Source organism: Lissotriton vulgaris, chromosome 11 (assembly GCF_964263255.1).
Source record: "Lissotriton vulgaris chromosome 11, aLisVul1.2, whole genome shotgun sequence".
NCBI classification, from domain to species: Eukaryota; Metazoa; Chordata; class Amphibia; order Caudata; family Salamandridae; genus Lissotriton; species Lissotriton vulgaris.
Window position 1 is genome coordinate 797,201,485 of NC_141699.1, and position 72,089 is coordinate 797,273,573.

The following is a 72,089-nucleotide window of genomic DNA, read 5'->3' on the forward strand; positions in this document are numbered from 1 at the left end:
CATAAGAAATGGCCTTCTACCTTCAGATGGTTAAGAAGAAAAGCACCTTAATAATGCATGAACGTTTGGATTCAGAATAGACGTCGACTACCCTCGCCTCAAGCGAGAACCCTTCCCCAGCGAACATAAGCAGGCCTAATACTGTGTGTAGCCTTCGTGGCGTCTACAGCAATTAACCTAACAACTGTCTCAATAAATACATTCTGCGCCTACGTTCAGGTGTGATGTCCCTAGCTCTGCGGTGCCATTAATTGAATGTTGTTGGTCACGTTAAGGTTAAACATTTTGAAAATCCATGGAGGAGGGGGAGATGGTTGGTTCGCGTAGGTGCAGTGGTAGACGGAAAGAAACAGTTAATGTTTCATGTTCACCCCCCTGAGCCTGCAGACACTGCTGGATTGGGGTCTGCGAGCAGTGCACTGCATTACGAGAATCCACGCGCCGGCTTTGCTAAGCGATGGGGTTAGTGATGCTGCGGGAAGACAGGAAGACAAGCTGCTTTAAAGCGAGGCTGCGTGGAGCAGAAATGACGGGGTGTTTTACCTCAGTCAGCCTCCCGTGCACGGAGTATACTGGCTGTCAAACAACAGCTGGCACTTGATCGTGATAATGTGCAGCGTACGCCGACATACTGTCATCACACAGGAGCGCTGCTGAATACCACGGACCGTGCCCAATCTCTGAGTTCCCAGGACCTCTGCCTGCACATTCCAAGGTAAGGCATCTAAAACCATTGACAGACAAGGCTGCGTCCTCAGACACCCCTTTTGTGTGGAAGTTCTGTGCCTCTGGGAGCTAGAGGAAGTTGTTCCTGATGAATGCGTCCACTCATTACTTCCCAGGATGTCTCCCTGGCAGTGTTGTCAGGATCACCGCATTAATCACAATGAGCAGTCAGTGCCCCTGTATTACACCTGCATTACACATGTTCAGCTCTGGAGTCATGCCAGCAGCTCTTCGAGCATATGTTCTGTTGGCTACATGGTGTCTCGTGTTCACCTCTGTCAGCGAACTCATTACCTGAACGTTGCGATAAATGGTCCATCTAATTGCTGGTATCATTAGCAGCACTTGCATCTCTTCACGCAACAAGGTGGGGAAGTGTGCACAAGCCCCGACACTCACTGGATGTCTGACCTGCAAACCAGACTTTGCAGTGCCAGGTTCCTTTTAACAGGACACAACCACACACAACCACACACACAACCACACAACAACACACACACAACCACACACCACCACACCATCAGTGCACACTTTCACCAGACACAAACACCATCAGTCATCAGTATACGCTTTCACCGGGCACAAACACCACCAGTGCATGCTTCCACCAGGCACACACCACCAGCCGTTTGTGCACGCTTTCACCAAGCACACATACACCACCAGCCGTCAGTGCACACTTTCACCAGTCACACACACCACCAGCTGTCAGTGCACACTTGCACCAGGCACACACACCACCAGCCAGCAGTGCACACTTCCACCAGGCACACACCACCAGCCATCAGTGCACAATTTCTACAGGCACACACAACACTAGCCATCACTGCACGCATCCACAATTAACTATTGCAGTAATCGCAGTATGGCACACTTTACTTTTAAACATATTCATCTAAATTGCAGCATGCCACCATTGCTACAAAAATAAATACACTTTTTTGGCCTACAATTTAGTGACTTTTGTTGCAATTAGTGTTGCAATATTTAGCAATGCCAAAAGCTCAAACTTAATTACTGGGAGACCTATTGCATTGCAATTGCTTGTTTGATCTTGTTACCCACCACCTGCCATCTTCACATCAGTGAAAGGAAGTTACCTGGGGCCAAAGGACATGTTTCCACCGGCAAGTTACTGGAGTGTAGCTGACATGTCCAAGCAAGCGTTCGTGTCCTGAATCACTCAGGTTAAATGATGAATGCCTGCCGAGATCGTCCTACTATGGCCGGAGTCACCGGTCCTGGCCCGCTATCTTCTGGATGCCTGACCCGAGAAGCTGATGGACCCTGTGGTGTATATTTCATTGTTATTTATCCCTACAGGTTGGACTAGGGAGCTTTTGTTTTATTAAAATTTGGGAGGAATTTTGTGTCCTGTGGGACATGTTCTAGTGTCTCGACAGACATAAAGTTAGTAGCCACTCCCCTACGGGAGTGGGCACACATGCACCCCCACATGCATCCCTCACAGGCGTCACAAATAACGTGAGCCTATTAATAAAAGGGCCCGGGTGCACATGCTTGTGGTCAGTTACTCAGTACCCCACTAACTGTGTCGGTGTCAGTCATTTCGTAATATGTGGGCCGAGGGCCCACGACGTAACACATCCCACAATCAGCTTCTCATTTGTATCGGACCATGAGGGTTTCTGCCTGTCTATCCTCTAACCGTTTTGTAAAGCACGGTGGTGGCCCTACCATTTAAAGACAAGTGCAATAAATGAGACATTGTAATTTGATTGGGTGGGGGGGTCATGGGAAAAACATGCCAAGTAGCTGTGGAAGCTTTCAGTATTGTTCTGTAACGCAGAAATTGGCCATTAAGTTTGTCAGGGCTCTCTGCGAGTTATAAATGTGTAGCTTATAAACTGATCTCCTATAGATAGACATGCAACCCTGCAATATCCGTTTCAACAAATGACCATACAATTGCAAGTGCAGATACATACATCACAAGGACCTATATTTCTACGACTACCTTTAAATCCAAAAATATTAACAACAAAACCTTCTTAAAAGTCCAGAAGTGAACTAAAAGGGTCTGCCATGTTGTTGGAATAATCCATACCAATCAGAGGTTTTCAGGGCCCTAGATTTCATATTAATTTATTATGCCTGCAATCAATAAAAATAAGATCAATCAAAGCATCAATATCATAATAATTATCTAATATAAAAACAGATTTGCCAATAAAAAAATGCATTGTTATTGTTCTCAAAATTAATGGACCAGATGTAGTCTTTTTTTTAAAGCAAACCAAAAGCTAATTTATTTTATGCATAAACTTTAAAAATAAAAACTAGCTATACATTTTTGGAGTAGTCAACGTTCACAGAAAGATTAAAGATTTCTGGATCAATGCAAATGGCAGCAAACATTGATAAGGCATTTCAGCTTTTGGATAGTGAACATATTTTTACAAGAATCCTTAACATTCGCATCACAGATACAGGACTGGCAATTATAGAGGACTCTTCCGGAACGAACGAAAAAGGCATGGAACAGCTGTCAACAACAGTAGTAAGGAAAGATTCCCTCAAGCAAAAAATATGTGCAGTACGAACAGAAATGCAGTTTTACTAACAATGTAGACAGACACAGCTTGAACCTTCTCTTCTATACCAGAAAGGTGAAGGAAAAGCAGCAGCACAGGCCCCTGTTGCCCACACAGAACACAATGAGAAGAGGGAACAGCATTGAAAACTGGGGGCTTATCTAAAAGCCTCCTGCGCCACCGGGCACGCCACCCCTCACCATATTAAAAGTGACGGAGAAGCACCACAACGGGCCTGCAAATAAGCCCCTGGGTTACAAGTTGAGAGGAGTGGAACCATACACAAGGAGCAACCACCAATCTATGTCAGGGTGGAGTCACAAGCAAGCCCCAAATTAACCTGTGCTTAACCCCCTGGTAGCCTAAATTTTCAAAAACCTTTATTATTCGATTGTATGTTTCAGCATAATAGGATCTTTTAGCAATCAGTGAATTACCAAGTTACATGAACCAGATTTGTCTCAAAAATAACGCCATAGTGCATACATTACACTGAATCTGAACAATCTCCCCACGCGCCCAGCCCTTTAAGCTTACACATTTTCAGCAATACAGACTTCCAGGAATTTGGAGAAATGTAAGGCACAGTAGCCCGCAACTCTGAAGACCAAGGGTTATAATTTCACTTGTAGGATAGCCAGTTCTTGAGTGATAGGGTTAGCATAGAGCGTAGCGCTGCTGGAGCGCTGCCGCGCATTTCCGCGCATTATAGCGATTTTTAACTAAGCCTGTTTTTCTATTTCCTTTAATTTACTTTATTTTCCCCTGTTTTTATCCCCTCACTTGCACAATAATCGGTTGCTCACCGCCGCTTGGGCGGGTCCGGTTCTTGGGGTGGGCTGCCAGTTTTGGGCGCCATCTTTGAGTGGGGTGAGTGTTTGCTGGAGTTACCATCAGCTGCCTTTGCTCTAGTGCGCAGTAGCCAGCGAGGAACGCCTACTTAAGGCGAGTCCTCCTGTGGTTCGCCCTGACAAGGAGCGTACCGCTGCTGGAGCGCTGCACGCGCATTTCCGCGCATTATAGCGATTTTTAACGAAGCCTGTTTTTCTATTTCCTTTCATTTCCTTTATTTTCCCCTGTTTTTATCCCCTCACTTGCACAATAATCGGTTGCTCACCGCCGCTTGAGCGGGTCCGGTTCTTGGGGTGGGCTGCCGGTTTTGGGCGCCATCTTTGAGTGGGGTGAGTGTTTGCTGGAGTTACCATCAGCTGCCTGCGCTCTAGTGCGCAGTAGCCAGCGAGGAACGCCTACTTAAGGCGAGTCCTCCTGTGGTTCGCCCTGACAAGGAGCGTACCGCTGCTGGAGCGCTGCGCGCGCATTTCCGCGCATTATAGCGATTTTTAACGAAGCCTGTTTTTCTATTTCCTTTAATTTCCTTTATTTTCCCCTGTTTTTATCCCCTCACTTGCACAATAATCGGTTGCTCACCGCCGCTTGAGCGGGTCCGGTTCTTGGGGTGGGCTGCCGGTTTTGGGCGCCATCTTTGAGTGGGGTGAGTGTTTGCTGGAGTTACCATCAGCTGCCTGCGCTCTAGTGCGCAGTAGCCAGCGAGGAACGCCTACTTAAGGCGAGTCCTCCTGTGGTTCGCCCTGACAAGGAGCGTACCGCTGCTGGAGCGCTGCGCGCGCATTTCCGCGCATTATAGCGATTTTTAACGAAGCCTGTTTTTCTATTTCCTTTAATTTACTTTATTTTCCCCTGTTTTTATCCCCTCACTTGCACAATAATCGGTTGCTCACCGCCGCTTGAGCGGGTCCGGTTCTTGGGGTGGGCTGCCGGTTTTGGGCGCCATCTTTGAGTGGGGTGAGTGTTTGCTGGAGTTACCATCAGCTGCCTGCGCTCTAGTGCGCAGTAGCCAGCGAGGAAGGCCTACTTAAGGCGAGTCCTCCTGTGGTTCGCCCTGACAAGGAGCGTACCGCTGCTGGAGCGCTGCGCGCGCATTTCCGCGCATTATAGCGATTTTTAACGAAGCCTGTTTTTCTATTTCCTTTAATTTACTTTATTTTCCCGTTTTTATCCCCTCACTTGCACAATAATCGGTTGCTCACCGCCGCTTGAGCGGGTCCGGTTCTTGGGGTGGGCTGGCGGTTTTAGGCGCCATCTTTGAGTGGGGTGAGTGTTTGCTGGAGTTGCCATCAGCTGCCTGCGCTCTAGTGCGCAGTAGCCAGCGAGGAACGCCTACTTAAGGCGAGTCCTCCTGTGGTTCGCCCTGACAAGGAGCGTACCGCTGCTGGAGCGCTGCGCGCGCATTTCTGCGCATTATAGCAATTTTTAACGAAGCCTGTTTTTCTATTTCCTTTAATTTACTTTATTTTCCCCTGTTTTTATCCCCTCACTTGCACAATAATCGGTTGCTCACCGCCGCTTGAGCGGGTCCGGTTCTTGGGGTGGGCTGCCGGTTTTGGGCACCATCTTTGAGTGGGGTGAGTGTTTGCTGGAGTTACCATCAGCTGCCTGCGCTCTAGTGCGCAGTAGCCAGCGAGGAATGCCTACTTAAAGCTCCTCCCCTAGCGTAGCGGGATCGCGTAGTGGGCGCGCCTTCGCGTGGCCGGAGTCGTGCCAGAGTCCTGCCCGTCTGCGCCCGTCCGCGCTAAGGCCGTGCGGGACGCTGCAGGTAGCTGGGCTGTGGCAGGCAATTCATCCTTCTGCGCGCCGCAATGCTGACATACTCTAGAGAGAGTCTATACTCCATCGGTCAGGTCAGTCATAGGTGTAATCTCCCGCCTGTTCATCCGCTCTGTGGCCCGTACCGTTGCCGCTGCAACGGTTGGGTGCTCGACCCCCCCGGGGTCCATCCTCCGGAAGGGCCCATTAGATGCCCACCGTATCAAGGGCTCTCCTCCCTTCCCGCGGGTTCTAAACCTGAATGTTAGAGCGGCACTGAAACACCATCAAAACATCTACGATCTAATTGAGGACGAAGCCCCTGATATTTTTGCCATTACTGAAACCTGGCTTCAGGACGCGGATGCTGCTATTTCCAATCTTGCATGCCCCCCTGACTATTCTATGTTTACTCTGAATAGATCTTCCAGAGGCGGGGGTATAGCTCTCATAGTTAGGTCCTGTTTTACCTGCGTGTGGAGTGGCCTTAACATTGCCGGGTGTGAAAGTGCCTCTTTTAAGATCTCTGTCAGCCCCGAGTTTACGCTCTCCGGGATGGTTGTGTATCGTCCGCCGGGTAGCGATGTGGTGTTCAGAAACTCATTCCCCGATGCTGTTGGCGCACTGGTTACAGATTGCGCCAACTATTCCATCCTGGGTGACCTGAACCTACATTTTGACACCCCTTCCAATCTGACGGTACGCAGCATCTCCGCAGACTTAGAGGCCTTTCAGCTCTCCCAGCTGGTCTCTCAGCCTACCCATATAGGGGGACATATCCTCGACCCCTTTTTTACCAATCTGCCGGAGACTAAAATTACATCTATTTCTCTGTTAGCGTGGACCGACCATTCCCTGGTGACCATTCTTTGTCCTATACCTGTGACTCCCTCCACCCCTTCGGCTAGACGGGTACCTAGGAGGCTTTGGAACAAACTCAGGCTAGAAGACTTTCATCGTCTTCTAGCAGAAGATCCGCTGGGCCCATTGAATGGCGTGGAAGAGGGCTATGACCTTTTCTGCTCTTGGATTACCAGGGCTCTGGACACTCTGATTCCCATTGTATCGAGTAAAATCAATACCAGAGAGTCGAGTCCCTGGTACGACAGGGCCTTACGTGCCCTGAAGGGAGCCTGTAGACGGGCGGAGAGAGCATGGCGGAAGACGTATGGGGCTGATTTAAAAGCTGCATATGCTGCTTCCGTCAAGCTCTATCATCGGGCTATCTGTCGAGCCCGAGCGGCATTTTATGCTACAGAATTTCGGAACAGCTCAAACCCGTCGAAGGCCATCTTCAAGGCCGTGAAAGATCTTGTGGCGAAGCGGACCTCCTCTGTGGCTGTGAGTTCCACCTCCCATTGTGAATCCCTTGCTTCTTACTTTCTGGGAAAAGTCAAAGCAATCTATCGGGCATTCCCCAGCACTGGGATTGACCTGGGAAGCTCTAATGGGACACCTCATCATACTACCCTGCTCTCATTTCCCCCTCTCTCTCCGGAGGGGTTTGAAAACTTGCCTTGCAAGTTAAATCTGGCTCTCCATCTGATCCAGTAAGACCTGCTCTTTTTAGAGATCAGGCCTTTATGGGACGCTCTGTCGTGTGTTCCCTTGTCAACCTCTCCCTGGAGTCGGGTGTAGTTCCAACTAAGTGGAAGCAGGCGGTGGTGTCCCCGATCATCAAAAAACCCTCTCTGGACCCGTCGAAGCCCGAAAGTTACCGTCCCATCTCACTGCTACCCTGGCCAGCGAAGATAACAGAGGCTCATGTCAACGCGGCCCTGTCAGAACATCTCGCCCGGACCAATGCCCTTGATCCCACACAAAATGGCTTCCGTGCTGGGCACAGCACGGAGACCGCTCTTCTTGTGATGGTAGAACATCTCCGTGCGGTGTTGGATGCTGGTCAGACGGCGGCGCTGATATTGTTAGACCTCAGCGCCGCCTTCGACACGGTCTCTCACAGTATCCTTCTGCATCGGCTCAAGGAGATTGGTGTCGGTGGTCAGGCGCTGCAGTGGTTCCGCTCCTTCCTCGGCAATCGTTCCTTCTGTGTTGCCATCCCTCCCTTCAAGTCCAACTTCCAGCCACTGGCCATGGGGGTTCCGCAGGGGTCCTCACTGAGTCCCACGTTGTTTAATCTGTACGTGAGACCGCTGGCTGAGGTCGCCAGGCAGTGGGGCCTAACTCTGGTCTCATATGCCGACGACACACAGCTGGCGGTCACTCTCAGCGGGGATGCGGAACAAGATGCCCCCAGGTTTCAGGATGGACTGAAGGCGGTGGCTAGCTGGTTGACGGGGAACTGTCTCCAGCTTAATGCCACTAAGACAGAGGTTATGATTGTCGGAAGGGGAGTGGAACTATGGGGTGACCAATGGTGGCCGTCAGAGCTGGGACCAACCCCGACTCCGGTGTCGGAGTTGAAAAATCTGGGAGTCTGGCTGGACGCTGGTCTTACCTTCGTAGGACACACTAAAAAAACAGCTGCGTGTTGTTTTGGTCTATTGAGAGGCTTAAGACCTGTCCTCAAATTCTTCGATGCCCCAACCAGACAGCTGGTAATCCAGGCCACTGTCATCTCTCGCCTGGACTACGCAAGCTCTCTTCTGGTGGGGCCAATCAGGCTGAGCTTACTCGCCTGCAACGGGTACAAAATGCTGCGGCCAGAGCGATTGTCGGCCTGCCCAGATTTTGCCCGGTGGCGAGTGTTCTTCGCTCCCTACACTGGCTCCCAGTGAGGAAGCGTATTCTCTTCAAGGTCCTTTGTTTGTCCTTTAAGATTTTGAGAGGTATAGGCCCTGAAATCATGTCCAGCTTTCTTTATTTTTATGTCCCCACACGCACCCTCCGCTCCAAAGGCCAGGCCTCTGCTGTAGTTCTTAGATTTAGGCTCAGCCGTATGGGGGGACGCTCCTTCAGCGTAAAAGCTGCATCAACTTGGAACTCTCTTCCGGTTGAAATTCGCCTGCTGGAGGATCTCATGACTTTCCGGAAAGCAATAAAAACCTTTCTGTTTTAGCTGCCCCTTCTAGTTTTCTGCTTATTCCTGTTGTGTTATGTTCCTCCTTGTCTATGCGCCAGGACGCTCCTTGGCTGGAGTAGCTGTGCGCACAACAAATAACAATAACATAACATAACATAACATAGCGTTTTTATGCTAAAATAGGCCCTTTTCCCATCCAACCAAGTCCTTTCACCGCTCCATGTCTGTCAACCATCAGTGCTCCGGAGCTTCAGCATCATTCTGAGAAGATAGAGGGTGCCCAACCACCCCTTCCGCCGTCTGGGCCCCTCCCACCTCCTCCTCCCGTTCCGTGTCTATGTCCACCTCTTGTGCTAAGAGGTATGCAGTCAGAGGACCCCACATGCCATTTGGCCGCGATCTCAGGGGCAAAAGTTCAACATAACAAATCAATTGCCCCTGCCAGGTGGTCAAGTCTTGTTTCCAGTCTTTAAACATAGGGACACAGTCCCTTCCCTACCTGCAGGCAACTCGGCGCTTCGCAAGTAGAAGGCCCATCGTGAGGTACTTTTTGAGAACTGTAACTACATCTTGGATGCTGCCCAGGAGGTCCACCAATGGGGTTGGCTGCACTTGCACCCTTATCATATGCAACATACCCTCAAACACCTGTAACCAGTATTCCATCACTTGTGGACATTGCCATGCCCAGTGAAGAAAATCTGCCCCTTCCTCTCCACATCTTGCACATCTGTCATTTTCTTGCAGGCAGAATTTATGAAGTTTGACGGGAGTATAGTATAGCAGGTGTAGGAATTTATAGTGGATGAGTCGCAGCTGGCTACTAGCTGTAACTGTTTCCGTCTGCATGCACCTAAATTCCCATTGCTTAACCATCAGGGGCACCTCCAGATCCCTATCCCACTCCGTCCAGGCAAGAGGAACATGGGAAGGTGGTATGTTCAATATGTGTTTGTACAGCAAGGACGTGACGTGTTTGGGAGGTACGGGCTGCAATAGTGCGTGTAGAGGTGGTAGGGTGATTGATTCCGAGGGGAATGACGGAGTGGCAGCCTTTACACTTTGCTGGTGTCGTATGTACATGAACAAATCCTTAGTGGTAGGAGTGTGTGCTCCAAAGAACTGCTCTCTGGAGCGAAACTGCACCCCAAAATAGAGATCCCCTCCAAGTGGTGTATTGAAGACTATTGAGCAATCTCCTACATATCTCTTCATATGTGACCTGCAGGAAAGGATGACACACTAAGGCCAGTCTAGGGGAGTACATCAATGAGACTTCCAATCTGGTAGCAATCCTTCACCAAGCGGTATTGGTACAGTCCACAGTGGACGGGTCACGTTCCCAGTCTTTAACTGCCGTGAACAAATAACCAGAAGATGGAGTCAGGGCCATATACCCATCCTCAACAGCCAAGTGTGGCATTAACAGGGGTGGGTGAAACCAGTAGGCTGCAAAATGTGCCTGGGCACAGTAATAGTAATATTCAAAATTGGGGACTTCAAATCCTCCTTGGTGATATGGCAACATCACCGTTGCAAGGCTTGGTTGCGCTTGTTTCCCTCCCCGTATAAGTCGTGTTAGTTGTGTTTTGAGCAATTTAAAGAAAAACCTCCCAGGATGATAAAGAATGTTAATAAATAGAATTTCGGTAGGGTGACCATCTTAATGAGGGAGACTATCCCCGCCATCAAGAGAGGTAATTTCACCCACCGGGAAATGTTGTCCGTCCCTTCATCTATTGTAGTCCCATAATTTGCCCGCATAAGTGCTTCTTTGTCCCTAGTTAAGTGTATACCCAGATATTTAATTTCGTCATTCTTCCAGACCAGGGGGTATTCATGATTGTGTGGGATAGTCTTGTCCGTTAGAGGGAAAATTGCAGACTTATTCCAATTTATTTGTATCCCGGATATGACCCCAAATATTGTTGTTTCTTGTAAAACCAGATTAAGATTTTCTTGTTTTTTTTAAAATATATAATGTAATACCGTCTACATATAGTGAAATGAGCAACTGTTGGGATGGGTATACTAATGCTCTCTCTTTATGATGTTGCCTTATCTTTGCAGCTAGGGGCTCAATTACTAAAGCACACAAAATTGGGGGCAGGGGGAAACCTTGCCTTGTGCCCCTAGAGATAGCAAAGTTGTTGGATGTGGCTCCATTCAGCAATACCGTAGCTGTCGGTTGCTTGTAGAGCAATTTCACCCAGTTTATAAAGACAGGGTGCATCCCCATGTGTCCCAAGGTACCTATCAGATAGTCCCATTCTACAGAATCATATGCCTTGGTGGCATCAAGGAACACTGCCACCGCTGAACTGTTAGGCTCTACCTCCTGCATAACCACTAAGAGGGTTCCAAGATTATGTGACGTGGTACGGTTTGGGATGAACCCAGCCTGATCCGGTAGTACCAATCGCTCCATCAAGAGGCTGAGACGATTAGATAGGACCTTGGCAAGGATCTTAGTGTCACAGTTCAATAATGAGAGAGGTCGATAGGATTCACAGTGGAGCGGGGACTTATCAGGCTTTAACAGGGAAACTATCTGGGCCTCTCGCATGGTTCTCTGAAGGCAGCCCTCATCCCTCGCTTCATAAAATACCTCTTTCAGTATAGAGGCCAGCTGTTGCACATAGGTCTTATAAAATTCTATAGGCAGGCCATCCGACCCCGGTGTGCTCCCAGATTTCATGTGCATAATTGCTTAAGTAATTTCATTCACTTCTAAATCCAAACTCAGAAATTTATGCTGTGTATCTTCCAGCCAGGTCAAAGCTGTGCCCTCAAAGTACTGTGGGAGGTCAAGTGGGGGTCCCCTTTGGGAGGTGTAAAGTGAACTATAATAATCCATAAAGGTTTGTAACTGTCCCAGGAGGTTTCTATGAATTCCGCCATGTGAGTCCTGGATCTCCGCTATATAATTGGAGAACTTGGGCGGACGTACCAAATTTGCAGGACCATCCCTGGGCGGTCCCCTTCCCCATATACTCTCGCTGTGTGAGTAAGTATTACTTTTATTAGATTTCGTTAAAAATCATAAAAGCAAGAGAAAAACACATATTACATAATAATTAACTGAAGTTAAAATCTATGAAAATGTAGACAAGTAAAAACCATTATCCTTTCGTAAGCTTTGGTCGCAACAACAGTTAAAACGATAACATTGTAAGAAGTTCATTGCAGTTCGATATAAAAAGAGCGATATTTGATGTCTGTGCAGAATGGGAGTGACCAGTCAGTCATATACCTTTGCCGTGTGGACTATTGTCTTTTTTGTCCAGTTCTTTGGCTGCTATTTTTCAAAAGGTGACGGCTCGACATGACAGCTGAATTGACAGTCCACCAAGGCATTGTATCACTGCAGCTCTGCACGATCTCAATTGGTGCTTCCTAAAAATCTCCCAAAGAACTATTTTTCGAGGTTCCAATAGCACGGGGCAGATGCATAAAAGGTGTAATAACGACTCTTCTCCTTGTTCACACAGGCGACATTCTTTAGTAGGCCATGTTGACTTCCATTTCGGGGTTAAATCCTTTGTGGGGAACGAACCCAACCGTAACAGCGTCAAATAGTGCTTTTTGTGATGCGAGAAGTGTTCGGACAAGTATGGTTGGGGTTTCAGAAACTGATATGATCGAATCACTGCCCATGCATGGTTTTTCTTAGCAAAGGCAGCTTTATCAATTAGTAGCGAAGTTCGCTTTATTGCGCTGTTTACCATATTTTTGAACCCGGAATATGATGTTGTTGTATGCCATGCCTCTTCAAGATGTAAATCAACGAGTGATTCATTTAGGACTGCAACAATGGAGTTTTTTTGCCTCGCCTGATTTTCGATTACTTCCCAACAGCAGTGGGCTTAAGTGTCATCTTCCGCTTGCCTCATCCGCCAGTAATATTTTACCATCGCCCCTTGTCTGGCAGGTTTCTGATTTTTCAGCCCGTATTCCAGTCGAACTTGTGCCTGAGAAATGTGCTGAGGAATTAAAAACAGGCGCTTGAAAAAACTCGATTGGGCTAGGTTTAAGGCGGCTGCATCTTTGGTATTCATGATTTCTGACCCATATGATATTGAGGGTAAAAAATTTGCTGCGATTATTTTAAGCAACTGGCCTGTTGGACAACCTTTTAGTTTCTTCTGTAAAATTTTGAAACCATACAGGAGTTGTTTTGCTTTAGTATTCCCTTGGTCCAAGTGTTGCTTATATTTAAGTGTGTGGTCAAGTTGGAACCCTAGGTATTTGTATGAGTCCACCTGGGATATTGGTTTTTCCTCCAGTTTCAGGTGAATTTCCCCTTTGACCCTATTTTGTGATGACTACTAAAGCATTTGTGATACTTCCCTCGAAATTTGCATTCTCTGTCCATGGTGTCCTCTTACTCAGTCATCTGATCTCGCAATTTGGCCCTATTTTCTCCCAATTCTCCCCAGAGGTGAGGTCTTTCTCAAGAGTTTTACTGTCCCCTTCCAGTCGGTGTAAGTCCCTTCGTATATCTCTTAGTATAACCCCGCCTTTGGATATACACCATCCCCTTGCCATGACTTTGAAAGCCTCTCATACAGTCGTGAGACTAGACACCGATGCAACATTGCGTGCAAAAAAGTCCTGAATTTCTTGTTCAACCTCAGTTTTAAAACCTGCGTCATGGAGGTGCATGGGGTTGAGGCGCCATCTGGCATAGGAGGCTTGTTCCACTGGGGTTTGCATGACTACCAACACAGGAGAGTGATCTGAGTATGTGCGGGCTAGGTGAGTCGCTGTTTCCAGCCACTGCGCCATTCTCACCGATACAATCAAGTAGTCCAGCCTTGACCATGTTGAGTGGACTGCGAGAGTAATGTGTACCCTCTCTCTGTGTAGGGTATTTGTAGCGCCATGGGCACATCAGGTAATTGGTGTCTATCAGGTCCTTCAATGATCTTTGTATATTCGTGTAGTGTAAGGGGGAGACCCAGGATCTATCCATCTGTGGGCACACTACTGTGTTAAAGTCCCCACCCCAGATTAAATAAGTGATGCCGAGTGCCTGGATCTTACTCCACAACATGTTTAGGGCTTGTGGGTCATCAGTGTTTGGGCCATAATAATTAGCTATCGTCACATTCTGCGAGTCCCTTTGCCCCCAAATTAGACAATAGCTCCCCTGTGAGTCAGTTTCCGACCCCCCCAGCACAAAGGCCACATTACGCTTAATGAGTATGGCTAATCCCCTAGAATATCCAGAGTATGATGAGAAGCAGAGGTGCAATGCCCATCGCGTAGCAAACTGGGGTTTGGTTGGTGGGTTCAGATGAGTTTCTTGCAGCAGGGCTATGTTAATGTGATGTTTTTCCAAGTACACTATTACTTGTCTTTTCTTTTGAGGGTTGTTCAGACCTCGGACATTCCACAATAATATGTGTAGTTTGGTATTATGGTTGGTAGTGTCTGTCATGCCTCCACCTCATATGAAATAGATTGAAGTGTATGTCGTTACCGTTCGTGCGCTGAGTGAAATAAAACTCGTCTGGGCTAGGACAATCTCCCCCCTCCCACTTTAACATCCCCAACTCGTCGGGCATTCGTACCCACCCAAACAACCAGAACCTCAGATCAAACAACAACAAAGGCTCAACAGCGAAGATATGGGGGATCACCCTCTTGGGGAAGTCACTAGGTACCCACTACTTGCCTACTCCCCTCCTCTATTACACCCACTCGCCACCAAGCCTTCAATAGACTAGGAGCATGCTTGAGATGGAGGCGAGTGTCCGGCCGGATGAATAATCAATGTAGCGTCAAATGCAATATGCAACCGGTGTACGGCGATTTGCGGTAGGAGGTCTGCTAGAGGCAGTCATGTCAATACTAGTTGGAGCTATAATAGCCAATCCGGGTTCGACTTCGGTGATTGGGATCTAGAGCATTGGCATGTTCCCGCCTACATGGAGGCCACCCGGTGGCAGTGCTTAAGATACTCCTCTACCTGCTGTGGATTTTAGAAGAGTTGCTGCTTCCCTCGATGTGTGATGCGCAATTTTGCCGGATATAGCATTGCATATGGGATCTCTTGCTTGACAGCTGCATACTTGCGTCGGGCCTCTTGCACTGTTTGTGTAAAGTCCGGGAAGAATGCTAAAGTAGTGTTTTCATAGGGGACCTGTTTCTTCTCCCGGGCTAGGCGTAGGACAGTATCCCAGTCCCGATAATTTAGGAAGCAAACTATTACCGGGCACGGTGGCGCCCCTGGAGGCGGGCGCGCGGCTAGAGATCTATGCGCTCTTTCCACTATTAGGTGTGCTGAAAAGGAGTCTCTCCCAAACAAGTCAACAATGAGCCGCTTAACTAAGTCTTCCACACGGCCCGTGTTGGTCGTCTTAGCCAGGCCAAGAATACGGACATTATTACTTCTAGAGCGGGCTTCTAAATCCTCTTTTTTATGCGCTATAACCTTAAGTAGTTTGTCCATTTGTGAGATGTGCTCTTTATTTGCCGTGGCCCCATCCTCCAGATCTGATATTCTGGTTTCTTTCTCTTTAATCCATTGCTCGTGCTGGTCTAATTTATGTCCAACAGATTACAATCTTGCATTCATAGTATCCATTTTCGCCTCTATACACGTCAAGCTATGTTTCATGCTAAGCAGTAATGTCTTCCAGCCCTCCTCCTGGTTGTCTGCAGTATCCAAGTCTGCCTGCTCCGGTGGGCCAGTTCTGGGCGCCCTGCGTGATTGAAAAGATATTTTTGTCTGCTTCGCGTCAGTACGCCCCATTGTGCCCATCAACTGTGTGCTGGAGTCCTCGGGGCAGGGTATGGTTTTAATGTTGGCTCCCCTCGCTGCATTTTAAAATGGCAATCACCGGTGCCACCCGCACGCTTTCTCCGTGGTGGTCAATATTGGCCCTGCAGCTTGTTCCAGGTCCTACACAAGAGGTAGTAGTCACAGCTCCCAATCCTGAGGCACAGCCACAAGAGGTTGAGTCTCAAGGTGTACACTAGCTTCCCCTGCCAAGCCCGGATCCTGTGGATATTCCTGATTCTAACTAGCTGAGATAATGGCGTCCTCACCGCCCCTCCATACAGGGCACAGCATTGTGCAGGTTTAGATAGGGTTGGGCCTCCGTGTATTATGGGATCAAACGCTATGTCTCTGTTAGTTCCTCCCAGCTTCCACGATCACGAGTCTTCACCCAGCGATCTCTACTGTATCTGTAGGCAGCTGGGCCTCCCGCTGTAGCTCCTCACGACCGCCAAGTTATAGAGCCCAATTTAAAGGCTTTCTCCATGGCTTCTCCCAGCGTTGGAGCTGTTATGAAGCGCTAGCCACACAGCCCCCTCCGTATCAGCTCACCTTGTGGGTATGGCGCAGCGACATCATGGGTCATTTATTGACGGTGGCTCCGTTGGGAGTCTCCCACACCGCGGCCGCCACAAAAGTCAGGCCTGCAGCTTCCTGCCCTAACGCAGTCTCGCCTGTCTCCCTCAGCCATCCTTCAGCTCCGGACGCCAGCCGCAGGCAATATGCGCAAAGTTGCGCAGGCCACCGACTTTCAGTGGGCAGTCCCAGCGTCAGTTCGACCTCACCGCTGGTATCAGCAAAGGTTCCGGCTGCAGTTTATTCTTCGTAAGGGGCTTATCTACATCTCAGGATGGGTATAATGGATATTTTTCCACCAGGCGCGGCAGGAGCCTCACTGGTGTGCGGCCATCTTCGTTGTGCGCCACCTAGCGCCCGGACCAGATGTAGTCTAATAGCCTGCTGCATCCCACTATCCTACATGTTCCATAAAGATTACTCTATAACACTGTAGAATTAATATCTTCTCATATTATTGGGAAATACAAATTCCCCACCGACAGCCCTTTCAATATGATAACCCAGGCCCTTTGTAAATATCTTGCCACTGCAAAAACTATAACTTACTTTAAGTCACTTCTTAGGATTATTTGCTCCTCCCAATAATGCATTACACCCTCTAACTTGCAAACTGCTATTATCTATTTCTTATGCAGCGTGCTATATCTACGACAAAATAGGAAGAAATGATATTCCTTTTCTTCTGTCTATAGACAGAAAGGACAATGCCCTGTTAATGAACCTGTTTTGTCCCATCTGGAGGGGAGCGATCTTAATGGTAAAGTACCACTTCTGAACTGCACCTAACAGCGTTTAGCCTTCAGAGGGTAAATTCAATCCATATGCATCTCAAATTTGGGCAAACATTTATGACGCAAGAACTGGCCTATGGGGCTCCCCTCTCTGTGTTCAGACCAGATTCGGAGCATAACATTTTCCCAATATACTTTTTTAAGAGTCTGTTTTACACCTTTAGTGGCTTCTGAAGGAGTATTCCACAGTTCGTCCAATTTCAGCCATTCACACTGCTTCTTGACATATTTCAGCCACAGGGTACAAACATATTTGTCCCAAGAAATTACATTTCCAAGTGACTCCCTATAAGGAGTTAATTCCAGAGTTGCGCGTACCCGAACCCAATAGATTAACAGCTTTTAGAGGGACACCAGATATATAGAGTTACCTGCTAAATCTAGTCTCAAAGGAACAAGGGGAGTACTCCTTCAAAGGAACAAGGGGAGTACTCCTTGGTAAATTAAGAAGCCTCTATAGAATATATTTTCTTCTAATGTAAGAGAAGTTGCATCTTCATTCCCCCATATTTCTGCCCCATAGAGAGCTGCTGCCACTGCGGTAGCGTTATAGATTTTGACCGCAGGTGAAACCGTGCCGCCTGCAGTTGCCTTTTGCTTCCTTCTAATTAGGAGTGCTCTTTGGTTAAGTGCTGATTTAGCCTTTCTCAGCTGCATCCTCCAATTCAGGGTACCTGTCAATCTTATACCTAAGTAATCAAAGTTTTTTTACTTGTTTATCTGTTAGATCACCTCCCAAATTCTACCTCACCTGTGTATACGTGTATGTATGAAGCACTCTAAGGATCCAGAGAAAATCTCCTGCTAACCTGTAGGCATTCAACACCCTCCATAGGTTATCCCTAAGCACTATGTTAAAAGCTGACCTCAAATCAATAAAGGCAACATACAGATTGCCCTTCTTCAAGGTGAAATACTTCCATCACAGCACCTGAAACCGAAAGACCTGATCGAGGGTATTTACTTTCTTCCTGAACCCTGCCTGAGTGCCTTATAGATTCTGATTGTCAAATATCCATGCTTGTAGTCTTGCCAGTATCTGGCTACAAAGGATTTTTTTACTATCGTCCAGTACACTGATAGGCCTATACTTAGATGGTAAGACTCTACTCCTCTTTTTAAAAATGGAGATTATGGCAGCACCATGCCACAAGGGTGTAATTTGACTACCTCTCATTATAGCGTTGCCCAGATGGCTATGGTTGGGGACCCAGATTTCAGGATGTGACAAATATAGGTCACCGGGTATGCCATCCAATCCGGGAGTCTTTTGTTTCTTCATTTGTTTTATGGCATACTCAGTCTCTCTTAGGGTGAAGCAAGTAGGCTCACTATTAGCGACAATCTCACTACACTAATGGGAGACTAGAGCGACTTGCTCTGTTCCGTAATCTTTTGCCTTATCTTGTTCTGTTTCTCTCCTTGGTCCCACTCACTATAAAAGCCCAAAAGTGGTCAACCCATTTGTCTGGCTGAACTACCACCTCTAGATGGTTATCAATGGCCCGCGTTGTAGCTTCCACTAGTTTCCAAAAGACCTTTGAGTTTTTATTGTCATGTACATCATTGAGTTCCATTTTCAGCGTCTTTTAGTTTTAGTCAAGGTTGTCTTATAATTTTTTCTTGCAAGAGTAATTTCTGATTTACTACCCTTTTTTTTATAGCATTTAGCCGGTAGATCTTTCGATTCCTGCAATCTCAACTATATCAGGTAGATAATAAATGTTGATGGCACCCCCGCTTTTGGTCCTCGACCAAGAAAGGCCTTAATTGGTTCAAGTTTGCCATATCCATTGTACCTAGATTGGAAAAGAATTTCAGAAATATTTCATATATTTGCTGCTTGATTTCAAGGCTTGATGCTATTTCCGCCCATTTAACATTTCTTCTATTATTTACTGTCTCAATTACGCAAACAAAAAGGTTAAGGGTGCCAGGTTTGAGCTCCTTACCATAGAATTCCCAGTTTTTGCTCTCAGTGCTTGATAATCACAATCCAGTTTTGGGAGAGTTACCATATCCACTAAGAATCGCCATAATATCTGATACAGCAATATATAATCAATGTTACTGGTTGTAGATCCTCTTCTAAAGCTGGGTCACAGAGAGGAATCTGATCTAGTGTTACCAGTAACTATTATAAGGCCATATTCGACAATCGAATAGGATACTTTACCCCGCATTTTTTACTCCTTATGCCATTACCCCACATTTATTACTCCACAAAAACTTTTACAACACAGGGCTTTACAACACATTCCAACGCAATTACTATTCTAACTCCAGGGAGGCGTTACTTTGGGGAATGCTGTGTAACAGTTTTGTGGTTTAAAGCCCTGCATTGTAAAAGGTTTTGCAGAGTAAAAACCACCAGGGTAGTGGCATGCGGAGTAAAGCATGCGAGGTAAAGGATGCTTCCCTCGACAATCATATCTGCCAGCTGTATTGCTAACATGTTTGTCTTTGACGAAACTTGATCCAGAGTTCCTCTTTTGGATAGTGCATCAAGAGTTCCTATGATCTGATCTGTTTCTGTTTTACCAGGGTGAAGTCTTGCATTACAGTCCCCCGCAAATATTATTAAAGCGCTCTGATGGGAATGGGTCTGTATATTGGCAAGGAGATCCACCGTTGGAGATTGTTTATTCTGGAAGACTGATCTTATACACATATTCACAATGACAATATATCTAGGCCCTTGCAGAGTAGTTAATTATTTATTTATGATTTTTATAGAGCGCAAACTTGACCCGTTAGGGTATCGGAGCGCTTTACAGGAAAATATAGCAATTAACAGAACAGGTTTAACATCAACCAGTTACGGATCGAGTAGTAGGGGACAAGGTGTAGGATACATGAGGGAGATAAGGGCATGAATTTACAGGTTACATATCCAAATACTCATGACACGATAACATATTACAGATTACATTTACAAATGTTCAAGACAAGGCTCCAAGTTTCTGATGGGGTAACTAGATAATCCGAAGGTAGGCTATAGACAGGCATAGATCTGGGCCATGGTCATGGTGGAGGCCAGGTTTAACACCTTCGCTGCTAAGGCAATTCCCCTCCTGTGCTGGAAATTGCTTTTTTTCATTGTTTTATGACGAGCTGGGCTCGTCATCAGCACACGACCACTGTGCACCATGACGAGCCCAGCTCGTCATCAGCATCGAAAGGGTTAAGCTAGAAATTTACCCGTAAGGAAGGTTTTGGCCTCCCTTTTGAAGCGAGTCAGAGAGGGGATTCTTCTGATATCAGGTGGGAGAGAGTTCCATATTCTTGCGCTGCCCCAGTAAAAACCTGATTGTCAGTTTTTTTTTTAGTTAGTGTTATTTCTAGTCCCATCAGATGCATTCTATTGATGGAACTGTTGGGAATAGATCAAACCTCATCCAAATTAGCCACCAGAAGTTCTACTCGATGGGGACGATATTTCAATAACAAGAAATGTTATATAACCACTTCTGAATACCGGATCTTACGTCCAAGTCTCCTGTAATAGGGAAATATGATGGTGATCAATTAATTCCCCCCATTCAGGCCAGGAAGCTTAGTTCTAACCCCAACTAAGTTACATAATAGAAGTCTGAGAGGATCATCCTGAATTACCCTGTCCACCGAACCATATTGATTTATGGCATGATTCTGAAGTACTGTTTCAAGAGACACATGTTCAGCAGACATTAAATCACTGTTCATCCTCCCTCTCTTATCCCTAACTGTTAATTCACGGAATGGCTCCAGACCTGGAATTAGGTTGATTATCATTCTTACACAGTATTTTATTGCCTGTTGAAGCCCTTGAACATGAATGTAGTCAGGCAATCACAGAGAGACTAGAAATCTCATCTGAGTTATGCAACTGTTGGAGGGGAACTGGCAAGTTATGGGTTACAGGACTTATACTATTTACTTGCGGTGTGTGGATATTCAACATAAGTTTTAGTTAATAGCGGGCCTAAACCTCAACTCCTGTGAAATTAGCCCTTCAACCAGGTCTTTAAGTCTTTAATTTGAGCCCTATGTTGTCAAAGTGGCTCTGTTTGCCACTGAAGAATGTTGCCTGGAGAATATTTCTCCCTGATTATAGATCTGCATCCTCTAATGTGTCTCAACCAGTGGATAACTTTATTAGAAACGTGAATCATGTGATTTGTGATCTTCTTGTTCAATTGTAGGGACCTTTATAAGGAACATATCATATGGTGTATTTATGGCCTCTGATGAAGTATTGCTACATAAGTGGCTAGAATGTCTATAGAGCCTTGGGTCACTCTGTCTTTCGGGTATATAGTTTCCTTGTGGACAGATCGTCCTAGGTATATACCTGCCTCCTATCAGATCCCCTCTGTGTTTATTTTCGCTTGAAGGCAGCTGCAGTCTAGCATGGTTGCCTTTTGGTGGAACCTCTGTTTTATCCCTACAAGGAGTTGCTTTGTGAGTGGAGAGTTGTTAACTAGCTGCTATAGCCTGTTTCTGCTGTCATTAATATGATTACTATTGTTTATTACCATATCAGCTAACTTATCTAGTTTCTCATTTAGCACCTTTGCGAGATTACCCATACAATCATGCAAGCTGAAAATCTCTCCCCTAAATGCATTTATGTGATTAGGTGTTTTCAATTCATCATTACTGATTTTATCCAAGCGATGCTCAGACCCTACTTGTTCTGGGGCTGTATTTGTTTCTATAAGTTCTAGTGCCACATTCCTATTAGAAAAAATCACAGTTGATGGACAGAATGAGGAACAATGTCTTACATTCACCCCAGTACAAAGATCTGGGCCTAAATCCATCGTTTTTTTGCACTCCACACCACCCTAGGTCAGACAATGGCTATATGCAAATCAGCCTTGACCCTGTGCCTCATGGGAACAGTCCAGCAGATGGATTAAACCCAGATCTTTTGACTGGGTGTGAGTGTTTGATTGGTTCAGATGCTCCGTCCATTACCACCCCCTTTTGTACCCCTTTTGGCCGCCATAAGTGTGGCAGGGTATGCTCAGACGTGAGTCCCTTGCTCACTTTGCCACTGGATTCAAGCAAGCCGGGCTGAAGACGGCTGGAATGCCAGAAACCGGTCCTCGGAAGCTTGTTTCCGGTCCAGGAAATGCATGGCTTGGCAATTCGGGCTGGACTGTTCCCATGAGGCACAGGGTCAGACTGATTTGCATATAGCCATGTCTGAACTGGGGTGGTAGAGTGGGCTAAAGAACGGTGATGAATTAAACCCAGATCTTTTGACTGGGTGTGAGTGTTTGATTGGCTCAGATGCTCCGTCCATTACCACCCCCTTTTGTACCGCTTTTGGCAGCCATAAGTGTGGTAGGGTATGCTCAGACTTGAGTCCCTTGCTCACTTTGCCACAGGATTCAAGCAAGCCGGGCTGAAGACTGCTGGAATGCCAGAAACCGGTCCTCGGAAGCTTGTTTCCGGTCCAGGGAAGGCATGGCTTGGCAGTTCGGGCTGGACTGTTCCCATGAGGCACAGGGTCAGACTGATTTGCATATAGCCATGTCTGAACTGGGGTGGCAGAGTGGGCTAAAGAACCGTGATGGATTAAACCAAGATTTTTTGACTGGGTGTGAGTGTTTTATTGGTTCAGATGCTCAGTCCATTACCACCCCCTTTTGTACCGCTTTTGGCCGCCATAAGTGTGGCTGGGTATGCTCAGACGTGAGTCCCTTGCTCACTTTGCCACTGGATTCAAGTAAGCCGGGCTGAAGACGGCTGGAATGCCAGAAACCGGTCCTCGGAAGCTTGTTTCCGGTCCAGGGAAGGCATGGCTTTGCAGTTCGGGCTGGACTGTTCCCATGAGGCACAGGGTCAGACTGATTTGCATATAGCCATGTCTGAACTGGGGTGGCAGAGTGGGCTAAAGAACGGTGATGGATTAAACCCAGATCTTTTGACTGGGTGTGAGTGTTTGATTGGTTCAGATGCTCCGTCCATTACCACCCCCTTTTGTACCGCTATTGGCCGCCATAAGTGTGACAGGGTATGCTCAGACGTGAGTCCCTTGCTCACTTTGCCACTGGATTCAAGCAAGCCGGGCTGAAGAAGGCTGGAATGCCAGAAACCGGTCCTCGGAAGCTTGTTTCCGTCCAGGGAAGGCATGGCTTGGCAGTTCGGGCTGGACTGTTCCCATGAGGCACAGGGTCAGACTGATTTGTATACAGCCATGTCTGAACTGGGGCGGCAGAGTGGGCTAAAGAACGGTGATGGATTAAACCCAGATCTTTTGACTGGGTGTGAGTGTTTGATTGGTTCAGATGCTCCGTCCATTACCAACCCTTTTTGTACCGCTTTTGGCAGCCATAAGTGTGGCAGGGTATGCTCAGACGTGAGTCCCTTGCTCACTTTGCCACAGGATCCAAGCAAGCCGGGCTGAAGACTGCTGGAATGCCAGAAACCGGTCCTCGGAAGCTTGTTTCCGGTCCAGGGAAGGCATGGCTTGGCAGTTCGGGCTGGACTGTTCCCATGAGGCGCAGGGTCAGACTGATTTGCATATAGCCATGTCTGAACTGGGGTGGCAGAGTGGGCTAAAGAACGGTGATGGATTAAACCAAGATCTTTTGACTGGGTGTGAGTGTTTGATTGGTTCAGATGCTCTGTCCATTACCACCCCCTTTTGTACCGCTTTTGGCCGCCATAAGTGTGGCTAGGTATGCTCAGACGTGAGTCCCTTGCTCACTTTGCCACTGTATTCAAGTAAGCCGGGCTGAAGACGGCTGGAATGCCAGAAACTGGTCCTCGGAAGCTTGTTTCCGGTCCAGGGAAGGCATGGCTTGGCAGTTCGGGCTGGAATGTTCCCATGAGGCACAGGGTCAGACTGATTTGCATATAGCCATGTCTGAACTGGGGTGGCCCAGTGGGCTAAAGAACGGTGATGGATTAAACCCAGATCTTTTGACTGGGTGTGAGTGTTCGATTGGTTCAGATGCTCCGTCCATTACCATCCCCTTTTGTACCACTTTTGGCCGCCATAAGTGTGACAGGGTATGCTCAGACGTCAGTCCCGTGCTCCCTTTGCCACTTGATTCAAGCAAGCCGGGCTGAAGACGGCTGGAATGCCAGAAACCGGTCCTCGGAAGCTTGTTTCCGGTCCAGGGAAGGCATGGCTTGGCAGTTCGGGCTGGACTGTTCCCATGAGGCACAAGGTCAGACTGATTTGCATATAGCCATGTCTGAACTGGGGTGGCAGAGTGGGCTAAAGAACGGTGATGGATTAAACCCAGATCTTTTGACTGGGTGTGATTGTTTGATTGGTTCAGATGCTCCGTCCATTACCACCCCCTTTTGTACCACATTCCTATTAGAGAATTCAATATTTGGGGCTCTCTGGTAGGGAGACAGCTGTGCAGTTATCTTTTTTCTAGCCCACAAATTACGGTTAGGGCTTGATTTACAAAAAAGGACGTAATGCCCTTCTGTGTAGGTCTTTTAGCCTTTTCACCAAATGTCTTCCAAGTTCCTTTGCAGCAAGTACGTGCTCCTCCTCCTGTATTAGCTAGTCCGTTTCGCTCAAAGTGAAATTCTTTGCAAAGTACCTAGGTATCTTACTAGTGCCTTCCCCCCCTGCCTGCTTATCCAAAGTTTTCCGCTTGCCCATAGTGTTAGATGGCTGAGTGCTAATCACCACCAAAGATATTCAATTTTGTTTGAGCAGCCTATCCCAATTTACTTATCCTTAATTATTCAGGTTTAATGGTGTAGCATTTCACACATATGAAACAGTGGCATCATCTTCAATATGATAACCAACTTAAATCATTGAATTCATCATCTGCTACTAGTTAAGGTAGTCGTGGACCTCCAAACCAGAGTTACTCAAAAATTAGCAGGGACAGCCCTCACCCCCTATTGTAGAGGATAAAATCACAAGCGTTCTAGAGTGAACTAGCAGCTGGAAAGTCTTAATCACAAAAGGCAGTCTATGCTCAAAGCAGCTAACAATTTGACTCAGTATTGAAGAGCACTTAAACACCAGAGAGTAGGCTCTTCAGTTGTTAACAGTTTAACAAGACCCAATTGTAAACGTGCTTACCCTGTTCAAAGTTGATGGATGAAAACATTGGTAGAAGCAAGGCCAAGAGGGATGGTTCCTGTAGGGGACGGGGCATGATGGGCCCGCCCTTGGCACAGGCTTTCGTGGCTTGGCCCTCACTTGTTCCTCGCAGCAGAAAAGTGAGGATGATTAAGTAGACTGAAGTAGAACAGCTGACAAATCTGCCAGGGATTGCAGTGAGCAGCAAGCTGAAAGGAAAACTGTATAGATTACTCTACTTTTTACGGTTCTTGGTGTTCACTTGGGATAGAAAAGTTGGAGCATTCTTCTGCAGCAGTAACTGTTGGAAAATGTTTCCGGCACTTTTGGAAAACATTTGCTGGGCTGGGCCACCCTTCTTTGTCCTTGACCTTGGACCCTGTGGTAGGAGCCTGAAGCGCAGTTGTGTGGATTTCCTTGGTTGCGGCCTTAAGGGAGCTACTAGCAAAAGAGCCTTGTGGTGCATCATCATCGCCTTCCATCACGAGCAGGTAGGAGGAAGATCTACTGCCCTTTAGTATTTTTGTCAGGGGGATACAGGTACTGTCTTAGTCTAGCTTGTTTAGCTCACTAACTGTTGTGAGCCCCTGCCTGAGAGCTATGGGGAAACGTAAAGGTCTGATGGCAGTAGCCCCAGGACTATCAGCATCTACAATGGACTACTTTCTATTAAGAGCAGCAGGGATTATAGACAAAGATATCGAACTGGCGTCCCGTCGGCTCTCCCGTTCCCCAGTAACTCGCCCGCTCTCTAGCCCACCAAGTACACCAAGGGTCAGCTTATCCCAGACTGCCAAGCCGGACCTAGGACTCTTAACCTCACCAGTAAGATCCACCAGTCTAGGGGTGGATGGAGGACCTGGCTCCAATGAAGTGTTGGTCATTAACACCGGGCCGGAGTCACCATGTTCGATTGTCTGTGTAGGAGGGTAGGGTCTGCTATCCTATGGTCACCCCAAGTTTTTGCTTTTTGCTTCACTGGTTTATGACTTAATGTGGCTGTGGGCCTGCTAATCAGACCCACAGCCTGCGGTTCTCTCTCTAAATTACTGCCAATGCACTCTAGGTGCATTACGATTTGGAACTGGTTCACCTTATAGGCCCCTGTAACAGTGTACCATAGGTACCCAGGGCATAGGTGTAGCCAAGGCCTACCAGGGGCTGCAGCATGTATTGTGCCACCCCTGGCCTGGCCTCCATATTTTGACACAACTGGCTGAATCACTCAGCTGGGGTAAGGTGGTGTAATCACCTCTTGCTTAGCTATTGTATCCCTATATCTAACCTTAACTGGACACATGTTAACCTATAAGCCATTCCTATGGAAGGCCCCTGCAATCCTCGGGGCAGAGTGCGTGGTTTAATGTGAGATGGTGCTCTAGCATGAGCTGAGCCTGTCTGCAGCTGTCGGGAACAACCCCCTTAGCTGTTCCGGGATACTAAATGTAAATGTAAATGTAAAATGTAAATGTGGGTGTACTTGTAAAGCGCACTGCGACTCCATGGAGTATCCTGGCGCTGAAGACCGCTGGGGAACCCGTCCTGGTTTTCCCTGTGAGATGGTGCCTTTCTGGGTATCTCCAAGGTGAAACCAGGCATCCTCGGCGTCTGTGGGGGGCCGTTGTAGAGATGAGGCAAGCTTAATGCCCAGAGTTGCCGAGTGTGATCCCTGGTTAGAGTAGGCACTGAGGCGAGAATTATCGAGTCCGTTTTGACCCTGGTCCACGACCCTGCCGAGTCGGGAATTGAAGACAGAAAAAAGAGAGAGTTTTCCCTAATCAACCCAGAAAGGACCGGGAAATATCGTGGCAAAAAGAAAAATTCCTTTCTGTGTATTGCAACTTAGAGCATAAATGTAATTTGTAAACAGTGACACCTTTCTTGAAGCAATGGTATCCCCAACTAGTCATATACTGTACACAAATCAAATCATAGCATAAGATATATCAAAGCAATATTTATTAAAAAAGTTTCATCAGTGGACTTAATGTAAACATTTTCTTACACATAAAAAATTCATACACATATATTCATAAGTCACAATAAATGATACTTGGTACATAAATACACAATAATCAGTTAAAAAACAGTTTTGTCGATGCGTTTCGGTGCTTCGATGTTTGGTACACCTTCCTCGGGACTAGATTAAAAACATCTTCTTAATTAACAGCAATTTTTATTTTGCGGTACCAGTCTTGATCCGGGAGTTGAGGTAACAATAGATGATCCCCTGCAACTCTGCTTTATCGTCAACGGATTTTGTATTTTCTATAAGGCCATGCGAGTCAATGGATAAACTCCAGGGAGCTTTGTATTTATGGTCTCTGCTGGTTGTTAAGACAGTCCCAATCCTTTGTTTCTAAGGGATTTGTTGCGATCGTCTTTCCTCTTTTTAATTTGAGGTGATCCTTAACATCTCGATAGACGACAAACGCACCGCCTGGCCGTTCTCCCTGGTATCCAGTGTCATGGAGTATCCTGGCGCTGAAGACCGCTGGGGAACCCGTCCTGGTTTTCCCTGTGAGATGGTGCCTTTCTGGGTATCTCCAAGGTGAAACCAGGCATCCCCGGCGTCTGTGGGGGGCCATTGTAGAGATGAGGCAAGCTTAATGCCCAGAGTTGCCGAGTGTGATCCCTGGTTAGAGTAGGCACTGAGGCGAGAATTATCGAGTCTGTTTTGACCCTGGTCCATGACCCTGCCGAGTCGGGAATTGAACCCTGGTCCCGGGCCGTTCTCTGCTTACAGGTCTGCCACCTCTAACCAGTGAGCCATACCACTCCACTACTGCCATACCATATACTCTTAAGTGCATTATAATCCTCGCGGTTATATGCTAACTTTGGTTTGGCTTTATCAAAACATGTCGAGTAAGGTGTCATACGATTTGGAATAATATCCCCTCGACAGTTCTGTCGACGGGGATAGCATTCCACCCTTCTAGAGGGACACGACATGTACATAGCCTTAACCCCGGTTAAAGTTAACCAGAGCCTCAGGATCACAAAATGGATGCTGCCACCACAGACACAAGTCTGACCTCCTGCTGCTGGGAGTCCTTCCAGCGAGGGAGGCTTGGACAAAGGGTTTCCTGCCTTGGGAGGTGCGAGCACCACCCCAGACAGGATTTTGTGTATTGGGTAGGACAGGGCTGAATAGAATCAGACATGCCCGGGGCACACAAGGTGTCCCCGTGCATAAGCCAGTCCAAACCGGTCCTGGGACTTTCCAGACCCAGGCCTGGCGAGGAGCTGGACAAAGGAAAGGGGGTGTAACCGTCCCCCTTCCTGGTCCCACCCAGAGGAGGGACCTAGCAGGTGATCCACCCCTCAGATTGGGAATAGGAGGGGGAGCAGTGGCATAGCACCTCAGATCATCCTGAAATCAACTTAAAACTAAGAAGACGCCGGACTTCGACATTCTGCTGCACAGAAGACTGAAGAGCATCTCACTTGTGGCCTAGGAGTGGCCACCCTGTGAACACAGGCACCATCCAGCAACTCGACGTCTGCTTTGCCGCCGCCACCCGCCGGAGCCCGAGCCCAGAGCTTGACAAGACCCAGACTCCCAGCCTTCTCACCGCCCGATCCACAGTCCTTGCAAAGAAGGGACCCGTGGAGGCTCCGAGAGACGTGGGACCGGACATCTCGGAAGACCCCCGAAAAGCTGACTGCGCAGCACCTGAGGCACCCTCAACACTGTGCTTTGGGGATTGAGAAGCCCCACAACCGCGCAGCCCTTGCACAGAAGATCAGCCCCCCAGCATCTCCACGATCTGCGTGGGGCCCTTTTGCATCGTGCCACTCGACGCGCCATCCCGGCCACTTGCCATGTGGTCAGCGGCCATCTTGGCTACGAAACCTACAATCTACACTGTGGGTCTTGTTGCTCCAGACTTGCCCTCGCTCCTGTAAAAGGGAGCACCCGCTCTGACCTTGCTGGTCTGAGTGATAAGCCTTTTTCACTTCCTGCGTGGCTTGCATTAGCCAAGGCCTGTTTGCTCCGATCAAGTTGCCGAAACCGCCATCAGCTAGAACCTTCGTGGGACCACTCGTGATCGACTCCTGGACGTCCTCGACCTCTTCGTGTCCACGTGGCTGCTGAGAAAAGCTACACCTCATCACCTGTTTGCACCCGACATCGCCTGGTTCCAATCTGGTTCCACGGTAGTCACTGGCTAGTGACTTTGAACATTGTCCCCTCTGCTTTCAGGTCTTCACCACTTCAGATCCACCCTTGGATCCACCGGAACTCTTCACATCGAGCCGACTGCAGCATCTTCAGCTCCAAGCACCATCGACCTGCATGACGAAACCCGACACTACTTCGCACCTGTGCACCCGCTTCCTGTGGGTGAGGTAACTCAGCAACGCCGGTTTTCCCACACTGGTATACACCTCTAGTGTCTGTGTCTAAAGTTTCATCCTTATAGGTCACTCGGAAGGTTCCAAAAATACTAACTTTGTAACTTTTACGCACCATAGACAATGCATTGGTGAATGCGTGCACTTAAACACTGCACCCGAGTCCCGCGGGCCTTTCCCGACTTAGTCACTGCTAGTCCCGATCAGCTCCAGCAATTCCCCAGGCCCTAGGCCTACTTCCTTTTCTTAATATATGGTTTGAGTGGCCACCCGCCCTCATCCATATTGTGCAACCTTTGTGTATTTTAACTGTGTTTTGTTTTAACGCTTGTGCTTCTGTGCTCATAAAGAGTATAGGGGATATTTGTAGTTAATAAATATATATATATTTTCAATATATATCTGTGTGGTGTCCTTTCATTTGGTATTCAAGGGGGTTGTATATGGTAAAACAGCTTGCTTCACATGCCTTTCAGAGTTTATCCTAAGACTGCTTTGTCCACGCTACCACTAGGATAGCTGGTCTATAAGGTTGACTTACAACCAATCATCATAAGGGTTGCTTGGCATGGTACAAGGTGGTCACTAGAACTAGTGAGCATCATATACCAGGCCAACTTTTCACAGTCTGAAGCAAGGGCTTGGAGCTTGGAGTGTTCCATCCAGGCAGGGAGCATCAAGGCTGGGACTGGATTGGGAGTCAAAAGGAAAGGCACCTTGACCGGGAGCAAAGCAAAACATCCAAGGGCGGAGAGTATAATGCAATGTGCCAGTACACTGAAAACGCTGACCAAGGACGATATGGTGGCTATGATGGAAGGCTGGCTGGGTTCTTTTCTGGCAAGTATGAACCTTAAACTAGATCCTATCAGGCAACGTTTAGCTACAATAGAGTTGGAGCTCTCAAGGATCAGCCAGCATAGCCTAGTGGGGGACAGCGCCTCGCAAAATAGATCTAGGGGGGCATCACTCGGCTTTCAGATAAAGAGTGTCAGAGGGGGCGATCAAGTACCAAGTCATTATCGTTAAATCCTGTGCAAGGTAGTGACACTCGTCCGCCCCGTCCCGGGTGGAATTAATTCCTTTTGTTGTAGACCCACTGGGAGGAGTGGTGATTTAGAAAATCCAGTGCCCTAAAGCTTTTCCTGGGCTAGCCAAATCCCCATTGGGAGAGTTATTGAGAGGAGGGGAGGGCTAGCACAGAGGCCCTGATAGCAGACCCCATGGGGCGGAGTCAGAGGCAGAGGTTATCATTTTTACATCTTCCACCTGAATCATCACTTTTTGTAGTGGTACTTGGGAACGTTCTGGTGCTTCCCTCGGGTGCAGCTGAAGACTAAAGTCCTGCACTGGCTGCACTGTAACACAGTCCTGGGTCTAAGGATGGATAGATTTATCAACATGGTGCGCAAAGTTTACTGAATTTGAAGGTCCACAAAATACATGGAAGGATACTGTCTAATTGTTCATTTCAACAGACGTCACTTTGTAGAGAGAATCTTGCATGCAGCTATACAGAGTAAATCACGTGGTGGCGTCTCGTCCATTGTGGCCCTCCCCCAGTGGCATTTCTATAGACCTTTAAACAGCATGATGGCACCTAGCGAGGTGAATCCATGGAGGTTCCCTGCTCATCATGTTCGCTCTCAGTCTGACTGGCAGATGGCAATTTTCGACACACCTCTCTCCAACAGATTTGCCCCTCTCGAAAAGCTGGACTCCTGCAATTGACTCACTGTGACAGAACCAGCAGAGCTATCACCCTCTTATCTTAGGAAGTCACTGGGTCTCTCAATTGGTCCAAGTGATGGCAAGGCTTGCAAAAATGTATTGTGGAAGTTCGCTGATCCTGGCTGGAGCCTATTCATAAAAAGATTTGACATGCGATGTCTCCAAGATACATGGTCCAATACGAACAGTTTTTTCTAGAGGGATATAAGACCTTTTTTGTGCCTGACATTCCATCCAGGGCCCGAAGATCGAAGGGCGGGTTGGGAATGTATGTCTCCTTAGCAGTATGTTGTCGCCTGACTGTGCTACCAACTTGTAAACCTTGTTTGCAAGCGTTGTCATTTTCCCACGGTTCTGACAACCTGTTGCTATTGAAAATCCATAATGCTAACTCTATTTCTCCAGATGTTTGTAACATTTCTAGGATGGGTTCCTTTCTGAGAAAAGTAATCCTCAAGGCTCCTCATAATGGCTACCTTATGATTGCAGGAGACTTTAATCCTCACTTATACTGGGACCCAACTGCTTTAAATCTTACTGACTTGGGAAGCCTTTGCTTGATGGGCATGCATGTAGAACATAACATCCTCAATTCCATTGTCGATGAGTTTGATTTAATCCTGGTCATGTGCCGGCTGGACATAGTCAAAAAACCTATCATTCCCACCTTTACAGGGATGGGGTGTGCATCTTTTATAGATTTAATTTTTGTTTCAAGCCCCCTTTACTCACTTTTGTTGGACTTCTTCGTTGAAAATAGCATCTTTAGTGACCACAACACGCTGTGCATTATAATCATTTGGCCTCCACTAGGGAAATTTAGGATGACAGTAGGTACGAGGACACTAAAGGCAATAGACCAGGGTAGAAGGTTAAGGTGGGCACAGATAACTCTGGATTTCTTCTATGAGTCCCTTCTAGCTGTGTGCAACAGGGAAATAGATATTTGTACAACCTGGCAGGTAGCGCAGGGGACTGTCCTGGAGACTTTCTCGGTCATCTCGCATACCGTTGGAGACCTATTAAAGGCGCCATCCATGTACCCAATGGAACGAGCCCCGTGATGGGTTGACCAGGAAAATGAGGGGAGCGTTAGGTACAATACCAAGGGTTTCTTTTTTGTAAAAGCTTATAGAGGCCTTTACAAAGCGGAATTAGCAAGGCGTAAGGCCGAATTGAGGGATAAGGCATGGAGCAAGCTCTCCAAGGCTAGCACTTTAAAAAATAGTGGTACGTTTTGGAGTATTAATAGTCCCTTTCTGGCAGGAGACGCTACACAGGTTCTTGATGCACTTATCACAAAAAAGGAATGGGTTGGTCATTCTGAGGACATGTTTAGAAGCCCATTAGATATTAGTATAGCCAGTAGTAGTGGAGAAGGGAAATCAGCTCTCAGTATTACAGGTGATGAAGTCAGAAAGGGCATTGACGGATTGTCTAGAAATAAGGCACCCAAACACAATGGTATTTCCCCGGATCTTTACATATCTAACCCACTGTTGTGGGTGCCAGTCTTCACTTCAATTATTAATGCAGCTATAAGCGATGATCCGCCTAGCACCTGGGCTATATCCACCATTGTCCCAGTTTTTAAAAAGGTAATAGGGATAGCACAATCTGTTAAAGGCCGATATCCCTATTGGACTCAACGGTCAAGGTGGTGGGACACGTTCTACTGGACAGGCTAACTACATGGGCAGACGATAACAATATCCAATATGGCTTTCGCCTGTGGAGGCCAACAGTGGATCAATGCTTAAATTTGTATCTGATTGTAAACAAGTACACGGTTGCCCCCCCGGTACCATCTATCTGGCCTTCATGGACTTGTCCTCCTCCTTTGATCATGTGAATAGAAGGAAGTTATGAGAGACCCTACTGTGAATGGGTGTGGATAAAGATATTGTTCTCTTATACAAGCTCCATAGGGACTCTAAAACGGAGGTACGTTATACTAACGATTGCAAGGTGACCCGACAGTTTCTAATCAAGGGAGGGGTTCGACAGGGTTGTGTATTGGCACCGTTTTTATTTAATCTATGTATTAAAAACCTGGAGAAGGTACTAGTAGATACACAGGTGGATTATCCCCACGTGGGACGTTGTTGTTTGCCGGTATTATGGTATGCGGATGACACTGTCCTTATCGCCTGGACAGCGAGGGGTGTGGCAAACTCTTCTTAACTCCTTCGTGACGTTTATGAAAGACCAAGACCTGTTGGTTAACAGCGCCAAGTCTTGTGTGATGCAGATGGGACATAGCTCAAATAAGTCTTTTTACTTCAAGGCCGGGTCTACTTCAGTCCCTAAGACTAGTGCTTTTAAAAAGCACTTTTAGAAAGCAGGAATCATTTTTACGGGCCAACACTGCTATTTATAACTTTGCTTCCCGTCTGGGCAAAAAAACAATAGGCGCACTCCTGCAGTTTTATAGAGCCAAGTGTAGGGCACAGGTGGCATTTGGTAGTGAAATTTGGGGCTATATTTCTCATGACAAGCTCCAAAGAGTTGAAAATAGGTACCAGAGACGGCTGTTATGTGTACTTCAGGGAACCTCCACTTTTATCGTACATGAAGAACTGGGTGTGTCCTACTTGTCAGACCATTTGTCTTTTCAACCCCATCCCATTGGCTCAAGGTATGGTTAAGTAATGGGTGTCCCTTAAATAAGGAGATCCTAAGGGACTGCTTGGCCCTAGACCAGGAGTAACCAAACTTTTCTGTAGTGAGAGCTAATTCTGCTCAAGGAAAGTACTGCTGAGCTACTAGCATTTTTTATCACTGTGCAATGCTGACGATATGTATTAACATTACACTATGACCACCCTAAGCACAATTATCAGTAGTAACCACCCAAACATTCCAGGTGAAGTTATCAGCAGAATGCTAGGAAAACGTTTATCAATATTAAATGCTTGTAATCAAGTAAAATTCAAATCATCACATGCTGTGTGCCACAAAGGGTATTACCACAGCAGTAAGTCTTCCCAACTCAAATTGAATTATCATTCAGCTAACAACTTTAAATGTGTTTTTTTTTTTCAGAACTAGATTTTATTAACATTTCAGATATGATTGCAAAACTTCCACAGCACTCCGAACAATGGAGGGGCTGTGAGCATAAAATCAAGTGGCACAGTACAGCAATCAGTACAATAATCAGGATAAGACAGTGTTATTAAACTACCCCCCAACCCTGTAACACCGCCCTCTCCCGGGTCCCACCCTAGCCCCGTTCACGATGGTCACTCGGAACTAAGCAAAGCAGTCTATACAATAAAGGTAATACACTCTCGCCCTCACCCCGGTACACAGGACAGCTGATCTACTGTCGCATCCTGCCGTGGCGGCTCCAGCCACAGCCCCCTGTATTCCGCCCACCTCTTCCAAATTTTATAGTGTTTCCTGGGACAGCCACGGGCCTCAAACACTGGACGTTCCAGTCCCATACAATAATCCATGCCCCGTTTCCATACCTCAATCGGAGGAGCCCTAGGGTCTTTCCAGGCGCGGGCCACATCCCTCTTGGCCACTGTAAGGCCTAGGAGCTACAGGTGTCTTATATATGTTGCCGCCCACCTGCTCCAAGACGTGCAGGAGGCCCAGCTGCGACGTACGCAGGAGTTGGCAACCCAGGACCTCATCCAAACAGTCCCATATACGCCTCCAATATCTCTCCATTGCCCCACAGGTCCACACAGTATGAAGGAACGTGCCCACCTCTCTGCCACACCTCAGACAATCGGGGGAGGCTATCAGTCCGGCCCGCCACAGCCTCTCTCTTGTGTAATATGCCCTATGTAGGTACTTAAATTGGATAAAGCGCAGCTGTACGGCCACGGCCGCCTCCCTCGGAGCCGCAAGCGCCTCCCTCCACCCTTCTTCGTCAATTTCACCGACATCCCCCTCCCATTTGGACCGCAGGCTATCTAGGGAGGATGAACAATGGGTAACAAGTGATTGGTAGATGCAGGATATTTTCTTTTCCGTCAAGTCTCCCATAAACAGTTTAGCTTCTAGCGGACTAAATTCCGGCAGGGAGTCCAGCCCCTCCAAGGCGGGGGAGATAGCGTGGCGGAACTGCAGGTATTTGAAGTACAGGGCACTTGGCATATAGTATTCTTCCCTCAGTTCCTGAAAGGATTTAAGGGTTGTGCCCCTCATGACATGCCCCAGTGCCGAGATCCCTATCGAGTCCCAGCCGCGAAACCCCGGCAGGGCCGACAAGGCCGGCAAGCGGCCGTTCTGCCACAGCGGGGTCTCCCCAGTCAGCCTATTCCACCATCCCATACGGCTAGGTGTCCGACGCTAAACCTGGAAGACAACCTGCGTAACCACCGGGAGTCTCTTCCTCTTCCCCACCGAGTACAGCAACGTATGCAAAGTATCGGGTTCCATTAAGTACCGCTCCAGAGCATACGCCGGATCGCCCCGATCCCCATACCACCATTCGTTGAGTATCAATAGATGGGAAGCTTGGTAGTAGGAGAGGATGTCCGAAGATGCCAGACCACCGCAGTACGTAGAGAGGAAACAGGTGCGAAGGGCCACACGAACCGGCCCCCCCACCCAGAGATAGCGGCCCAGTGCCGAGTTGACTTGGCGAAACCATTGTGGTGAGATAGGATACGGGTGATTCTGCAGTTGATATAGCAGACGAGGGAGAGCGACCATCTTAAAGATGGCCGACCGGCCATACAGGTTCAAGGGCATACAGGACCATGTTTTCATGTCCGACCTGACTCTGTCCCAGACCGGGACAACATTACGTTCCCACGAGACTCCAGGGATGTCTGTCATAAATACCCCAAGTTATTTAAAACCTCCTGTCGCCTTCTGTAGGGCGGATGCCCAAGTACCGAGAGCTACACCGCCGCCTAGGGTCCACAAGACAGACTTCTTTACATTGAGATCAAGCCCTGAAACCTCGCCAAACACTCTCATAATGTCAAGAACTCTTAGGCCTGACCTATTGAGATCTGTAAGAAAGAATAGCACGTCGTCCGCGTAAAGCGCGATTCGGTCCGACGGCGCTGCCTCCCATTCGAACCCCTTCATTTGTGCGTCTATTCGCACCCATGCCGCAAGAGGTTCCATCGCGAGAGCGAACAAGTACGGCGAGAGCGGGCATCCCTGCCGGGTACCTCGCCCGATGGGGAAGACGTCTGAAATCGCACCGGCCACCCGCACAGACGCCGTCAAATCGGTATACAGCAGCCTTATATACGAGAGAAAGTGAGGACCGAGATTCAGACGGGGTAGGAGTGCCTGCAAATACGCCCAGCTCAGCGAATCGAAGGCTCTATCAATATCAGCCAATAGAAGTGCCGCCTGGGAGCCGGTGGCCCGCATCATCTCCAAGGCCACCTGGGCCCGCCTAATGTTGTGTCTAGTGACCCTGTGTGGCATAAAACCAGCCTGGTCCGGGTGGACCAGAGCGGCAATCAAAGGCAGGAGGCGGTTGGTGAGCGCCTTCGCCAGTATCTTCGCCTCGATATTCAGAAGTGAGATAGGGCGGTACGATTCATGGTGATCCGGCGGTCTACCCGGTTTGCAGAACACCACGATCTCGGCATGTCTCCAATCCGGTGGCAGCTGGCCCAACTCTCTAGCAGCATCCAATACCTTCTAGAAATGGGGCCCTAACTGGAGATGGTATTTTTGAAAAAACTCACACGGGAAGCCTTTCGGCCCTGGGGCCTTCCCGGCGTTCAGTTCACCAAGTGCCTTGCCCAATTCCTCCGCGGACAAAGGAAGCTCAAGACTGTCACGCTCCTCGTCCGAGACCCCCCGCGGCGGAAGGTCCGCCAGAAATTTGTCCACAGCCTCCGCTGGGAGAGAATCTCTGGGGGCGTATTGTGCTTCATAGTAGCGCACGAGCGAAACTGTCGGCTATAACCCCTGGATCTGTTATAGAATTCCCGGCCTCATCTCTCAGTGCCGGCAGCGTTTGAGCCTGGAACGTTCCCTGGCACAGCCTATACAACAGAGAGCTGGATTTGTCCCCCCATTGGAATATTCTACTCTGCGTTGTAAGCCATATATGGCATGACTCCTCGAGATGCAGGAAAGCAGCATCGCTCTGTGCCTGTAGGAGGCGTCGTGTGTCGTCTTCCGCCCCGGTCTCAGTAGCCCGTGCCTCTAGAGTGTGGTCCGCCGCCCTCTCCAGATCCTCCCCTCATGCCCTGAGGGCCCGCGTACACCAGGCCTCCCAAAGGATCACCACGTCTGAATCAGGCCTCTCGTTTTCCTCCCAGTAGTGAGCAATGGCCTCCCGCATATGGGACTGGTAATCGTCATGTTGCAGGTGGCAAGTAGAGAGGCGCCACCGAAATGGCTGCCGCCTTCTGTCGAGGAGGATTTCATTCGTAACGGGGGAATGGTCAGAAAGCCCACGCGGCAGTATAGCCGTCCATGCCACCCTACCAACTTTGGCGCACGGGGCGAACAAGTAGTCCAGCCGTGAGAAGGACCGATGAACCGCCGAAATATAGGTAAATTCCCGACTGTGGGAGTGTTGATAGCGCCAGGCATCCGTCCATCCCATACCTCTCACCATATCATTCAGTCACGTAGGGGCAGCCGCCAGCTGTCCGCCATTCGGCCTGTAGCGATCCACCGATCCATCCATAACATCGTTCCAATTGCCTCCTATGACCGACAGCACGTCTGGTATCTCAGCCCAAACTGCGAACAGCTTCTCCACCAGGGACCATTGCAAGGGGGGGGGAGCATACACACTACCAAAGACCACCTGTTCCTCGCCAATCATTCTCTTGATAAAGACATATCTGCCCTGGGCATCTATCCAGTGTGTAGAATGAATATAGGACACCCGGCGGTGAACCAAAACCGCTACACCCCGGGAACCCCGAACAAACCCAGCATGGAACACCTTATGGTACCCATAGCGCTGTAAACTCAGAGTCTTGGTACCTAGGAGATGAGTCTCTTGTAACAATAGGACATCAGCCTTCTCCTTTTTCCCCTGTCGCGGCACAGCGCCCCTTTTGATTTTGTCTAGCATACCCCGCACGTTCCAACTCACAATTCTCAGCGCAGCTCTGGGGAGCTCAGAGGCAGAATCCCTAGCCGCCATCAATTGGAAAAATCTGCAATCGCCAGGGTGTAGGTGAGTGTAATTGTCTATAGGACATGAGCCGAACCTGGTGGACCATCACGTGTGAACAAGTTACCCCTGTGGACCCAAACATTGCGCAACCCCCCACCCTCCACCCCAGACCCATCCCCAACCCAACTCCCGGAGAACTGACCTCCCCCTCCCCTATACCTCAACAACATTGAAGTATCTGTCGCGGTGCAGGAGTGCCCTAACCCCCAACGGGAGGTCAGCGGCCACCCACTCCAATGGATCCCCAGTAACCCCTCCCTCATGGATTCCAACTACCCACTCAACCAACAGACCCCCCCCCAGCATCTCCCACTTGTGTAGGAGGCAAAGCCCCTGTAAAAGAGCTACCCGAACCCCCCTCCGCCGCCCCACACAGTCTCAACGATGAAAAAGAAAAAGCGAGCAGTGACTATACATTCAGTTAGCAAACGGCAGTCCAAGAGGACACATTTAAGCACTTCCTCCCAGTGGGAGCCTGTGATATCTGCGTGCAAGTTCAGTCCCCCGAGGCCCCTCCATGATCTTTGCCAGAGTGGTCGGAGTTAGTGGGCGCGCCATCCCGATGCCCACCCCGCGAAGAGGAGCGTTTCCGCGATCTAGACCTCCTATTCCTCTTGCTCCTGACACTTTGATCCTCCCGTTCCTGCGATGGGCACCTCGAGTGCCCCGGGTTCAGTCCCGGTTGGGCATGCGGCCTGACCCTCACTGTCTCATCAGTCCACTTAAAGACGTCTTCCGGTGTATCAAAGAAATGGGTTCGCGACTGGAAGACTACCCGCAGGCGGGCCGGATAAAGTAAGGAGTATTGGATCTTCAAACCTCGTAGTTTCGCCTTGGCGGCGATGAACGAATGCCGTTGTTGTTGCACGATTCTGGTATAGTCCAGAAAGATCATGATCTTCTGGTTTTCAAATAGAAGAGAGTCTTTGGCCCTTGCCTCCCGTAGGATAGTGTCCCTGTCATAGAAATTCAGGATTTTAGCTATCACCGGTCTGGGCCGCTCCCCCGCCGGCGGCATCTGCGTCAGGGCTCTATGTGCGCGTTCAATCACAAAACAGCGCAACAGAGCGTCTGGAGGAAGCCAATTCTCCAACCACTGGGACAAGAAGAGTTCCATATTCCTTTTCTCACAGCCTTCCGGAAACCCCACAAAGCGAAGGTTGTTCCTGCGTGCCCGCCCTTCGGCATCCTCCACACGGAGTGCAAGGCCCCTCTAGACGTTTTCCATTGCCGCCATTTTCCTCTTCAGGGTTCCAACGTCGTCCTCCACCACCTATATCCTGGATTCCGCCTCAGTGATACGCGCCACTGCGTTTCGTAGGTCTTGACGCAATAGGGTCACGTCTGCTCCAACTGCCCCTATCTTGGCGTCCAGCATGTCCCTGGACTGGGTAATCGCCGCCATCAGCGCCGCCTTATCAGGGCCCGTCCCTTGACTTTCACCTGACCCACCGGGCGCCCCACTCGGCCCCGTGAATTTATCGATGGGCCCCTGTTTGGCAGACCCACTGCCTCCTCCGCCTCTGGTCATGGTCGCGGCACACCTGGCGGCTACTGTCTCCGGAGTGTTCGTAGATTGCCTCGGTGCCGACACCCCACACCACCAGTCGCAGCCAAGGGTACGCCACACGAATGTCTCCAGGCACACAGCTCCCCCACGCTATCGCCGTCTGCCGCCTGGGGGTATACCGGGTTCCACAAGGCTACTCCCCAAAGCAATGCGCACAATGGTGTCCCGGCCGGGCCCAGCTCCCGCACCGAGAGGCCCCTGGTCCGATCTCCACACCACAAGAGGGGGGCCCCGTGTCCCCGCACCAGGCCTCTCAGCAACTAGCTGCCAGCCCCGGGTGGAGCCCCTCCTCCACACAGTCCAACTGCTCCGGGCACTCACCGGTGCTGCATGTGCCGGCCACTACCCCTCGCCGCCTCGTGGCTATACTCAGATGGGGCCACACAGAGTCACCCACGTCGATCACGCCGTCTCTCCTGGCGCCGCCACCGGGCCCCCTCAGGCCCCGATCACAACACTCGCCTGAGTCTCGGGCCGCCCACCGCTTATGGGCCAAGAAAGCACAATTCCCCCACACCAGTCTCGTTGGGCAGGGTCTCACCTCGGAGGCACCGCACCTTCAGTCGCCCAAGTCGGTTTCCTGGCCACCGCAAGTCTCCAGCGCTCACCGTCGAGAGCCGCGAAACTCAAGGTCCCGGTCTCGCGGCCCCAAGGTAGGCCACAGCTCCCTCCGGCAGCTCTCCCAGCACAGGTCGTCACCTCCTCTGCACCGGACAGGCCCGAGGACTCGCCCACAGCTCCACCACCAATGGGGGCCCCAGGCCCAGGATGAATGCAAGCACAGCCGGCCGGCGCGGAGACGCCAAAATTGAGGCCCCGGCGTCACTTCCCGGGACTAGGCTGCAAGCCGCCGCTGCTGCTGTCTCCGCTGCAAAGGGACCGGGAGCGCCGAATACCGCACCGGGCAACACCTGCTCTCTGCCACAATCGCCGCAGGTGTAGGCTGCAAGGTTGGTCCAGGAGCCAGGATAAATTGCCGGATAATAAATGGGCCGGTGGGAGCTCTAGCAAGCTGCGTCCACCATCGGTGCCCGCGAAGCCACGCCCCTTAAATGTGTTTTAGAATTTCAATTTTTTGTCATCATTAGCATATTCGTTTTTGAAAATACACATTTTTCTATCAAAATTTCTTTCCACTTTGAGCCATCAAACTCAATTTTACAGACGAAAAACCTTTTCTGAAAAAGCATAATTTTTTCCTTAAAAAATCATATCAGTTTTCATCGTTAGAAAATACAAAGTCTCTAAAAATCAGCTTTTTGTTTTCATTGAGTACTGCCATGTATAGATGCCTCTCATGGACAAATTATGCTTCAAATACCCAGGTATTGGAACCATAGGCCATGCTTCCTCACCGTAACACTTAGGGGCCGAATCCGATCTCGGTTGGAAAGCACTCCGACCGAGCCGGATCCGGGGTGTTTTCCGACCCATCCGGACTCTTGCATTCCGACCGAGCGAGTACGATGCGGCTGTATGCTGTCAGACTCGGTTCGGTCAGACTCCCATGGAAGTCAATGGGAGCCGATCGTACGATGCATACATGAGCTGCCGTTGACTGAATGGGTACGTTGCGGACAAGTGCGCCCCCTACAGTGGGTACGCGTTGGAGCCATCCGCACCGTACATGCCTGTGTTTGGGAGACCCATGGGTATCCCCCTGTGTCCGAGTCGTAAGTCTGCGGGTAACTGGGGTCCGGCGCGGACCCCCAAAGTCCACCTCCGGGAGATATTTAGAGCCGGACGCTCCGACTCGATCCGGCTGTCCGAATCCAGCATTGTACTGGCTCGATCGGAATTCGCCTTCATTGCGTGCCACGGTTAGCTTACGACCAGACATACGGAGCGGTTCGGACCCGGAAACAATTCGAACGGAGATTCCACGCTTCTTCGCATCGTACTACGTCGTCAGGACCCGTGTACGAACCGGACAGAAATTCAGCCTCTGAATCGGATCCGCTGATGCCGAACCTGATTCGGTGCCCTTCCGACCGAGATCGGAATCGGCCCCTAAGAATGCGTCTGTTATGCCAAAAATGCCCACCATTAAACCAGGGCTTCCACTGTGCCACAGCTGGATGCCCAACATATATCAGTAATGGCCATTGTTATGGGAGAAGCGGTTGCCACTCTGTCAGGAATGGCTAAGAGCCTCACAGGTGAGTAGTGCGCTCTATAAATCCCTGATTGATTGATAGGCTACCACAGTGTGTGTTTGAGTGTTATCAACAGGCCCTGCTATTGATTTGGCTGTCTGTAACTCTTATGGGTAGTGAAATGAGCAGTGCTGCCTTCTTTAATATACACAGAATCTCTGAGATTGGCTTGACCTATGAGAGCTACTTTGAGGGTGCTGGTGAGCTACCAGTAGCTCCCGAGCTACTGGTTGGAGACCCCTTCCCTAGACCATGTTCATTACATCCCCTGGCTTGAATATATATGGGAAGGTTTTAGGAGTCTAGGAAGAGTGGATCTCTTTAACAATCTGGACTTAATTAGAAGAAAGGACCAGTTTTGAGCCAAGGAGTCTTTTCTTAGACCACCGGTGGTGGGCAGGGAAGTGAATGAGCTAAGGAATCCCAGTGTACGTAGATTTGTTATCTTGAAAACTGCAATCTACGGGACCATATCTCCTAGGGCTCCCTAGCTCGTATAACCACTTTTTCTGACTAGGTTTCGCTTTGATTTATTCTATCTTCTCCTCGCCCATCCACGAGGGAGTAATAAAGGTGAGACCTTGTTGCCCCGTTGCTGCGACGGCAGGTCTCCACAGGATATGCTTCACTTTTCAATGTTTTGCAGTAACTATGAGTTGCCAAGAAAGACTTATTTAACCCCAATTTTTAAAAAAAGCTAATTTTAAACAAGTGCATCCTGATTTGACCTTTTTATCAATGCTCTCAGGCACTACGGTATGGTATGTTCTTAGTGTTTTAAAGGCAGTCAGGCTCAGATTGAGCTGTGACTAAGTAGTGTGGGCGTGGCAGGCTTGGACGCAGGTTGCTTTGCATCTTTTTAATCTGTATTACCTGTATTTTTATCATGTGTATTTTTTGGCATGTGTATTACAAGAAGAAGTGTAATCGATGGATGATGATATATAGGATGGGTGTTCCCTGATTTGTTATAATCCTAACTTTTATGTTTTTTTTTTTTTTTACAAAAGCCGAATAAAGTATTGTTGATTGATTGACTTGAAGCTACACTGGTCTGATTATATCTGTCCCATAACAATTATTAGTAATGTATTTTTTAAGATTTTACTAAATAATTGCGTACCTGTTTTCGACAGAACTACGAGACAATAAATATGCTCTATTGTCAAGTGAGTTGCTTTTTGTCGCAGGGAATAATATTTAGTAGACGCTCTTATTGAGCATAGCAGTGTCTCCAGTTCTATGGATATGATCCCGGTAATGTTTTTTTATATCTGTGTATCAAACATGCTACTTGAAAAGCATAACATTGGCCAGAGGATATGAAGTATGCCATAGCATTTACCTTATTCTGTAGGGAATTCCGTGCTTTGTCTCACGATGTGTGCTTGCAGAAACATGAAATTAAAGAGTTTAGCAAGCCATCCTGTTTTCATTCAAGTGCTCTAAAATAGGGTTGAAAGTAGGCAGCTCTCTGAATCCATCCCATGTGATTGAAAGTGTCTATATAGGTAAGATCATAACTAGTTTTAAAAACAAATGACCCTCCTAAATGAATTTCAAGAATGACAAAGAAGGCCAGATACTATTTTCGTTTCCTCCTGTGCCCGACACAGAGTGCATAAAACTTATAGCTCTCTCCTTCCATGGGGTTTTCATGCCCTTTTCAATATGTGCACCAGTGTGCTCGTGACTCTCCCAGTGGGCTGTGTATGACGTGGGGGGATTCATATACCCGGGGGGAAAGCAGCACTGGCCCTGATCCTATTGTGAGACGATTGAGATAATGTCCCGCTGACACAAACGGAAGTTGGGCCCTCCCGTCACTCTTTGGAATTACTTTGAAAGGACCACAGCATGCGATCAGGGAAAGCCTGGGGTACAGTGGTGACTTCTAAGAAGAAAAGGAAGATGCCAAAGCAGCCCGGTCAGACAGCATTTCCAATAATTGTTGTTGTGTCCCCACAGCAAACAGCCACAATTCCACTACAGGAAACATCCAGTTCCCCCAGGGAGTCTAATAAGGGGCTGATTCAGCCAAAGAATACATCTAAATTTGCCTTCCTGAAAGATGCTGGGGAAAATCTTAATTTGAGCAGTATGCATATGAAAGGGTTTCCTGTCCCCCTAAGCCCCACAGTTGTCATACAATATCCTCTGAGGGGCAACCACCCGTGGACATGTGGTGGGCTCTATATCCAAATGCAAATAGAACAATTGATGGACAGAATGTAGAACAATGTCATACATTCATCCCAGTACAGAGATCTGGGCCTAAATCCATAGTTTTTTTGCTCACCATGCCATTCTGATTTGGACACAGCCATATGCAAATCAGTCTTGACCCTACGCCCAATGGGAGCAATCCAGCTCCAAACTGCCAGGCCAGGTCATCCCTGGACTGCTGGAAACAAGCATCCTAGGACCGGTTTCTGGCTTTCAGCCCTCATCCGCCAGGATAGCTTGACTCCAGTGGCATGGAGAGCACTCGACCCTCATCTGGGCATACCTGTCCCACTCGGGGTGACAAATGCAAAAAGAACAATTGATGAATAGAATGCAGAACAATGTCATATATTCACCCCAGTACTGAGATCTGGGCCTAAATCCATTGTTTTTTGCTCACCATGCCATTCCTGTTTGGACCCAGCCATATGCAAATCAGTGTTGATCGTGTGCCCAGTGGGAACAGTCTAGCCCGAACTGCCAGGCCAGGTCCTCCCTGGACTGGAAACAAGCATCCTAGGACCGGATTTGGGCTTTCAGCCCTCATCAGCCAGGATAGCTTGACTCCAGTGGCATGGAGAGTACGTGACCCACGTCTGGGCATACCCGTCCCACTCGGGGTGACAAATACAAAAAGACCAATTGATGGACAATGTTGGGAAGAAAATATTTTAAAAATAATGTATAATTTGTTGTTAAATATTATGAATTTATTAATGTAAAATTAGTGATGGAAATTGTGTAAATATTTTTAGGTGTGTGTTTTGGAGTTCATTGGGGTAGGGTTGGAAAGTAATTTATTTTAAATAAATTAATCATTAGTTGATCATTAATATTCATTAATAATTTATCAATATTTTTGGCAATTGTTTTGTATTTATTTTGTTTGGGGATTTTGGTTCAATAGCTGTAATCTTTGGTTTTATCCCCTCCGCTATCCAACACTTTCCCTACTGTTGCACTCATTGGAGCGGGAACAGTAAATTATTCCCCTCCGCTATCCAAAACGTTCCCTACTGTTGCACTCGCTGGAGTGGGAATAGTAAATTATTCCCCTCCACTATTCAACACTTTCCCTACTGTTGCACTCTCTGGAGTGGGAATAGTACATTTTTCCCCTGCGCTATCCAACACTTCTATTGCACTCGCTGGAGTGGGAATAGTAATTTTTACCCCTAAGATATCCAACACTTTTCCTACTGTTGCACTTGCTGGAGTGGGAATAGTAATTTTTACCCTTATGCTATCAACACTTTCCCTACTGTTGCACTCGCTGGAGTGGGAATAGTAAATGATTCCCCCCTGCTATCCAACACTTTTCCTACTGTTGTATTAAATGGAGTGGGAATAGTAAATGATTCCCCTCCGCTATCCAACATTACTGTCAGAAAGTTTTTTTCCCCGACTGACACTAATATCAAGTACAAAATATCAGGATATAAAATTATCGACTGTCATAATATCATTGTAAAGAACATCGAGTCTAAGGTAAGTAATATCATTTTTAACAATATCAAAGTCATTAATATCATTAAAAAAAAATCAAAGTCATTAATATCATTAAAAAAATATCGTTGCTAAAAATATAATTTTTTTGTTTGTGTTGTGTATTTTAGAATGTATTTTAAATGTATGTGTTCTATTTTTTTGTCTAAGTATTGCATTTGCTTTTTAATATATGTATTACATTTTTAGAAGTTATTAATTTTATTTTAGGTAAATTTTGTGTTTTAGTAACAGTGGGTTGTGGGTTGATAGGGGAATAGGGTGGGAAGTAATTAAATTATAATACATTTATTAATATTTTTTAGAAGTTATTAATAATTCTTTATAAAATTGTGCGTTTTCGTTCGGTAGCAGTTTGTGGGTTTATAGGGGAATAGATGGAAGTAATTTAATTACAATTAATTATTTATTTTTTTAATAATTAATATCTATGTATTTAATATTGTTAATTGTGGTAATAAATGTATTATTATTATTATTATTATTATTATTATTATGTTTCTTATATAGCGCCTGAATCGACCCCCGAAGGGGTATCTCCGCGCTTGCCTTGGGAACCCGTCCTGGCTTTTCCCTGTGAGATTGCCCCTACAGGGCATCCCCAAGGTGAAAGCCAGGCATCCCGCCGCGGGGGGCCGTTGTGGAGATTAAGCAAGCTTAATGCCCAGAGTTGCAGAGTGTGAACCCATGATTAGGTCAGGCACCGAAGCGAGAATTATCGAGTCCATGGACATTTGAGCTCAAGACCCTGCCGCGTCGGGAATTGAACCCTGGTCCCGGGTCTGACCTCTGCTTCAGGGTCTGCCTGCTCTAACCAGTGAGCCACACTTTATTAATTGATTGTTAATTAATATTAATTAATTGGTAAATATGTGACTTGTGTCATTTTTTTAGGAGCGGGTTGTGGGTTGATAGGGGAGTAGGGTGGGAAGCAATTTAATTTTAATACATTTTTAAATATTTTTAATATAATTTTTACTTAATGCTATTTTATAGTGTTAATTGTGAAAATTAATTTATTATTAATTGCTTTTATTTTGCTTGTTAATAGTTATCAATATATTAATTAATTATTATGTTAATTGTGTCATGTTTTACAGCATTGGTGGAGTCATTTATAGGGGAATATGGTGGGCGGTAAATTATGTATAATTATTAATTAATGCTAATTAGTTAAATATTAAATATGCTAATTGTGGAATCATTTTGATGTAGGAGTTGTGGGGTTTATAGTCGTAAATGTTGGGAAGAAAATATTTTTAAAATAATTTATTATTTGTTATTAATTGTTATTAATTTATTAATGACAAATTAGTTATAGAAATTATGTAAATATTTGTAGGTGTGTGTATTGGTGTTTATCTGGGTAGAGGGTGGAAAGTAATTTATTTTAAATAAATTAATCATTAGTTGATCATTAATATTCATTCAATAATTGATAAATATTTTTGGTAATTGTTTGTATTTATTTTGTATGGGGATTTTGGTTCAATAGCTGTAATCTTTGGTTTTATCCCCTCCGCCATCCAACACTTTCCCTACACTTGCACTCATTGGAGTGGGAATAGCAAATTATTCCCCTCCGTTGTCCAAAACTTTCCCTACTGTTGCATTTATTGGAGTGGGAAAAGTGAATTATTCCCCTTCGCTATTCAACACTTTCTCGACTGTTGCACTCTCTGGAGTGGGAATAGTAAATTATTCCCATACGCTATCCAACACTTTCCCTGCTGTTGCACTCGCTGGAGTGGGAATAGTAATTTTTACCCCTAAGCTATCCAACACTTGCCCTACTTTTGTACTCGCTGGAGTGGGAATAGTGATTTTTACCCCTTCTCTATCCAACACTGTTCCTACTGTTGCACTCGCTGGTGTGGGAATAGTAATTTTTATGTCTCCCCTATCCAACACTTTCCCTACTGTTGCACTTGTAGGTGTGGAAATTGTAATTTTTTCCCCTTCGCTATCCAACACTTTCCCTACTCTTGCACTCATTTGAGTGGGAATAGTAAAATATTCCCCTTGGCTGTCCAAACCTTCCCTACTGTGGCATTCATTGGAGTGGGAATAGTGAATTATTCCCCTCCGCTATTTAACACTTTCTCGACTGTTGCACTCGCTGGAGTGGGAATAGTAAATTATTCCCATACGCTATCCAACACTTTCCCTACTGTTGCACTCGCTGGAGTGGGAATAGTAATTTTTACCCCTAAGCTATCCAACACTTTTCCTACTTTTGTACTCGCTGGAGTGGGAATACTGATTTTTACCCCTTCTCTATCCAACACTGTTCCTACTGTTGCACTCGCTAGAGTGGGAATAGTAATTTTTATGTCTCCGCTATCCAACACTTTCCCTACTGTTGCACTTGCTGGTGTGGAAATTTGAATTTTTTCCCCTTCGCTATCCAACACTTTCCCTACTGTTGCACTCATTTGAGTGGGAATAGTAAAATATTCCCCTCGGATATCCAACACTGTCTCTACTGTTGAATTCATTGGAGTGGGAATACTAAATGATTCCCCTCCCCTATCCAGCACTTGCCCTACTGTTGCGCTTGCTTGGTGTGGGAATAGTAATTTATTCACCTTCGCTATCCAACACTTTCCCTACTGTTGCACTCATTGGAGTGGGAATAGTAAAATATTCCCTTTGGCTATCCAACAATTTCCCTACTGTTGCATTCATTGGAATGGGAATAGTAAATTATTCTCCTCCGCTATCCAACACTTTCCCTAAAGTTGCACTTGATGAAGTGGGAATAGTAATTTTTACCCTTACGCTATCCAACACTTTCCCTATTGTTGCACTCGGTGGAGTGGGAACCCCTACACTAACCAACACTTTCCCTCCTGTTGCACTCTCTGGAGTGGGAATAATAATTTTTACCCCTATGCGATCCAACACTTTCCCTACTTTTGCAATTGCTGGAGTGGGAATAGTGAATTATTCCCCTCCGCTATCCAAGACTTTCCCTACTGTTGCACTTGCTGGAGTGGGAATAGTAATTATTACCCTAACGCTATCCAACACTTTCCCTAGTGTTGCACTTGCTAGAGTGGGAATAGTAATCTTTACCCCTACGCTATTAAAAACATTCCCTACTGTTGCACTCGCTGGAGTGGGAATAGTAAGTTATTCCCCTCCGCTATCCAACGCTTTCCCTACTGTTGCACTCTCTGGGGTGGGAATAGTAATTTATACCTCTACGCTATCCAACACTTTCCCTACTGTTGCACTCGCTGGTGTGGGAATAGTAATTTTTACATCTCCGCTATCCAACACTTTCCCTACTGTTGCATTTGTTGGATTGGGAGTAGTGAATTATTCCCCTCCGCTATCCGAGACTTTCCCTACTGTTGCACTTGCTGGAGTGGGAATAGTAATTATTACCCTAACGCTATCCAACACTTTCCCTACTGTTGCACTCTCTGGAGTGGGGATAGTAATTTTTATCACTGCGCTATCCAGCACTTTCCCTACTGTTTCACTCGCTGGAGCGGGAATGGTAATTTGTATGTCTTCGCTATCCAACACTTTCCCTACTGTTGCACTTGATGGAGTGGGAATTGCAATTTTTCCCCATATGTTATCCAACATTTTCCCTACTGTTGCACCCATTGGAGAGGAAATGGTAAAATATTTCCCTCTGCTATCCAACACTTTCCCTACTGTTGCATTCATTGGAGTGGGAATAGTAAATTATTCTGCGCCGCTATCCAGGACTTTCCCTACTGTTGCAATTGCTGGAGTGGGAATAGTGAATTATTCCCATCCGCTATCCAAGACTTTCACTACTGTTGCACTTGCTGGAGTGGGAATAGTAATTATTACCCTAACGCTATCCAACACTTTCCTACTGTTGCACTTGCTAGAGTGGGAATAGTAATTTTTACCCCTACGCTATCAAAAACGGTCCCTACTTTTGCACTCGCTAGAGTGGGAATAGTAAGTTATTCCCCTTCGCTATCCAACACTTGCCCTACTATTGCACACTCTGAAGTGGGAATAGTAATTTATACCCCTACACTATCCAACACTTTCCCTCCTGTTGCACTCGCTGGAGTGGGAATAGTAATTTTTACATCTCCGCTATCCAACACTTTCCCTACTGTTGCACTCGCTGGAGTGGGAATAGTAATTTTTACATCTCCGCTATCCAACACTTTCCCTACTGTGGCAATTGCTGGAGTGGGAGTAGTGAATTATTCCCGTCCGCTATCCAAGAATTTCCCTACTGTTACTCTTGCTGGAGTGGGAATAGTAATTATTTCCCTAACGCTATCAAACACTTTCCCTACTGTTGCACTCTCTGGAGTGGGGATAGTCATTTTTACCCCTGCGTTATCCAACACTTTCCCTACTGTTGCACTCGCTGGAGCGGGAATGGTAAAAGTTAAACTAGTGTTCTGACGGCTCCCTCTCTTTCCTCTTTTATGAGCCTCCGGGGAACACCCTTCGATTCCGAAGGCGAGGAGTCCGGACCATTGCCAAATACCGAAGAGGATCCACAAGAAGAAGAATATTGTGACGCCCGGACATCTGTTTTACTTGACCCTACTCTTGTTCAAAATAAAACTTTGCCTGTTCGCAAATTCATTCAGCCTCCTCGCCTGTATATTAGACCCGCACTCCCACAATCCATGTCCCTTCCCCATGCAGCAAGAGATGGTGCCTCCGCCCCTCCCCATTTCTGGGCAATGATCCTTTTTGAGATCATGATCCCTAGCGTGGCCCAGCTCTGGGCTGGACGATGGAGGTCATTCGGTTCCCATATATTCAATAAACACTGTCTGGGCTCCGACACTAGTGACAGTCCCTCGGATTTCGACATTGTCCTCATCACCTGTGTCCAGTATTCCATTATTTTAGGACATTCCCATAGGGTATGAAAAAAGGTGCCCTCATCCCCGCAGCCGGGTAGACGGAAGGGGTGCGCTATTTTACCTATCTTGTGTAGGGTGTGTCTTGTGTAGTATGATCGATGTAGGATTCTGAGCTGCACCAGCTTGAGGCTCGAGGGTATGCCCACTTCCCGTGGAGAAGCCAACGCTTCCTGCCATTCTGAGTCATCAAAATTGCCTACGTCCTGGGACCATTTGTCTTGCAGGGGTCCCGTGGGGTTTGGCAGGTTGTTTACTGATTTGAGCTACGTGAGTGAGGTGGCCTTCTTTTGCATGTAATCGGTCAGTAACCTATCCTCCATAGGTAAGCCTCCGGAACTTTGGTACTGGGTTGCAATGCTGTCATTAAGGCATGTCTTATCTGTGTGTATCGGAACAGCTCCGAAGACGCCAGTTCATACTGTTGTTGAAGACGCTCAAAGGAAACTATTTCGCCATTATGCCACATGTCGCCCACCATGGATATGCCAATATCATCCCAATTGTCAAAGCCCTTACTGTTTTTGAGCCTGACTAATCGCTTTGTGTCCCACAACGGAGTAAGTTGGGTCATAACCCCCCGCCATCCTAGTTTGGCCTGGGCAGCATGCCATAGGACAATTGTATGTCGTAGTGGTCCAATCAGTGTTGGGGTCAGTTTCTTGTCGTAGAGGGGAGAAAGCATACCTTTGGTACCTAACAGTGCTCTGTCTGCCTTGAATGCTGGGTCTGACTGTGGGGCATGCAGCCATTGGTTAATTAATTACCTTCAGTTGTGCCGCCCAATAATAAAGTTGTATGTTTGGGAGCGCTATCCCCCATCATAATAGGTGCCCACCAACTTGGATTGCGCAAAGCTTGCTGACTTGTTGCCCTACAGAAGGCCGGAGACCTGTGCTGTGATAGCCTTAAAGTAATTTGAAAACACCGTGTACGGCATATTCTCTAATACATACAGGAAGCGGGGCAGGGCCACCATTTTGAAAAGTGCTGCTTTTCCTAGCAAAGTCGGCGGCAGGATTCCCCAATGGCGTACATCTCTTTTGAGATGGTCCAGTGGTGGTTGCAGATTCCTTAAAAAAAAATCCACTGAGTCTGTAGTGATATATATGCACAAATATTTAAAACCACTCTCCGCAATCGGGAGTAGGCAGTCCTCAGGAAGCTGTGGCGGGGAGCCGTGTAGCACATACAATATTGATTTGGAACAGTTTATGGTATATCCAGACGCCCTACCGTAAATCGAACTGACATTTAGAAGAGTCAGTATGGAGTGCCAAAGAGATGTCAGATATAACAGGATATCGTCGGCATACAGGGAGACTCGATCCTCCCAGCTGTCTGTCCATTTGAGTCCCCGTATCATTGGCTCCCACCGTATCCATGCTGCCAGGGGTGACGTAAATAATTAATTTACTCTCTTAATTTCTATGCAGGTAAGTACTTAATCAATAATAACTCAGATCGGAAGAAAAAGACAGAGTCCGTGGTGTTAGAGTTCTTAGGGGTTTTATTCCTTAAAAAGGAATGGTCATGGCCAGGATATCATGTTCTGACCACCACAGGGGTGTCAGAAGGGATAGAGCGCTACATTTTATTAACAGTACATAGCTTATATACTTAATTCATGCCATAAGCAATAGTGCAGGAGGCGTAACAGCTGAGAGAAGACAAGATAACAGTATACACGTGGTGCAAGTGCGTAATCAAGAGGCGTAAACTAGAGGTGTGTGCTAGAAACGTCACAGGTAGGTGTCACAAAAGGGGTGGCACTAACAGAAATGTTGCAATGTCAACAGAAATCGGAAGCTTGGATGCGCGCGCAGCTGCATGACGTGTGATTGACTTGAAGCTGGAGGGTGCAGGGGACTTGACATTTACACTGACGGAAAGAGACAGAAGTCTGGCATGTCAGATCAACTTGTGCTTCTATCATATCTGGTATCTGGTGTTTAGGAACTAAGCTATCTGGGCGGAAAGGTCTCTAGGGCAGAAGCTATTCTATACTTGCTGTGAGTGCGTGTATAAGCGCCTGAGTGTCTGTATGAGAAACGTGGGGGCATGGGCCTTCCCTGGGAGCATGGCAACAAGGGCTATGAATTACTTGAATTACTTGCACAGAGACAGGCCGGCCCTTTGGCTCTGCAGCTGAGGGGAATGTTTACTGAAACTAGCAGGCAGGAATGTATTTTCGGGGAGCGGAACAGATAACTCGAAGGTTATAGTCAATCTTGGCAGGCAGCAGGCTGAGCTGAGCGCGAGGGGCCGCGCTGAAAGTAAGTCAGAGTTCACGGGTACAGAGGCAGCCTGGGCAGAGGCCCTTGGAGTCAGAAGCCAGAAAAGAGGCTCGGTGGCAGAAATTCAGGGCCTACTCAGCCAGAGCTGAAAAACGTAGAAGTATACTACAAAAAGACGTTGGCATAGCATACTTAGGAACGGACCATTTAACCCATTCATGGTGGGTCTGGAAGAGGACATGTTAACGTTGGACGCAAATGTATTTGCGTCTTCATAGCTGGTACAGGAGGGAAGTTACATGCACTTTAACTCGTACATGGAGACGGTGGGGTACGCGCTAGGGAACACATCTTGACCATAAAATCTATATTTCCTCATTCCCTCCTTGTTCCCTACGGACCCTTCATGATATATTAATCATCATAAATTGATCAGTTTGTTCTTGCAACATCATTTGCTCATCTTTCTTTCTTTGACGGTTTGAGAGGAAACTAGAATGTTCAATACATGATGTGGCACACAGTCCACATATCGCCGGCCCACACTGTAGGCACAGGCAGCAGCTGAATACTATGACAAGGCCGAAACCTAGGAAGGATAGGATCTTCCATCCCCAGGCAGTTAACGTTGTCCAGAACCAACCGGACCAAGTCCAGGTGCCTGGATTCTGATGTATCTGATTTGCAATCTTATGCAGACGGGTAATAGCTTGATAAACGGATGGCGCATTTTGTGGGATGAAAACGCAGCAACTTGACCCGATGACCTTACAGGCTCCACCTCTATCTGCCAAGATGACGTCAATAACAAGACGGTTTTGAAGGACAACAACCCGTATAGCACATTGCTCCTCTGTTAAGTTACCTAAGGCGGAGGCAGTTTCATGTACTACAGCTTCAAGTGTTCTAGTTAATCTACGTATTAATTTACTGTTTTGGACAGGTCCTAAAAAGAAAAAGAATCCCTTATTAAAATCAGTGTACTGTTCCCATGCCGTTTCTGTGTAGTCGACAAGTGGGATATCTCTTCTGGGTCTATTCTTTACAAGATTCGTATTTCTATGGTAATCAGGGGGAGCTAGAAAAACAGGTGGCAGAAGGAATGCAATATAACAGGTACCATCCCAATCTGGAGGCAAACGTATGTATGCAGTATGACCACAAACAAAATAGGAATGATTGATAGCTTTAAAGGACGATTTACCATGGTCACTGAATTCGACCACAGTAGTGCATTTACTATGACCTAAGTGTACTGAACCTTTCTTTCGGACACATAATTCACCAGTGACTGGTAATACTAGCATATGGGGCAGAACTGGTGCAGCTTCGGATTCAACAGTAAGGATCATGAGACTAATTGTGTAGTTACCTAATCCATATACTTCATTTTCTAGATCAGTTCCTATTCGAGTAGGGAGTCCCTCCTTATCAGGGTAACAGACATCGAGCAGGACTAAGTTCAAGTTTCCCCAAACCCAGCCCCCATCGAAAACAGCAATATCAGGGTCTAAGGAATTGATTATTTTAAACCATGCCCCACAGGAGCCATTGTGAGTGAACGGGTACGGAAAGAGGGGCAGAGCTCCCTTGTAATTCTGGTAGGGAGGGAGTCGGCCACATATCCAGCAGTCTGTAGCATTGTTCGTCTGATGGGAGTGATGTAACATACTAATGAATGTATTGTTGCGCAGCGCAAGTCTGTAAGAGAGTTCGTGTGCAGGTAATTCACTGAAAGTGTGTTCAGCAGAGACATTGTAAACAGACTGTTTACGCTTGAAAATAGGCCAGTAGATAGGTAGCAGAAAGCTGGCAACAATAACTAAAATGCTTAGAATAAACATGATTAATAGGGTCACTATACAGTGACTACGGAGTGATTTACAATATGCACCTTTTTTAACTTGTCTCTCTCTCTCTCTATCTCGATCTAGGGGATACATGTCAGAAACTATTTAACCGATTCACCTAGGGGAGGACTTAAACAATTAAACTGTCTGACTTGCTAGATCGGAGTTTCATACGGTACTCTTCTTGGGGAGTTTTTTCTCGTTCGGATACTGTAAAGTCTTTTTGCTCAACACAGTCTTTGGTGGGGGTGGACGAGTCTCGATCAGGTTTCAGTCCACTAAATTTTTTCACATGACTAGTGTGGACCCACCCCTTTCTCCCCTCAATCTTCACGGCGGTCCTCGTGGTGAGAAGGACGGTCTTCGGAGATTTCCAGCGGGGCTCCAGCGGACTCTTCCTGTCGAAATTTCGGACCAATACTAGGTCCCCAGGACGGACCTCGTGTGGCTTTACATCAGTGTTGTCAGGAAAGGCTGCGGCAACCTGTGAACGACATGATTGGAGTGCAGACATCAAGGAGGCAAGGTAATCTGTCAACATATTACAATCAACATCAGTGATTTTCTTCGGAATGGGCGTCCCCCACATATTCGGTGGTCTGCCAAAAACCACTTCGTACGGGGATAGCCCTGATCTCGAGTGGGCGCCCATCCTCATGTAGAATAGTGCCACGGGCAGGGCGACTATCCAGTCGACCCCTTTCTCCTGACATATCTTTGCAAGGCGGATTTTTAGTGTCTGGTTATGCCTTTCTACAAGGCCTGCTGCTTCAGGATGTCGGACACAATGGAATTTCCACTGGTAACCTAACAGTAAAGAAACCTGCTTCATTAACTCAGATGAGAATGGCTGTCCGTTATCTGAATACACGACACGAGGCAAACCGTATCGTGGGAAGAATTCACGAACCAGCTGCTTGGCAGTGGTTGGAGCAGTATAGTCTGGAACTGGGTATGCTTCGGTCCAACGGGACAAAGCACAAACAATTACAAGGACATATTTGAAACCTCGACAACGGTCCATCTGGATATAATCCATCTGGAGGACTTCAAAAGGGTGATCGGGAGGATGAAATCCACCTTGCTCTACAGGGACGCTTTTACCTGGATTGAACTGACAACAGATCATGCAAGTACGCACTTTCTGTTTTGCTGCTGCTCGTAAGTGTTTATTGCTCCAGAGATTTTGTAAACTGTCTAACATCGCTTTCTCTCCTAGATGTGCCGGGCTATGTGCTGTATTAATCATGACTTGAACCATAGAGTCGGGGAGAAACCATGTATATTTTCCCTTCGTCATCCAACCTTGATCTGTCTGGATCCCTCCTAGTTCAATCCATTTCTTTATTTCATCTGGAGTAGCATGTGCCTGAATGTCAATTACATCTAGAGCGGGATCCTTGACTGCCATACACTTTGTCGGTACTATTGTCTTTGTCACATCAGTAATCTGGGTGTGAGTCAGTGCTGTATGCTTTGCTGTCTGGTCTGCCAGGTTGTTACCCTGGGAAACGGAATCTGTAACTTTAGTATGTGCTTTACACTTCATGACTGATATGCCCGAGGGCAAATGTATTGCTTCTAACAGTGCTTGAATGAGGGGACCATGTTGTATCTTGGCCCCATGAGAGGTCAGGAAACCTCGTTCTTGCCAGAGGACTCCGAAGTCGTGTACAACTCCGAATGCATAACGTGAATCTGTGTATATGTTAACATTTCTGTTCTTGGCTAGAATACAAGCTCGGGTCAGAGCGATGAGCTCTGCTGCTTGAGCAGACAGTGTGTCAATACGATGTGTTTCTTTAACTTCGGTTTCAGTGGTCACTGCATACGCGGCCACTAATTCTCCTGTATTTGTTCTCATGCATGAACCGTCCACATAAAGTGTCAGGTCTGGATTTGTCAGTGGGACATCTGTTAAGTCTCGTCGTGGCTTTGTTACTGCATTAATGATTTCTATACAATCATGCGGGGCTAAATCTGTCATAATTGTAGGTAACAGTGTTGCGGGGTTCAGGATACTGCAGCGTTTAATTTCTATGTGTGGCTGGAATAACGTTAATTCATAACCTGTCAGTCGTGCTATAGTCAAGTGCTGAGTCTGGGTTCTGTTTAACAGAACCTCTACAGAGTGTGGAACTTGTACTGTTAACTGATGACCTAAAACAATTGAATCACTTTGTCTTATTGCTAACGCTGTTGCTGCTACTGACTTTAAGCACGCAGGGAGTGCCTGGGCTACTGAATCCAATGTACTAGAAAAATAAGCGCAAGGCTTATGTGAACCTGCTTGATCTTGGGTGAGGACAGACAACGCTGTACCATCACGTTCTGTAACAAAAAGTGTAAACGGTTTGCTGTAACATGGTGTCGCTAAAACTGGTGCTTGGCATAAAGCCTTCTTTAATTCTTCAAAAGCCTGTGTATGTTCTTGAGTCCAAGGGAGGGCAGTCGAAGTTGCTGCCTCCTGTGTTGTTAACTGGATGAGTGGCTTGGCTAGAAATGCATACTGGGGAATCCATTGTCTGCAGTACGAGGTGAGGCCTATGAAGGCCCGCACTTCCTTTTGTGTCTGGGGTTGCGGCATATTTACAATTAACTGAATGCGATCGGGAGTGAGCTGTCTCCCCACTTTGGACAGCAAGTGACCCAAGTACACAACTTGCTGAACACAGAATTGTAGCTTCGAAGGAGACACCTTGTGTCCCTTGTCGGCCAGGAAATGTAAAACTGTCAGTGATGCTTGTTCACATTCGGGCTCACTTCGTGCGGTGATCAGTAGATCATCGACGTATTGCAGTAAAGTGGTGTTAACTGGCATTTGAATACAATCTAGTTGTCTTTTCAGTGCTTGACTATAGATGCTGGGGCTTTCTGTGAATCCTTGAGGTGCGCGTGAAAATTTGAAGCTGCGTCCATTTAAACTGAATCCGAAGAGATATTGGCTCTCTGGATCAATAGGCACGCTGAAGAAGGCGTTCTTGAGGTCAATTACGGTAAAGAACGTTGCTTCTGAATCAATGGCAGTCAATAAGGAAGAGATATCGGGGACCACAGGATACTGTGGTACAATGCATTTATTTAATTCTCGAAGATCAATCACCAGCCGATATACTGGCGGAGCATTGGGATCAGTACGTTTAAGAATCGGAATGATGGGTGAATTACAGACATTGGAGTCGGTCTCTACGACCACTCCTTGGGCAATGAGCTCTTCAATGATTTTCAGTAAAGCCACTACAGCATCGGGTGGTAACTTGTATTGTCTGATTCGTGGTAGAACAACACCTGTCTTGAGTGTAACACGGTATGGTGTAATGTGCATACAACCTACATCAGTTGGGCCTTTTGCCCACAAGTAATCTGGTACATTTTTCAATCTGACATCGAATTCTCGCAAAACATAATGACCCTTGAAATCCCGTAGAAAGAGTCTAACTCCCTCCGGGGAACAGCATATTATAGCTCCTAGAGCCTTCAATGTTTTAATTCCTAACAGATTTTCTGGACACGATTTCGTGAGTAACAAGTCTGTAACACGTGATAATGGACCCACAGCCAGGGGAACTGGTTCGGATACCTCGTTTACAATAGGCTGTCCTGAAAAACCCAGGGAAACATTCTGTGAGCCTGAGAGGGGTGCCCCTGGAACTTCATCATGGCTGATTGTGGTGCGACTTGCCCCTGTGTCAATTAAGAATTTTCTGTCTTTTCCTAATACTTGACTGTGTACATAAGGACCTTCTTGATCTACAGGAATCTCAATAAGAGGCAAATCACCTTCCCTCTCTAGGCTGTTTCATGTATATCGGGGATAATCTGGATATGCGGACTGGGCATACTGATACATCTGCTGTGAAACTTGCTGAGACGCGGCAATGGGCTGTGGCTGTGGTACCGCTACTGTCTGTGCTGGAGCTGAAGAAGCATGCATAGGCTGTGTATTCTGTGTATTCTGTGAAGACTGATGCTGGTTATGGTCTTGTCTAGACGGATGCGGTCTTTCTTTAGTTTTACCTGTCGCTATATTATGTTTCAGGACCGGGCATTCATGTACGTAGTGACCTGGCTGCTTGCAGTAGTTGCATGTCCCTTTAACGGGAGCTGTAGGGTGACTTGTCTGGGTCCCACCTTTTCTCTGACCATCAGCTGGGACCGTCTGAGCTACTAACATTTTCATCTTTGTGTCTTTCATGCGCTTCTGTTCCTGATCTTGCTCTTCTCTAATTCTGTTCTGATGATACTGGAGCATTTGTAACATCTGGGATGGCGTGTTTGCCTGCCAAGTACTTTCAACCTTGTACACTCGGTTTTTGACTAATGGTAGGGAATTCTCGACTAACTTTGATACAAAAAGATGCGGATATGACTCGCTGCTTGGTTTGAGGCCACTGTTAATAATAAAACATTTCTCGAATCTTGAATAGAAGTCACTAGTATCTTCATCATGTTTCTGTTTACAGGACGAGATCGCGTCCCAATCTTCCTTTCTAGTCGTCAATAATCTTGGCAGAACCTGTACTATCAAACCTGGTAATGCTTTAGTTTTGTCCCCAAGGCCTACCCCGGGGACCCGTTTTCTTTCTTCGTCCTCTATTTCTGCCCATGCAATCTTTGTGTCCCCCACCTCCCATTCCTTTTCCTTCAATTTCTCGAAGATACCCGTGGGCAACAGTACTTTTAACATTTTCATGATGTCATCATACGTGTAATCCCCCATCAGTAACATGTCTTTGAGCTCTCTGTGAAAACCTGCAGGGTCTTTATCATGGCACGGGACTAGTTTCTTCATTTCTAACAGTTCTAGCTTGGTCAATGGCGTGTGTACATACACGCGCTTCAAGACACGATCCTCACCCATAACAGGGTGCACTTCTCGTAAGGGGTTCTGACTTTCAACGCCACTCAGGCGTTGCATGTGATACATTTTCCTTTCTGGGGGCGGGGCGGGAACATATTCAGAGCTTACAAAGGTATTATATCTGTGTCGTTGTTCTAGAATTATTTGAATTAATTTGGTGCTTAAACCTCTCCATCTATCCATGAGTAGTGCTTCTAGTGTTTCGTGTAAGGGACCTGGATCAGAATAATGTTTTCTGTATTTGATGAGAAGGTGCTGAATCATGTATACACCTGCTAATTTCTGTTCGTCGGGGGAGAGGTTCAGAAATGTCTGCGCTACCGTGTCATCATTATATATGTCTGCATTTTCGGCCCATGATACAGCTGATCGGGCTAGTTCTTGTTCATCCATAGAATTGAGTACGTGGTACCCAACTCGATCTCGAAGCCTTTTATCAGTTTCCTGGAACTGATGCTCAGCAGAATTCGGATTTGTCAAGGCAGAGAAGAAAACTCTCTTGCTTTCTGGACGGATTCCCTTCCTAAGGTAATTTCCCTTACCTACATATGCTATAGTATCTGCAGTCTTTTCCGGTTCTTCAGATTCTTCTTCCTCCTCGGAGGGAGCTTTGTCTTTCTCTTTTTCGTGTATCTCTATTACTGTCTTTCTTATTTTCTTGTACATGCTAGCTATGCAATTCTGTCTATCATGTTTTCCTTCCGATATATTTTGACCCCACTTGTGGAGTGCCTCTATTTCATCCTGATCTGTCTCAGGCCTGTCTCGTTCTCTTATTAGACAGTTTATGAAAAATCGTAATATCTGTGCTTGAATGTCAACTTTCTGTTTCTCCATGGCATCCTTGATGCTATCAGGGTCTTTTCCTGTCTGAACAAACTCGTATATTCTATCTAGACGGTCCTTCATTCCTACATAGCATAGCAAGATATCAGAAGCAGATCTTAACCGTAGTGATGCCAATATCATTAGGTCGTCTTTTCCGGGTACTGGATCGTATCTGCAAACTGAAATGTTTTCTTTAAATGCATCATAGCGGGGTGATCTGAACGTGAGAGGACTCTGTATATCCCTGACATTTAATCTGTGAGTTAATGGCGGGGTCCGAGGACCCGCGGTCGCACCCCCTGAAACGGAGGCTTGAGTATTATCCCCTTGTGGAGTCTGTTTTTGTACTTGAATTTGTCTTTTTGTTAGATCAGGTAAACGTTGTTTCGGTAGATCTGTTTTGAGCGCAGGAAGTGGCGGGGCTGGCGGAACAGGGGAAGTCGGTTGTGGTACTGACGGAGCATGATTTGGGGGCGGGGTGCCACCCTCGTCCCTGTCAGTAGGCAGGGCGCGGACAGGCAGATTGGTGTAAGCGGGAGCTACATCTTCTAGATAGGAATTCAGGAATATATCTTTAGTGGTCCTATGAGTTACTTTAGTTGGAACCAGTGGTGGCGGCAGATTTTTCGGTATTTCTGAAATGGCGTCAGGTGTACCCTCGGCCATAAGATACATGCCGTTTACTTGGCTATTTCGGATGCGATCTATTTGTTCTGTTTTTACTCGGATTCCTTCAGTAACTAATTCGTTTTCTTGAGCTCTATCTGATTCTTTAAGTCTGTCTTCTCTACGGAGTGCTTTTTCAGCACGTTTATGTTATTCCTTACGCCAGAATTCTATGGCGTCTTTCTGAGATTGTCTGGCTTTCTTTTTCCATAATGCCTCTTCTACCTTCATGATGCACTCGGCATCCCATGTTCCATTAACTGGCCATCTGTGTCTTTCGTCTAGATGTTTCGTATAATCGGCCCATAATTCTAGATACAATATGGCATCTATGCCATGCTTGTTATACATAAAGTTACCTGGAGTGTCCCTAGGGGGGATAGGAATTTCTTCCTCTAGTATCCCTTTCCTAGTTCCTATCTGCTTTAACTTGTTGAAAAACGGCATTTTGCCTACTTGATACTGAATGCTCGATCCTTGATACTTAATTCTGAATATAACTAGTTATACAAGAAAACACACAATAATGCACATAAAACGGTCACATTCATACCACAACATTAATCACATGAAAAGACATTCGAGACATAGATGACTACCCCCTATACTGGATGTACTGCTAAACAGTACAGATACACTGCTGTAACAGTGCAGAAATTCAGAAGTTCAGAATACTAGATATACTGCTAAACAGTACAGATACACTGCCTAAAAACAGTGCAGACCGGACTTGTGTACCCAAACCCGTCTAGATACGTCCCAGCAATGGTACTCACCGGGAAGCACGGAAAACAGAAGGCCTCGGAAAACTCGACTGGACTCGACTCGAAACTTCGGGAAACTTCGGAAAACTTCGGAAAACTGGTGGGCCTCTTGACACCTCGGACCTTGTTTCTTTCGGCTAGGCTCTGGTCGGGATCCTCCGCACTCCTCACCGCCTCGTCTGGGCACTGATCGCAGTCTTCGTCACCTCCGTGGGTCAGAGGGAGATGCAGGAAATCCTGCCGGTACGCGTATGGTCCATCTAACTGATGGCAGGGGACAGAGCTTGCAATGCGCCAACCGGCGCGTGAGGTGGGGGAGGGGTCCCTATTCGGGCGCCAAATGACGTAAATAATTAATTTACTCTCTTAATTTCTATGCAGGTAAGTACTTAATCAATAATAACTCAGATCGGAAGAAAAAGACAGAGTCCGTGGTGTTAGAGTTCTTAGGGGTTTTATTCCTTAAAAAGTAATGGTCATGGCCAGGATATCATGTTCTGACCACCACAGGGGTGTCAGAAGGGATAGAGCGCTACATTTTATTAACAGTACATAGCTTATATACTTAATTCATGCCATAAGCAATAGTGCAGGAGGCGTAACAGCTGAGAGAAGACAAGATAACAGTATACACGTGGTACAAGTGCGTAATCAAGAGACGTAAACTAGAGGTGTGTGCTAGAAACGTCACAGGTAGGTGTCACAAAAGGGGTGGCACTAACAGAAATGTTGCAATGTCAACAGAAATCGGAAGCTTGGATGCGCGCGCAGCTGCATGACGTGTGATTGACTTGAAGCTGGAGGGTGCAGGGGACTTGACATTTACACTGACGGAAAGAGACAGAAGTCTGGCATGTCAGATCAACTTGTGCTTCTATCATATCTGGTATCTGGTGTTTAGGAACTAAGCTATCTGGCCGGAAAGGTCTCTAGGGCAGAAGCTATTCTATACTTGCTGTGAGTGCGTGTATAAGCGCCTGAGTGTCTGTATGAGAAACGTGGGGGCATGGGCCTTCCCTGGGAGCATGGCAACAAGGGCTATGAATTACTTGAATTACTTGCACAGAGACAGGCCGGCCCTTTGGCTCTGCAGCTGAGGGGAATGTTTACTGAAACTAGCAGGCAGGAATGTATTTTCGGGGAGCGGAACAGATAACTCGAAGGTTATAGTCAATCTTGGCAGGCAGCAGGCTGAGCTGAGCGCGAGGGGCCGCGCTGAAAGTAAGTCAGAGTTCACGGGTACAGAGGCAGCCTGGGCAGAGGCCCTTGGAGTCAGAAGCCAGAAAAGAGGCTCGGTGGCAGAAATTCAGGGCCTACTCAGCCAGAGCTGAAAAACGTAGAAGTATACTACAAAAAGACGTTGGCATAGCATACTTAGGAACGGACCATTTAACCCATTCATGGTGGGTCTGGAAGAGGACATGTTAACGTTGGACGCAAATGTATTTGCGTCTTCATAGCTGGTACAGGAGGGAAGTTACATGCACATTAACTCGTACATGGAGACGGTGGGGTACGCGCTAGGGAACACATCTTGACCATAAAATCTATATTTCCTCAGGGGTTCCAGCACCAGAGCAAAAAGCTGCGGTGACAGGGGACAGCCCTGGCGCGTGCCCCTCACCAGGGGGAAGCCGTCAGAAATGTGACCATTAGCAGTGACATGAGCCGTTGGTTTGGTTTATAAAAGTCGAACCCATGCACAGAAGTTTGGCCCAAAGCCCAGGTGATGGAGCACTGCGAACAGAAAGGGCCATTTGACCATGTCAAATGCCATTTGTGCATCCAATGAGAGCACCACCGCCGGTTCCTGTACATAAACCGCTCGAGCAAGCACTACATGTAATCTCCTCAGGTTGAGGGCTGTGTTTCTGCCTGGTATGAAACCTGATTGGTCTGGGTGTATTAGTGCTGACAAATGAGGTGTGAGCCTATTCGCCAATAGTTTTACGAGGATTTTAGCCTCTGCATTTATCAAAGAGATAGGGCGGTAAGAGTTGCACTTATCAGCAGGTTTCCCTGGCTTTAGTATATCCACTATGGTGGCCGTGTGTTGGTCCAGTGGGAGTTCGCCCACTTTCAAGCTGTCAGTGAACATATTTAACAAGTGGGGTGAGATGGTCCCTGCCGTCCTCTTGTATAGTTTGACAGGTATGCCATTTAGCCCTACAGCTTTACCCGACTGCAGCGCTCTGATTGCTACCTGCAGCTCGTCTGTCGTGAGATCTGCCTCTAGCTCCTGTGCTACTTCAGGGGTGAGTCTGGGCATAGCAAGGTCTTTCACGTACGTCAACGCCTCTTCCAGTGACATCTCAGATTCTGACAAATAGACTGTCTGAAAGTGCCACGCCTGTGTGCGCACTATCGTCCGTGAGTCGGTTGTTGCCCGTCCCTCCCCCAAACAGAGTTGCCCTATTCATCTATCACCCTTGTCCCTTCTATCTAGCCATGCCAGTAATTTCCCGCCTTCATCACCGGTGTCATATATCTTGTGTCGTGTGGCCTCTAACTACTGTCTGGTCAATTCTGTAAGGTGTTCTCTGTGTTGCCGCTGCTTGAGGGGCAGGCTGTGGGATGTTTCAGGGGTTGGGCCATTGGCGTGTTGGGGGTCTGGGTTGTGTAATTCTAGCTCTTGATTGTGCAGCTCTAGCTGCTTCTCCTGCTTATGCGCTGTAATGGAGGCTATGGCCTGTCCCCTTAGGACTGTTTTAAACGCATCCCAGACGACGGTGGGGGAGTCAACCGACCCAGTATTTTCTTGAAAGTAATGGCCCGTCGCTTTTGTGACCGCCATCCTAATCTTGGGGACTTGCAAATAGCTGGGACGTATCGGGTAGATACGACCCCCTTTCTGGTGGTAGTGGGTGTATTTCAGAAGCAGTGGGGAATGGTCAGAGATGCCTCGGGCCGGATATCTATACTGTCTATATTTTTAAGGCTGCCCGCTGATCCCAGGAAATAATCTATTCTCGTTAGGCTATTGTGTACCCCTGAGTGGTATGTGAATTGGCGCTCTGCTGGGTGGTACCGCCTCTACACATCCCTGAGTCCTAGCGCGTCCATAAACCCCCCCAGGCATGACACTCCCAAGTTACCTGCCCGCAAAGTTTATCTATCTAGGGCTTCGTTCATAATGGCCTTAAAGTCCCCACCAATAAGTAGCTCTCCCTCCGGTAGGTCAAGTAAAAACTCACTGAGATCCGGGAGCGCCACTGCGTGTAGTGCAGGGGGAATGTAGACGGAAACTATATTGAGGGGCAGCCCCTCCCACTGAGTGATTATGGCTGCTAACCTCCCTGACCCATCAGTTTTAGCTTTATGTATTATCAATGGGAATTGTTTTCGCACCAGTATACCTACCCCCCTGGACCCCGAAGAGAACTCTGAATGTGCCACCATCTTATACCCCCATCGGTCCATCGCCTGCCTTGCTTGAGGTGCCTGTAAGGTGCGTCTCTTGCAACAAAACTGCCGCTGGGGCGTCCATCTTGATACATTGCAGAACAAGACCCCGTTTTATTGTGTCTCCCAGGCCTCGCACATTCCACGTAAGGAGGGAAAGAGGTGGCACCGGGGTTAAGGGGGCTGTGGCAGACTCAAGATGTGCTATACCGTTCACTACCATGTCTGATGGGGCTCGTAAAGTATGTGACTGATTTGCAGGTATAAGTTGTGTGCTTTACAGTGTGTGCTTGTACTGCAAAACCCAGCGTTGTGTGTAAAAACAAAACAAAAGCTTTGATAAGAACATTGAAACAATCCCAACCCCCAACCCTCCTCCCAGCCTCCCTGCCTTGCGGACTCAGAACTGTCCGCCACCCCAACTCAGTAGAGTGCTTGAAACCCATTCCCTTAAACATTACGGCGTGGATGGGAGCGGGAGTCCGAGGAAGACCGCGACCTTCCCCTGCCCCAGAGTCTATAGTCACTGAACAGACTATCGCTGTTGCTCAGCCGAAGGGGGCCCATGTAGGCACCTGTTCATACTGTCTACACGGGGTGTTAGATTGTCGCACCGGGTCTCACGATCCGGGCTCATTTTGCAACTGTTCAGCCTCTTCCTCCCCTTGCTCGTGTTCATCGAGGTCTTCCTCCCACTCGAGACGCCGTTGCCGCCTGTTCGTACGTCCGGAACTTTCCACCTGCCGCCATCCCTCAAGCCAATTGTGAGCCTCCTCTGGCGTCTCGAAAAACCATTTCTTCCCATCCGCCACCACCCGGAGCTTCGCCGGAAATAGCATGGAATAGGGCAGTTCGCGGGTTCTCAGCTTCTTCTTGACCTCTAAGAAACTCCTGCGACGTGCCGAGACTGCCGCAGGGTAGTCCGGAAAAAAGGAAACTCCAGAGTTCTGCACACGTATGGGCAGCGCCACCCGGGCTGTTTGTAAAATTGTGTCTCTATCACGGAAATTGAAGATGCGAGCCAGTACTGGTCTAGGGGGTCCCCAGGTTTGGGCCTACCTCCTGGCACCCTGTGTGCTCGTACTACTGAGAAGAAGGTTGAAATACCCCTAGGCTGCAGTCTTGTCTTTATTAGCTCCTCGATGTAGAGGTCCATGATGGGGCCCCCTTCACTTTCGGGAATTCCCAAAATCCTAACATTTTTTCGCCGGGAACGCCCTTCCTGGTCGTCCAGCTTCGCCGCCATATGTTTGTTTTCAGCCTCCAACTGCGACACTTTTTTGATTAACATAGTAGTGTCCTTTGTGAGGGATGTAGTCGCTGGTTCTACCTCTGTGACTCTGGCAGACATTTTCTGAAAGTCTGCCCTGAGGAACATCACATCTGCAGAAATAGAGCCCACTGTTGACTGCACGCTGTGGAGGACTGCCATGATATCTTCCAATGTCACTTTGGGGGTTCCCGCCTCCTCCGAGGCTTTGTCCGTGTGCCCTTTACGCTCTGACAATGGGGGAAAATCCTTAGTGTATGCAAATATGTCCAGCTTTCCCTGCTGGGTCGTGCGTGTACCCTACCACTCATTACCATCTGGGCGGTTGCCTCCTTCCACTACTGTTTGTTGGTGTGGATCGTATGACTTTCGGGGGGCTACCAGCGGTCACCAGCTGGAAGTCTCTGGCTCGACACGTGGCAGCACGGTCAGAGAGTTCCTCTTCACGTGGCACACAGTTAGTGTCTGGGGGCCAATCGCGGCTTGTTAGCAACAGTCTGTACCCTCAGCCACCTCTCCTCGAACGAGACCACTTCCGCAGTCCCCGCGCGTGGGTCTCCAATACTTTACAGGCCTGCACCATGAACCTTTTAGCAGAGTTTATGTGTGTGGTAGTGGGCGCTACTTTTCCCTTAGGTCCACAGCTGGCTTTAGATGCCCTGTACCTGTGTGCTGCTTATTGCCTCCTGACACATCCAGTCAATGCCCAGACAGGATCTCTCATCGCCGGAGCCTCAGTCCTGGCCAGGCCAGCCGTCGCAGTTGTCCACAAAGGCGCCGCACCGGGGGCGCCACGCGTGTCTCAAGGCGAGGTTCCTGTCAGCTCCGATCGGGCCTATGCAACAGTGCCTGGCCGAGGTCCCGATCTTGTTCTCCTCCACCAGCACCTGGCAAACCACAACGCCAGACCTCCTTTGCGGCCTGCTCCACCTGGGGACCGCACCGTCACGCCAGCTCCGGGACAGAGAAGAGTCGCTGGTGCAGGCAGAATCCGCAGATGCCCATGCCCAATGCCACTCACTCGTCGTCGCTCCTCCAGCAGCGGCCGCAGGCTGCGCGTCCGGCTCTCGGGCTTTGTAGCAAAATTAAGTCCCCGGCTACCGTCGCTCACTTAGGCCTCTGTCTGCAACACCGCCCACGTGATGTTCTAGATGGCGGAGAGACACCAGGGTCGGTGAATTCTGTTCCGTTCCCTCTCAGCTGCTTGCAAATGTCCTCTGGGTACAATTTGTACTGCGGATCAACTACCGGATTATAGGGGAGACAGCCTCACCCTTGGAACTCCGTTAGATTGCGGCCATCTTTCTCGCCAGCAAGCCGCGCCCCCCATCCTAGTATTTTTTTTACAACGGTGATACACATTTTCGGAATTACTTTCTGAAGTAGCGTTTGACATAAGTTTAATTTGAGGCCTTGTTGCCCTATTGCCATAATTCACTGTTGGCTTTATGTAACCAGGGTTAATTACATTTTAATTTTAATTGTGATGACTGGTAATCCACGCTCTTTCACCTGAGGAAGTCATGTTGTCCTATATACATTAGGAATGTCTGAAAAACTTTGAAAAACTCTGCACAGGAAACAGAGCAACTGGTAAACTTAAGAGTATTTGGCCCACCCCGTCTATTAATAGCCAAGTTTGTGTGCTGTGCACATGTGGCAAGTACACTGTATAAAAAGCATTACTCTGGTTTTCACTTCCACCTAATCAGTCACTTAGGCACATTCACGTTTTCAAGGTTGTGCGAATCGCAACCAACCCCTAAAGCTCTTGTTACTCTGTGGGGAGATTGCTCATAAACAACTGAATGTGCTTGTATGGTTAGAAATACACATGCAAATATTTCATGATCAATATTCTGGCACTTTTAAATGAACATGAGGCCCATGTGCACTGCTGTCGTGCGTACTTCTTTACAGCGTCATTTGCCTGGGTATGTGCCTTGTGTTAACATGGCTGAGGTGGGCATGTTCACAGGCCTAGAGACCTGACTTGTCCTGATCAGTTACACAGCTCTTTGTAAACTCTCCTGGCTTTCCCGGGCAAGCATAACTAATAATTTCAGTAAAGATTCCAAGCCTGTCAAACATCTGCTTTTAGTTTACTATGAAAACTACCTCTGATCTCATATGTTGAACTACTGTATGTTTGCCACTGTATTTCCTCTTAAAAAACTCTATTGAACAATAATAGCTTTTGTTCCTAACCTTGCTACCACTGGAGCAGCTGAACAAATATCTTCCAAGCATCTATTTGAAATAATTTATTCTGCGTATAAGTTTGTGTAGAGTCATTTGGGTTATTGAATGTTTCATCATTTGGAAATGAAATTGCTGGATCTCGTGCTATTTGGACGGTTAAGTGTTATGGAATTAGTTGGAAGCACTAGATGGGCTATCCACTCAGTGCTGCATGGTGGTAGGTGTGTTTTGTGTAGTGTGTGTCGTTATCTCAGGTAGGATTGAGGCTGTGAATAAGCACATAGCAACCTAAAAAACCAGCACTAAAATGTCATCTGTGTCACATATTTTAGATGATATGGGGCTTGCAGTGAAATTCCGCTGTACTAAATACTATTAAATGATTTTCTTAGGTTTGTGATAGCAGGGGAAGGGCTGGCAGGGCTGGGGCAGGATCAGGTAATGGTCTGGGCCCTCAATACGAGCCGCCACTTAATATTTTTTTTTTTCTTATAACCTCATATTGCGAAAAGGAAATGAATAATAAGGTATTCAAGGGAATTGACGGTCTATCCGAGTTGTATACCTTCACTGCCCCGGATTCCTGTTGAAAATCCCAGGGGGAGTTTCCCAGCTGTAACTTGGAACCTGTCAAATTCTCCTCTTTACCTTTATCCAATACAATAATTCCAGCGTTCTGAGATGAGCTAGCTCTAGAGATACTCGGCAGATGTCCACCTGCCAAGGAATTATTGTTTCCGCTTTAATCATTGGTAAAAAAAGAAAAAAAAAAGAGAAAAAAAAATAAAAAGAAAAAAAGCAAAAGACAAAAGAAAAACAAAAACAAAGGAAAAGAAGAAAAAGGTCAGACACAAACCAGTTTGTCACTCAGGAGTAAAGAAGTTTACCCATATCTCCCAGTATTGCATTCTTTTTATACTATTCCCTTTCCTATCCAACCTACACATTTTAATAACAGAATTTAACCAGTCCTCATATGACGGAGGTACTGGTTTTATCCAGTTTATACAAATCTCTCTTCATGCTAATAGTATCAGCACAAACATTACATTTTCCTGAAGTTTACTTAATCTAATGGTATCTAAACTAATCCCAAAAATAATTAAAGGTGTACTTACAATTATTGGGGTTTTCATCAGTGCCGATAGTGTCTTACCAATCTCTTGCCAAAAATGTGTTAGTGCCTGGCAATGGTGAAACATATGAATATCATCTACCTTTTCTTCGCCACATTTACTGCAAGTTTTTATCGATGTACCTTTAAAGCTTGATAGCCTCTTTGGAGTCCAGTAAGCTCTATGTATTGAGAACAGATGATTTCTTTTCAGAGCTGCTGGTTTTACACACGCCCAACATACTTCCGATGATTTTTTCCAGATCTTATTTAAATCAATATCCTCGTTAGTAAGCTCTCTTCTCCATATTTTGTCAGGTAGCGGTTGGTCTTCTTCTCCAGCTTCAATTAACGCCCAATACCATTTTGATACCTCTTTTATTATTGTAGATTCCTTTGTCATTTCTTCTTCAAAATTTCCTGTATCTGTTATTCCTTTTGGTATGGTATTAGCCCAGCTCTTTAATTGATAATATTTGAACTTCGACACTTTCCCTTCCGTAATTGTTTGTAGGTGTTCCCATGTTATTAGATCGTTTTCACATAGAAGTTGTCCCCACTTTTCAAAACCTAATTGTCTAAGTATACTAGATAATGCATCTTTGAGGCATTCTGGTGTTCCAGGTGAATCCCAAATTGGGGCCATATTACTATAATATGGGATATTGAAAATGCTTCTAATCTGGGCCCATAGTTTGACCGCGTTATTTAGCAGCTTCAATTTTACTTTCTTAAAAAATTTGGGGTGGCCAAATTTGAAAAGGAAATAGTCTTCTCCATTCGTCAGATGCTGCAGAAAATTTGGGAATTTACTGTGCTTCATTAGCAGTGTTCTAAAGTTTTTGAACTGAAATGCTCTACAATATTCTATAATATCAGGGCTTGCAATGCCCCCTTGTTCCTTCCTTCTCCTGCGTTTATTCAATGCAATTCTTGTGCTTTTCCCTGACCAAATAAAGCTGGATATCTCTCCTTGTATCTTCTTGAGGGCTGCTTTATTAAACTCCAACGGAATCGTATTAAAAAGATACGTGAATTTGGGGATGATGGTCATTTTGACTGCATTTGATTTGCCCAAGAAGTTTAGTGGTAGACCGGACCATGTTTTAAGAAGTCTTCTCATTTCTTTTACTACTATATTTAAATTTAGTTGTGGAATTTTATTCAGGTCTTCAGTTAGGGTGATCCCTAAGTATCTTATTTTTTCCTTTGAGAATGCTGGTTTGGTGGTACTATTCCAACTCAATGCCTCTGCCACTTAATATTGCTTGGGTTTGGTAATGGTAGATACCAGCACCATTGAATTATCGGATCCATGGGTTCCCAGTAGATCCGTTTAGTTTCATCCGAGATGTCGGCTGTTGAAAGCCTGGCCCGAAATGGGATGTTAGTTCAGGCTCGGACCGTGAGTTACGGATTCCTCTTTTAGCGTCTCAATTCTCCATGGACCCTCAAAGTCCAACTTTTAGTGGGCTAGGTTCTATCCACCACCAGAGGCACAGGTAAAGCAAGGTAAGGTGTTTTAGAGTGCCGGGCAGGGAAAGGTAAAGGGTCAGGCTAGGGTGACTAGGATGGGATGTATGTATTTAAGATCTGCATAATCACATGCACTTTACTCTTCACAGTCAAAATAATTAGTTTAGGGCAAACCTCACCTCATTTTTGACTGTGAAGAGTAAAGTGCTTGTGTTCTCAAATTTGCTTGAAAAGGCACCATTTGCCCACTCATTTTTCAAAATTTTCTCGGAGGGAGAACCCCCCTGATCCCTCCTTAGGTTGTTCGTGCTCTCTCGTTACGCTCGCTCGCTGCGGTGCTCCAGCATAAATTTTACGGCTCACCATTTTCAAATGTCACCAGCCGCCACTGGTCCCAATTCTTACCTCAATACATAAGGGATGGGACATGGGCAATCCTGGAAATCACTGTCTAATAGCTTTAATCATTAACGACACAAAGTATTATACAGGAGTATTACTGGGGGAAATACTACACTGGATTGAGGCACATTCCATTATCACAGTGAACCAACCTGGCTGCACTAAACAAACAGGGAGCATAGCAAGCATTACAGCGCTTTTGTTGCTGGCCGATTACACAGAAATTAATAAACATCCACTCCATCTGGGTTTCATTGTCTTTAATTCAGCTTTTGATACAGTGGATCCGGGGAAGCTTTGGAAGAAATCGGTTAATCTAAACATCTCAAAAAGGTTGTTAAAAGTCCTGGAACTACTGCATACAGACACC